Source organism: Macrobrachium nipponense, chromosome 10, assembly GCF_015104395.2.
Source record: "Macrobrachium nipponense isolate FS-2020 chromosome 10, ASM1510439v2, whole genome shotgun sequence".
NCBI classification, from domain to species: domain Eukaryota; kingdom Metazoa; phylum Arthropoda; class Malacostraca; order Decapoda; family Palaemonidae; genus Macrobrachium; species Macrobrachium nipponense.
Window position 1 is genome coordinate 28,277,729 of NC_087204.1, and position 65,000 is coordinate 28,342,728.

At 41.4% G+C, this 65,000-nt stretch overlaps 2 protein-coding genes across 6 annotated transcripts in view; both read left to right on the plus strand.

Moving 5' to 3' along the window:
• Nucleotides 1-21,102: 21,102 nt before the first annotated feature.
• Nucleotides 21,103-57,776, plus strand: LOC135223518 (renalase-like). 5 transcript variants are annotated; one of them, XM_064261970.1, is made up of 8 exons: nt 21,103-21,257; nt 24,265-24,385; nt 25,087-25,192; nt 44,776-44,934; nt 45,984-46,135; nt 46,386-46,565; nt 56,707-56,876; nt 57,446-57,776. In XM_064261970.1, exons 1-8 carry the CDS (start codon nt 21,240-21,242, stop codon nt 57,602-57,604), a joined length of 1,065 nt encoding a protein of 354 aa, XP_064118040.1. In that variant the 5' UTR covers nt 21,103-21,239; the 3' UTR covers nt 57,605-57,776. The 5 variants fall into 5 exon arrangements, with proteins under 5 accessions (XP_064118040.1, XP_064118041.1, XP_064118043.1 ...); XM_064261971.1 differs by lacking the exon at nt 21,103-21,257 and adding an exon at nt 21,529-21,631; XM_064261973.1 differs by lacking the exon at nt 21,103-21,257 and adding an exon at nt 21,554-21,626.
• Nucleotides 57,777-63,965: 6,189 nt separating this feature from the next.
• LOC135223521 (treacle protein-like) overlaps nt 63,966-65,000 on the plus strand; it is a 443,099-nt gene continuing 442,064 nt past the window's right edge. The window contains exon 1 of the mRNA XM_064261986.1: nt 63,966-64,325. The gene's annotated coding sequence lies outside the window, so the exon portion shown is untranslated. The remainder of the gene's footprint in view (nt 64,326-65,000) is intronic.

A 65,000-nucleotide genomic window follows, 5' to 3' on the forward strand; every position in this document is an offset into this window, starting at 1 on the left:
TTCCAGTAGGCGTAAACCTATGGGATGAGGTTGTCAGTCCCAGATCCACCTCAACCTTGGCTGCGACGCACCACACTCAACTAATAACCGCCTTTATACTACTGCTTCTCTGGGAAGAAAAAATCTTCACCTGTTTCAGAAGGGTTGAGACAGGAGAGTTCTATCTGAATCAGGTGTCCATCTTGGGTTTTCCGTGTAAAGGCCGATGGGATGGACAACCTAATGAACTTTGAATAAGAATACAATGAATTAGGTAGAAAATTTACTTGGCCTCAAAGTCTTGACGACAAATCAGCAATGGGAGTCTGTCTGCACGTGTGAAGGTTGATCCAAAATACCAGCAGCGATGGTTTGATCATTCCTTGAAATTCGCTTTTAAAATATATAAGTATATTTCGTCTTCTGGGTTACTTTGTAAAAATGCGGTTTTTTTTTCTTTTTTTTTGCATTCCTTAAAATTCGTTTTTAAAATATATAAGTATATTTCGACCTCTGTGTTCCTTTTTAAAAATTCCAGTTTTTTTTCCAATAAGATCAATTGTCATTGAACGTACGGTATGCTTGGTAAGGCAGAGCCTTAGTTAGTATCATTAAAACAAGAATAATTGGATTCCTGGGCCCTTGTCTAAGCCTTAGTTAGTATTATTATAAACAAATTAATTGGTTTATTGGGCCCTCGTCTGGTGACAAACCAGATTAATTGATTTGGCATTCTAAACAACTGGCGCCACAAAGATGACAACCCCCAGAATAATTTGATCCAGAAGCGACAAACGCCGATTGAACGCTCTAAATAATTTTTTTTACAAAAGAGTGAAGAAAAGAGAATAAAGAGTAGAAAAAGATAATGTACAAGGGAGTATTTAGCTATTTAAGTACTGATCCATTCTGTGGGTCTTGCGTGCATAAGCCTCCGCGGACCGTCCATTACAAAGAAATGGGAATATGTTACTCGCTGTCTTATTTCCCAAGGGTTATTCATTTCTCTTTCCTGTCATTTCCATATTTCAAAGTTGACGGCATGGTATGGCTGACTACCTCTCTCTCTCTCTCTCTCTCTCTCTCTCTCTCTCTCTCTCTCTCTCTCTCTCTCTCTCTCTCTCTCCTATAAATACGTTATTTTATTTACGGCGAGTATTAGTTTTATATTGCATAAATTTTCAAACCTTATGGTATGCTATGGATGATTAGTCAAATCTCTCTCTCTCTCTCTCATTAATACGTTATTTTGCGACGGTGTTTGTTCATTTTCGTCATTTTTTTTACGTTTCTTATAAATTTTCCCAGCTTATGGCATATTGTGGTTTATTAGCCAATTCTCTCTCTCTCTCACTAATCCGTTGGTTTTTATTATTTCTTATATATTATTGTTTGTCTGCTGTGATTCGATTTCCTCATCGCCACTTCCGATTCTCTCTCTCTCTCTCTCTCTCTCTCTCTCTCTCTCTCTCTCAATACATTATTATCGAAAGTATCTTCTGGTGAAACTACATTTGTTTGTATTTATTCGTTTATTTGTTACAATTTATCGATTTATGTTTCTTTATTGAACAGATAACTGATGTTTGTATAATTTTTTTCCGTTACCTAGTAAACAATAATGTGTTCAATAACTTTAGTGAATTTGGTTTTTCATTTCACGTTAAAGTAGTTTTTACAATACATTATATATATATATATATATATTATATATATATATATATATATATATATATATATATATATATATATATATATATATATATATATGTATGTATGTATATATATGTATATATATACATATATATATATATATATATATATACATATATATACATATATATATATATATATATATATATATATATATATATATATTCAATCATTTTGAGTCTGATAGTTAGATTATAGATTATATTGCCAAGAAAATGGATGGTTATATCGAGATGGACCGATAGATATTTCTTCACGCTGTTGCCATAAAGCAATCCGCTTTTTATGTATTATATATATATATATATATATATATATATATATATATATATGTGTGTGTGTGTGTGTGGTGTGTGTGTGTGTGTGTGTATGTATGTGTGTGTGCATTTGTGTATGTGTTTTAAATATACTGTAACGTTCGTTAATTTTGATAAACAAAAACGTAAGCGGAAGTGTAGCGCTGTCATTATTTTACTTTCTCTGAAACTGTGGCGAAAGGTTATAATTTAGCCACTGTATACCACTGTACATATCGCGTGCTCTACGAAGATAAGGGAAAAGGGAAATGGAAATGGTGTTATTCTCTTCGTCTTTTTTTCTTCTCCTTCTTCATACTGTTATTATAGCGATTTTCTTATCATCCTACCTGTTTTACTTTTTGATTATACCTCTTCACTGTTTTTTTTCTTGTGATCTTTCATATAATCCTTAGTTGCTGTTCCTTTCTGTGTTTTTCTCTCTTTTTTTCTTTGTTTTATTTTCTTCTTGGTACTGTGCTGTTCACTGGTGTGTACGCTTTCTGTATTGAGTGACATTTTGTTCTTTAGAAACTTCCTGAGATATCTGATTCCCTCGTTTGATAATTCTACATTGAATAATAATAATAATAATAATAATAATAATAATAATAATAATAATAATAATAATAATAATAATAATAGGAGAACTAGGCACGATCCCAAGATCCCTGAAAAGGAATCTAGAAAAACTAGACGCTGAAGTAGCTCCAGGACTCATGCAGAAGAGTGTGATCCTAGAAACGGCGCACATAGTAAGAAAAGTGATGGACTCCTAAGGAGGCAGGATGCAACCCGGAACCCCCACACTATAAATACCACCCAGTCGAATTAGAGGACTGTGATAGAGCAAAAAAAAAAAATAATAATAATAATAATAATATTTTTTCTTAAATTGCTTCCCTTCCTCATTAATATTCGTCAACAACTGGCCAATGTTCATATATCACCAAAGAGAAATATATAAAGAGCGTTTATGCAGCAGTTTTATTCTCTGTAGAAGTCATGAGAAAAATTGAGAAGGCTCAATGTAAGGTTGAATCGACCAATAGTATAATAATAATAATAATAATAATAATAATAATAATAATAATAATAATAATAATAATAATAATAATAATAAATAGCAAACTGTTCGGCCCTTCCAACAAACCGTTGAAATTACTTACTGAATAAGTGAGTACCCAGTCATTTCTAAGTTTAGGTATTGCCCTGTATAGGAGGGTAGTGTCGTCAGTGTACATCACGCGGTGCACTGTAGGCATTGCTTTAACGTTCTTTGCAGCGCTCCTTCGGCCCCTAGCTGCAACCCCTTTCATTGCTTTTACTGTGCCTCCGTTCATAATCTCTTTCTTTCATATTACTTTCCATTGCGAAATTTTTTCCTCCTACACCTTTCAAACCTTTTGACTGTCAATTTCCGTCAGGACTGAATGACATCATAGGTCTCAGCGCTTGGCCCTTGCCCTAAATTCTGTTTTGTTCTATTCAGTTGACGTGTTGCCAGAGAACCGATAAAATTACCACACCTTTTCTTGCTGGTTTAGTCCGACTTAATCCGGATTCCCGTGGATGTATCACTCCGTTGGCGTATGATTTGTGGTTTTGGTAATGCCTCTACATCTTCGAAAGCTCGGGAGTGTAAGGCTGTTCACTCATACGATGACAGATCGCGTGGAAATCTCACGTCTCTTTTAGTAAAAGTTCTGGTATGTGACAGTGTAACATTTTCTATAATGGACTGAGTTGATGAACGTTCTTCAGCCCACCCATTCATTTTCTGTCTCTCCAAGATCCAATGACTTCATCACTGTTTCATACACATTGCATTACTGTAGGCAAATATTTTTTGCAGATAAAAGGGAAATGAATAATAAATAGTGTAAAATCGATTGTTTGTAAGTCACACCGCAGTAGGAATAACCATAAGATAACACGAAGCGAACAAAGTAATAATATCCCGGGTATATACCACAGACTGAACGACCCTCTGATTGTCTCTCCATTTCGTTTGCCGCTTTTTATTTAGATTTTCAAGAGTTTCTCCTCTATCCTAACATTAATTCGAATGAGTTCGAGCCGGTTCTGTCCACGCAGATCAACACTGCACCGTTCTTATCGCCAAAACGGGCTGCGATATTTTGCGTGACACACGGATTGACCAGGCTCCCGCCAGCGACGCTTCCTGTCAAGGCCCTATCCTCGGCCTGGCGTGAAACGGCCGAGATAATTCCCATTTTCCAGTCGTCCCAAAATGCAAATAACAACCACTCTCGGCAATTCAGCTCTCCCTTTCACTGGTTGGCATTGAAAATCCTTCTCGGGGTCAGAGGCGCAGCGTTGGCGGTGGAAACTTGGATAATGCCAAGCCTCTTATGTAACGATGACGGTTTTCCTTAAGGCTTTTCCGCCGGAGTTGGCCGGAGGCGTTCGTTACGTAAAGCTCTCTTTTTACTGTCTGTTTATTTCCGAAAAAAAAAAGCTGGCAAACAGTGGTGTGGTAATGATTAATGGAATTAATATAGATTATTCTCTGTGGGTAATTTGCGACTTCCGACTTGACAATGTAATTATAATTATGATAGAAGCTTTCTACTGAAGCCTCGTGCTGATTTTTACAATTAAGACAATACAACCTGTTTGTTATTGTGCACAGTGTACATATATTTAATACCAACCTGCTTAATGCACGGGGCAATTTGCAAAGTTGTTCATTGAGATCTCATCAGTAATTTGATTTGAATATTTCAGATTCGAACGTCGTCAACATAACAAACATTTAGTTTTAGATTTCGTTCTTGATTGGAAAAAAATGCAGCTACGTTAGAGATTTCATAGCATGAAGGAACCACTAAAATGAGTTGACTTTGTTTTTCTTTTACATGACCTTCAAAACACTTTCAGTGGCGACCTTAATGGATTTAAAGGATAGTTTGAATGCCTCCAAAAATAATCACGGTACATGTAATAATAAAAGTAAATATTAGTAATAATAATAATAATATAATAATAATAATAATTAGGTCGTCAATGGACTTAAGTCAAGTTAAGCAACATTGGGGCTGGTCAGTCGTTGGATGGGTGACCGCTCTCCTCGGCGTTGATTCCTTGGGAAAGGATCTTTACCATAATTTCCTCAGTCTACTCAGCTGTAAATGAGTACCTATCCCTGATGGGGTAGGGTCCAGCTATGGGTTAAATAGCAAAACTCAGCAATGATGGAAAGAAATGAAGGAATAAACGACAACGACGTAAATGGAACCTCTGGCAACAGAGGAGCTTCGTCCGGCAACCAGGTATTCAACCCAATTGAAGGGGAAGACAGTCAGGTACTTGGAGGTCGTCATCCAGGAACTGACCACCAGAACGAGTAATCAACAGCCTGAGATTGGAGCTACAGAAGCAAAAAGGAAGAAATGGATAAGAGAAGGAAATATGGAGATGCTACATTAGAAGCAACCCGACGGAGAGAGGATATAGAAGAAGATTGGTCAACATCTGGAATGAGAGGAATAACACCCCCCAAACAGAGCAGAGGCTGGCAGACCAAGTAAGGAACATAAAGAAAAAGAACTGGCTCTCCCCAACAGAAAGAGAAGAACTGGAAAGGGAAATGTCACACGACAACGAGGTATCAAACAACGACACACGAGGAAACAGCGACGAAGTAACAGAGAGGACAGAATGGGTAGAAAAGATTAGACAATGGATGGAGTCAGATACAGAGAGAACAAAGATCCCCTCCATGAAAGCCTACAACACCAAGAAATAAGGGAGAAAACAAGTGAGGTCAATGAAATAATGGGCATAATACACACCACCAGTATCACAGAAACAAATAACTTGGCATATGCAGGAGCAAGATTAGTAGCAGAACTGATGGAGATTCGAACACCAACACCACCAGCACAACCAACCCAACAGAAACCAAAACAGCAACCTCCTTGGAAAAGGCGCCTGGAAAAGCAAATCATGGTGATGAGATCTGACTTGAGTAAACTGAAAGAGATGGCAGAAAAAAGGCTAAGAAGCAAGAAACAAGGGAGAAGAATCAACGAGAAATACAAAGTACAAGAGAGGGGACTAAACAACACAATAGAAGATGTAAAACAGAGGCTTAAGGCCAAAGCACATAAGATCCAACGGTACATGAACAGGAATAAGGGATACCAACAGAACAAACTATTCGGAACCAACCAGAAAAGACTATACAGCCAACTAAGAGGGGAAGACAACCACCCAGAAATTCCTGAAGCCGAACCAAGTAAGCGACTCTGGGAAAACATATGGAGCAATCCGGTATCACACAACAAACATACAACATGGCTCCAGGAAGTCAAGGAAGAAGAAACAGGGAAAATAAAACAAAGATTCACAGAGATCACGACAGACACAGTCAGACACCAACTAAAGAAAATGCCAAACTGGAAAGCCCCAGGTTCCGATGAAGTCCATGGATACTGGCTCAAAAACTTCAAGGCCCTACACCCACGAATAGCAGAACAACTCCAGCATTGTATCTCAAATCACCATGCACCCAAATGGATGACCACAGGAAGAACATCCTTGTGCAAAAAGACAAGAGTAAAGGAAATATAGCCAGTAACTACAGGCCTATCACCTGCCTACCAATAATGTGGAAGTTACTAACAGGTATCATCAGTGAAAGGCTATACAATTACCTAGAGGAGACAAACACCATCCCCCACCAACAGAAAGACTGCAGAAGGAAGTGTAGGGTCACAAAAGACCAGCTCCTGATAGACAAAATGGTAATGAAGAACAGTAGGAGAAGGAAAACCAACCTAAGCATGGCATGGATAGACTATAAGAAAGCCTTCGACATGATACCACACACATGGCTAATAGAATGCCTGAAAATATATGGGGCAGAGGAAAACACCATCAGCTTCCTCAAAAATACAATGCGCAACTGGAATACAATACTTACAAGCTCTGGAATAAGACTAGCAGAGGTTAATATCAGGAGAGGGATCTTCCAGGGGGACTCACTGTCCCCACTACTCTTCGTAGTAGCCATGATTCCCATGATAAAAGTACTACAGAAGATGGATGCCGGGTACCAACTCAAGAAAAGAGGCAACAGAATCAACCATCTGATGTTCATAGACGACATCAAGCTCTATGGTAAGAGCATCAAGGAAATAGATACCCTAATCTGGAGTTTGGAATAGAAAAATGCGCCTTAGTCAACATACAAAAAGGCAAAGTAACGAGAACTGAAGGGATAAAGCTACCAGATGGGAGCAACATCAAACACATAGATGAGACAGGATACAAATACCTGGGAATAATGGAAGGAGGGGATATAAAACACCAAGAGATGAAGGACACGATCAGGAAAGAATATATGCAGAGACTCAAGGCGATACTCAAGTCAAAACTCAACGCCGGAAATATGATAAAAGCCATAAACACATGGGCAGTGCCAGTAATCAGATACAGCGCAGGAATAGTGGAATGGACGAAGGCAGAACTCCGCAGCATAGATCAGAAAACCAGGAAACATATGACAATACACAAAGCACTACACCCAAGAGCAAATACGGACAGACTATACATAACATGAAAGGAAGGAGGGAGAGGACTACTAAGTATAGAGGACTGCGTCAACATCGAGAAAACAGAGCACTGGGGCAATATCTGAAAACCAGTGAAGACGAGTGGCTAAAGAGTGCATGGGAAGAAGGACTAATAAAAGTAGACGAAGACCCACAAATATACAGAGACAGGAGAATGACAGACAGAACAGAGGAATGGCACAACAAACCAATGCACGGACAATACATGAGACAGACTAAAGAACTAGCCAGCGATGACACATGGCAATGGCTACAGAGGGGAGAGCTAAAGAAGGAAACTGAAGGAATGATAACAGCGGCACAAGATCAGGCCCTAAGAACCAGATATGTTCAAAGAACGATAGACGGAAATAACATCTCTCCCATTAGAAGGAAGTGCCCAATAATACGAAAAATGAAACCATAAACCACATATGAAAGCCACAATCTCGTCAGCACTACGACTCTTGCAGCCCCTCCTGCTTGCAGAAGCCCTCACGGAACGCGGCACATACAATAGTGGATCCTCTCCCGTGAGATGAAAGAAGCAGCGAAGGCCCTACGTCAATGAGAAGACATAACTGTGCGCCGTGCAGACAAGACAGCAGCCTTCGTACTGATCAAGACGGCGGAGTACCACCAGAAGTTGGATGCCATCTTGTCTGACAGTACCAAGTTCGAGCACCTTACTAAAAACCCTACAGACGAAATAAAAAAAGAAGCCAATGACATCATTAGCAGTGTCAACGCAGCCACCAATGCCGTGCACCTCCCGCCAATCATCGGAGATTACACCTGTTATCTGTACGGCAACGTTAAAACACACAAAAATGGAAACCTCTCCGCCCCATCATCAGCCAGACACCCGCCCAACCGTATGGACTGGCCAAGCGCCTAATCAAATCTTGACGTACTCTCTACGGAATTCCTCGAAGAAATCCGAGACTCCCCAGGAACAGGAACTATGCCTCCTTGACGTAGAATCGCTTTCACAAACGTTCCTGTCGACGAGACCATCGATATCATTATGGACCGCATCTACAGGGACCCCTCTACACCCAGCTAAATATCCCAGAAGTATCCCTGCGGAACACTCCTCGAGATATGTACGAAGAAGGCCCCTTTCTCCACCACAAAGGCCAGATGTTCCGACAAAAAGACGGAGTCGCGATGGGTTCCCCTCTCGGTGTCCTATTCGCCAATTTTACATGGGTACTGTGGAAGAGAGAGTTTTCTCCAATATAAGAAAACCCCGTAAATACGCAAGATATATCGACGATATCTTTGTACATGCCGAGAATGCGGAAGAGGTTGAAGCTGTCCGGCGCATGTTCCAGCAGTGCAGTTCGCCTGAATTATACCGTCGAATTCAGCAACGAAGGCCGCTTCCCCTTTCTCGAGGCGTCATCGTCTCCAAGACCGACGATGGTCTAAAAACTTCGGTATATAAACAAAGAAAACAAACTTAGGACTTTGCCTGAATGGTGACAGCGAATGTCCTGCACGGTTTCAGAACACCACAGTCAGGGCATAACATTCGGAGGGCCCTCACGCACTGTTCTTCCTGGCGGGGACACACTCACAAAGAACTCGACCGAGTCACTCAGGTACTCGTTAATAACGGGTATCCGAATCGACTTATTAATAAAGAAGTCCGAACAGCGTGGATCGGTGGTATAGCGAGAGTGAGAGACCGCAGCCCCACCCCATGAGAAGATCAAGCTGTTTTTTTTTACAAAGCCAGAATGCACGCACGTCACCGTGAGGACGAAGATGCATTGAGGAAAATCATCAGAGAAAATGTGACCCCCACCGAAGTCGACAAAGAACTCGAACTCGTGATTTATTACCAAATCGACGTACCGCGACCTTATCATGAAGAACAACCCGACCCCCCCCCCCCCAGCAAGAGACTCTTGAAACAGTCGAATGTAGTCTACCAATTCTCATGCCCCGTCCGTGGATGTCCGGCTCTTACGTTGGTATGACTTCTATGAAACTGTCCAAGAGGATTTCTTGCCACGCACAAGAAGGGGCAATTAAAAAACCATACCATGACAGCACACCAGGAAGCCATCTCCCGCGACGGTATTATCAAGAATATTAAGATAATAGGGAGGGCTCCTGACCAACGACGTTTGCGACTGCTCGAGGCACTCCTCATACAACAAGAGAAGCCCTCATTGAATACGACGCAGGAAGTGCTCTTCCTCCCCACCAACCTAAGGAGACCTATGTGCATAAATAATAGCACAAATAATACCAGACCGAACGACACTCCCGATCAAAGAATACCAGATGAGACAAGCAGCCCATCAGCCAATGACAACGCGAGCCGTCGTGACACAGCGCCCAGGGAAGTCTTGCCCCAGCCTCGACAATCAGCTAGGCTGCAACAGCGCAACCTTCAACGACGAGAAGCGTCTTGAAGAAAACTTCTTTCAACCAATAGCTGGAGCGCATTGCGCCACCAGCCAATGAAAACGCAGCTCGCGGTTGACCCCCCTGCTGACCTGCCGCTATATATTGAGTAGATCTTGACAACACCTATCATTCCATTCTATCAGCAGACCTCGCAGAGAGCAGACGTACCGAGAGATCGCTCCCGCGTCCTTGCCGCCTATTGGTAGAGAGAAAGCCGCCCTCCCATTGGCCGACAACCGAAACCTTCAAGCTTGTTCTCAGCAACCAAGCTTGAAGAAAGTTGAACTTGCCTCCTATTGGCTGAGAGCACTTCTGTCAGAGCTGCCTTCTCATTGGCTGCTGATACAGAGCTCTAAGCCACTTTTACGACTGCTGCCAAATTGGCGCAAAACTATAAGTGAAATTCCACCCTCCCTTCCATCCCCATCCATCCTTCCCTACCCCCATTCCCCCCCCCAACTTCCATCACTATCACCACCATTCCTAGTCCCATTCCTACTACCTTCCCACCTTATATCCTCCCATCTTAACCATTAGTCAAGGCAATCCCAGCCTTGTCTACCCATTCTATTGATTCAGACCCCATTCTCAACTTCTTCCAACTAACACCATCAGTAGCCCTTTGCCCCTGGAGTAGCCGTTGTGGTCTTAAAACTTCTCTAGGGCACTGGGAGTTCTGCATCGTCCAGGCTCATACTTCTTCAGTAGTGCCTGCATAGGAGTTAGGTATTGGTCACTGCCTTCCATAAAGTGACTGCTAACTATGACTGTTACTCTAATTTCCTTTAAAAAAAAAAAAAAAAAAAAAAAAAAAAACGTTTTTTTGGTTCTACCGCCCTTAATAATTGAAATTCTTCACTTTTTTTTTGAAGTTTTGTTAAAAAGTTGATATTTCTGCACCTTCCCCCCTTTTCAAAAATCATCCCACATTGTTGTATTACAAATTTCTCAAAAATATCCTCAACATTTTGAAATTTACATATTTATCAAAAAGGTTGTGCAAATCCCCTAGATTAATTCAGTATTTTCTACAGAGGGAATTAATTATTTTTCTTTCAGAGGGTAAAATTATTGCTTAATCATGACATAATGGGTAAAGTAAAGATTAAGGACACTAGCCAGGGACTTGATGAAGAATCACGTCGCCTGGCAATATGGAATACTCTTCAGGATAAATTATGCTTTATCCACAAGCTCACTAAGGCTAATAATTACTACTTAGCTATAGCAGATGAAGCTACAATTGAAAAAATAATTCATCCTGACACCAAACTGGCTCTACATAATAATTTTGAAGTTCTGACCCCCTCATCTGAATGCTTCACGTACATTGGTCGTAACCCAGGCTGACAGTTTGGTATATAATCTATCCGAAGAGGAGCTCAAGTACGAAATTGAGCAACGTAACGGTGTAAAGGTTTCTGCAATCATTAAGCTTCCTAACACCAAAACCACATTCAAGGAGAAACTTGAGTCTACCCAGATGGTGAGAGACTGTCTCATCAAAGGACTTCTCATCTCTGGCCAATCCTTTCCACCTAGATTCCTAAGTCAGGAGATCTACTCTGTTCCACCCCAGTGTATGAGATGCTACAGCTATGAGCATACAAAAAAGAACTGCACCAAGCCAAGTACCTATAAAATCTGCTCTATATGTGCCTCTGAGGAACACTATTGGACCGATTGCACCAACCAAGAAAATCCAAAGTGCATCACTTGTAATGGGGATCACCCAACCATGGCTGCAAGATGCCCAACCAGGAAAGCTTTGACCAAGGACCAGGCTAAAACGATCAGGAACCAGCAATCCCAGATCACTCCAAACAAGACCTTCGCTCAAGCCACAGCCTCAACTGCGCCGAATAGTTCAATCACACCCAACAACAACATCTCACTTCATCAGCTCACTGTAATTAACACAGCTATAATCACTGCAAATTTGAGCGAAACAGTTGAACCAGGCACTTTCCAAACAATGATGGACGCTTTCTACAAGGCTAATGGACTACCGTTGATTAAAATTCCTACAGAGGCTATCAAGCTAGCCAAGAAAGTCTCATCATTGTTAAAGTCGGAAAATCAAAACAACACCAGCCCCAATCAGCCCCCGACAATTGATGACGACATGGAAACTGAAGAAGCCAAGAGGAAAAGAATACTAAGCGATTCAGACTCTGAAGTTGAAATGCCTTCACACCCTGCAAAAAAACAGCCACCTCAACTATCACAAGCAACAACCTCATCATACAATAATACAGACCCTGAAACACAAGGAGCTTTGGCTCTTCCAAGCCTCCCTTCCATCAATCAGACCAAGAACCCCAAAATTGGACTCAGACTTTACATTTCCATTAACACGGCAAACCCCAAAAACCCAACCCACAATACCCTCAAGAGGATGATTTTTGAATATAAAACGATGAAGTACATTTTCACAGAGGAATTAGATAATAATACAGTCAAACAATATTTTACTGATGGAACAATAGAACTTGACAAATATAGTAGCAGGATCACGAGGATAAACCACGATAAATTCCAAAAATTAAACTCAGGATTCTTTGACTTAACGAAAGGAAAAACACCATAATGGACACTCTCACAGTCATTCAACATAACGTACTGAAGTGGACCTTCCTTCGTAGTAAGGAACTAAGCAACATTTATTCTTCTTTCTCCCCACATCTTATTTTTCTCAATTCCACGGGGATACCCAACTCCACTCGCATCAAGATCTGGAACTACAACGTTTTTCAATGCAACACCACTAACGATCAAAATGCCGGGACAGCAATAGCAGTAAGACGGGATATCACAGTCAAATTAATAGACGGATTCAATCATGACCTAATTGCAGTAGAACTACAGACAGTTCGGGGACCAGTAATTATAGCAACTACTTATTTACCTCCCAGGAACCCAGTATTTCCTCAGCAGGATATCTTGTCCTTAATGAGACGCAATATCCCAGTCTATTTACTAGCAGACCTAAATGCAACTCACCCGGCCCTGGGCCACAATAGCACTAATCCCAGAGGCACCTTAATTCAAGGTCTTATGAACAGGAATCTAGTTTACTTTCTAGGACCAGATTTTCAAACATACTTCAGCAGAAGATCCAAGGGCAAACCTGACATCCTTCTGTCTAACAGATACCACATTTTCAATTATTCAATCACTCAGGGTCCTTTAACTTCCTCAGATCACATATGTAAGTGTTTACATAATAAAAATATGGAATGTTAGTCCATATATATAAAATACTAAAACTAAAGAGGTCAACCAGATTGCTTGCAGGAATGTGATTAGACTAGAGACGCTAAAGATGACGTATACAATAAAAAGTAGGCTGAGATAACATGCCGTCACCTGTAGTCATTCATTTGTTTATAAACCTTAGTCCAAGCTCCCTGCTTGAGACAACTACCACGACCTATAATTCAAACGGCCTACGTGATCTGTAGCGTGTCTCATTTTGATTGTATGTTCGTATGAAACTATGTCATCTGATTGTATGTTCATATGTTCGAACTACTGTCTGTTCCTTCATAACTTGTAACAGAGATGGTAGACAGGCAGATTAGAGTTAGCTATCGTCATTAGAAGACCTGTATCTCTTTACCTAAGCTTTATCATGTAGAGAGAGTAGAAGTAGCCATCATCATTGGCAGAAGCGATCAAGCTATCGTTATTAGAAGACTTGTACAATCATACCTGATCTTCACCATGTAAAACTTCAGAAGAATATATATATTTTTATACTTCGTGTTTTCTACAAGAACCTCCTCACCGAATCATCATGAGTTAACACCTCGTCGCCATAAACAAGAAGATAATCCCGACTTCGTAAGTGATCTACAAACCCCAAGTCACTCCCATGAATATGGAAGTGCAATACCAACCGACTTAGCGTAAGATTATCGCAAGTCTAACATTACCTCATAGGGCGCCTTATCTTACAAGGCAACAAGCCCTAAAACATACCTATATTATTAAAACTTACTGTGAGACCTATTATGGTAGCCATCAGCCCAACACTCGATTTGACCAATGCCAACTGGGACCGTTTCAAGGATATTCTCGATGACTCTCTCTCCAACTATGACGAACCTGATAACATCAGAAAGGATAAATCCTATATCGATGATAAAATAACTTTTTGGTACAGGATGATCAAAGAAGCCACAGAACTTTGTATACCCCTCAAAACTTTCAGGATCTTACCATATTCTAAAGAAACAGAGAATCTTAAGCAATTACAATATTGCTATAAACAAGCCCTAGTTTTAATTAATAATCATGCCCATCACAGCAGCTATTAGAATACTTACAAAATATTAAAGAAAGAATTAAAATAGAAGCTAAGGAACTCATAAATTCGACTTGGGAGACACTTCTAAATAAAATCGAAGGAATCTACATAGACCCAGGAAAGTTCTGGAAAATGATCAGGAGGCTTCTGGGTTCAGATACTGAACCTACAGCTTACATACTCCATAACAACTGGAAGATCTTTTCACCCCAGGATCAGGAACCAATTTTCAGAGAATACTGGTCTAATATCTTCAAAATAAACCCAGGGAGAATCTAAGGTTTTGACTTGCAACATGAACAACGAGTGATTGCAGCACTACATGAACATGATGACCAAATAATACCATACGACACGGTAGACCTCGATAGATTAGATGTTGAAGACCAGTTTATTAAACCAATTCAACTGCAAGATATCATCAAAATAATCAATAATTTTAAAAACAAAGCACCTGGCCATTCTAGAGTAAACAAAATTATTATTAAGCATCTTCCCAACTCCATGCTGGTCTTCCTAAGAGTCATTTTCAATGAAACCATAAGTATGGGCTACTGGCCAGACTTTTTCAAGAAAGCACTGCTTCCCTTTGTGGGGAAAAAGGGTAAAGATCTAACTACTGTTTCTAACTATAGACCAATTTCCCTTCTAGAAATACCTGGTAAGATCCTTGAAAAAATCATTCAGATAAGGTTTAATGAGTTCCTCGAAGATAATCTACAAACAATAATAATCAATATGGGTTTACTCAAGGCAAAGGAACTCAGCTTGCATTAACTAGACTATATGAGTTCATAGCAGTCAAGAAAAGCTTAGGACACGGCTGCAACCTTATCTCTAGGGATGTCAGTCGAGCCTTCGATAAAGTCTGGCATGACGGTCTAAAATACAAACTTTTGGAGGCGCAATTGCCAGATTTACCAACCAGACTGCTATGTAACTTTCTTGACAACCGTGTGGCAAGAATTAAAATTAAAGACTTCATAGGACCAGAGTTCCAGTTACAGTCAGGGGTCCCTCAAGGTAGCATTCTCTCCCCATCACTCTACAACTTTTACATTAAAGACACCACTCCTCCATCTCAAGGTTGCCTTCAAATTATGTTTGCAGATGATCACACCCAAGTAATAACATATCCTACCAAAGCCAAATGTATGCTGCAAAGAAAGACTATTAGAGAAATACAGAAAATCAATAACTACGAAAAGAAATGGAAAGTAACTACAAATATGAATAAATTCCAGCTCCTCTCAATTTCTTTCTGCCCGACGTCCCATGGATATCATAGTCAACAATAGGAGAATTCCATATAACCAACAAGTCACAATTCTTGGGTGCAAATTTCAAAAATCAGGCATTCTTCCCCATGTACAGGCGAGAATAGCTACCGCGAGGAAAACTGTCAGTAGATTAAAAAGATTCAGAGGACTTTCGGCAAAAACTCAACTCAAACTATACAAATCACTAGCCAGGCCACAGCTAGAATACCCAGCCATCATATTTGGAGCACTTAGCAAAACAGTACTTAGTAAAATGCAAGCAGTTCAGAATAAAGCTCTGAGGCAAGCATATAGGGAAAGTCCCCCCTACTTCAACACAATAAGGGAGTTGCATAATCACTCAAAATTGGAGCCTCTGAATGTCAGGTTCCATAGACTTGGGCAGAAAACTTGGGACAAATTAAGTTTAGAGGATGAAAACTTATTCACAACCACTAGAGATCTCACCATCAACCAAGTCAGAGATCACTACTGGTGGAGTAGACTTGAGCCAAAGGTCAATTGTGACCCCCCCAGACCAAGGTATATATACTGCTAATTAAAATATATATATATAGTATATATATATATATATATATATAAAAAAATAAAAAAAACTAATAATAATAATGATATAAATTATAATTAACAAATAACTAAATACATAAGGTGCTTGTACATCTTAATCCTACTAACATATAAAATCAATTCCAGTTATCAGGCGGTGAACCAAATTAACTGTTTTCCGAGCCTTTCTTCTCTGTCTTGTCCTTGCATGGTGGCTAAACCAGTAATCTAACTTCGCAAGAGGGTCTGCCCCTCACTATTTTCTCTTCTACTATACTTCACTTTCCATCCCTTTTTTCCTTCAACCTTTCCCATCCCGAGTATCCGCCGCTAGGCTTAAACTGGATTGTATCCAGAGGTACTCTTCCTTCTCCCCTATTCCCCACTTCCCTATCCTTATCCTAGTCCTAGTCGACACCTACAGTCTACTCCGATCCACTGCCGTGATCATGCTCGGATGATACCGAGAGAAACGTTGGCCACTAGATCGACTTATATTTTTTATTTGTTCATTTACTGTGACAAATAAATAAATTTTAAGCAATATCCCCGAAATTGACTCCTCCTGATGAGAAATATCGGCGCAATACTCGCCAGTTGTAGTAGCAGAGAGAAAGCTATTGTTAGAAAAATAGAGAAGACTATTTACAAGTTGAATGCAGCAATATCTTTCAATAAAAGTTGTTTGAAAGAGGGTCTCCTTCCAATAAATAATAATAATAATAATAATAATAATAATAATAATAATATTATTATTATTATTATTATTATTATTATTATTATTATTATTATTATTATTATTCAAAAGATGAACTCGTTTCATATGAAAGAAGCCAATATTGACTTGAAATTTGTTTCTAAGAATATGGCGTTCGTCCAAAACAGAACGTAATAAGAACCACAGATAGAGGATACGAGTTAATAGAAAAATAGATAAATTAACAAATTGATAAATAAAAACGTAAGTAAAATATTAACAGACCAGTTGAATTGTATTAGGGTAGTATTTTTTGTTTAGACTGAGTTGGTTGTATGCCAGCACGAACCGTTGCTCCTAGAGCTGTCCGTGTCATCAACGGTATAGCATAGATTTTGTCGTGGAACTATTGTGAAAAAAAAATATATATATATATATAACTCATTACGCTAAAGTAATGACTGACAAGCTTTTTGAGATGATGAAAATTTCAGGATAAGGAAAAAATAATGGAATACAGGTGTCCTAGTTCTCTCTCTATTTTCGGAAATGTGAAGCCTGTTACTTGCTAATGTAGGATCAATGAGGCACACTGAGAAAGCGTTTTCCACTAATAACGATCGTCCATGTTGGTGCCACTCCAGAGGTCCACATCAGGGCTCTTTTACCTTTCATACTTAAAGGCTACATAGGGTCCGTTATGGCACAAAGCTGGCTTAATTTACACCAGCCATCATTAAATAACTGGGGGAACTTTGATACTAAGGCCGTGAATTCAATTTCTCTGAGACCAACTTAGAGCGTGAACGAGATGTCTTCGTTCGAGAAGCATAGGCCGAGTGCGATGCCCCCAAATACTTAACATGTGTTGTATTTATATATATATATATATATATATATATATATATAATATTATAATATATATATATAATCTCTTATTTGGGAGAGATTTGAAGAAATTTAATTACAGGTTAGAGCACATAGCTATGTTTGACAAGAATTTTGTAATGTAACTTTATCTCATGATGATAAGCAATATGCGTAGAATTCATGGTTAGAATTAAATATATATATATATATATATATATATATATATATATATATATATATATATATATTTATTAGCACATTTATTGTAACAAAACTTACACTGCCAAGTTCGAATTAACGACAACCGACTTTTGTGACAGTCTTTATGTACTATATGGAGTACCAATATACTGTCCATCATTCATATATATATATATATATATATATCTATATATATATAGTTAGTAATTATAATTTAATTAATATTTATCTTATATATATATATATAGTATATATATATATATGAGACAGTATATTGGTACTCTATATAGTACATAAAAGACTTCCCACAAAAGTCGGTTGTCGTTAATTCGAAACTTGACACTAAGTTTAGTTACAGTGAATGCGTATTTAATTATTCATAAACTGCGTGACATCAGTGATAACGTCAACTTAGTAATGGCTACACTAGATAAGAATAGTACCTAGATGTTAGAGCACGATGTACATTAGATCATACTGATTAAACAGTTGCAGCAAGGTGCAAAACATAATTACGACCGAGGGATTAGGGGTCAGTGTTAACATTGCCTACAGCGTTCATGAATTTTAAAAGCACATATGTACAGACGGCCAACGAAGAATTGGCGTAGTTTCTTAATTCATTGTTCGTTATGGAAATATTGCCATATGCAGGTGCCAGATTATTTACTTAACAAAAATAACATTTCCTTTCAAAGGTGCTATACTTGAAATGAATTACATTAGAACTGAGTAGACTTATTCAATGTATTAAAAGATAATTATTTTGCAAAGTAAGGAAAAATATATACCGATGGGTCCACGATTTCTAATTTTATTCTCAACTCTAGCTTCGTGACAGCATACCGCAGATTTTGAAGTTGGCTTTGCTGCCGCTCTGAGTCCTTGACTCAACTTGATCGTACCTGTCGTTAGGGTGTTGTCCATTTCGTCCTCCTACAGCCGATAAATAATACATCAAGGCGTTAACATTCTTTGAAAACGATGTTTAGTTAACTAATTTTGTCCTTGATCAATAAAATAATTTGCATGACACATTTAGGCGGCCTAAACTGGACTTCTGATTTTCCCACATGATTTGCCTAGGTCTATTTTCAGCAGTATCTCTCTCGGATACGTAATATTAATAAATATTTAAATTGACAATATATATATATATATATATATATATATATATACATATATATTTCTGCTTTATTTGAATATTCCCGTTATTCTTGTTTTATTAGCTATGTTCGCCTTTAGTCTTATCCTTTTCATAATTGCTTAATATAATTAACTCAGACCTAGTAATTCAAAGTCAAAAAAGCAATCATAAAAAATCAAACGAATATAATCAGTCTTATTTTTTGATCGAATTCCTTGCATATCATCCCGTTTCATTTGGACACCTTGGAAAGCTGTGGGAGTCAAAACTGACGAATACATTAAGAAAGGCTTACTTTCCTTAAAGCTTTCTTAGGTTGATCTTTTTGTAGCTATTCATTTCTTCTAAATAGAAATAAATTCAAATTAGTTTCATATGTATACCTACCAGACCTACTACCATAAGCATATTATAAGTAGCTGAAAGGATAAGAAATATGAAAGGTGACGTTCTCGTTTAAGTCTATTTCATATGTTTTGTTTTGTTTTTTTAAAGAAAAACCTACTGCTTTAATCAAGAGTTGCTCTTTGAAGGCTACAGGATGTAACACGAGTGCATGCACATTTTTGTGGAAATGAAAGATAAAGTATCTTTGAATAGAAAATATTTGATAAACATGCATTTTAAGGCGTCCGTTGTCGGTGCGGGGAATTTTAAAATAGCCGTTATCATTAGTGATGCTTTCAAGAGATGGAGTTCTTAGTGAGAACTGAGAAGTCTGATCTAGTCGCCTGATGTAGAAGAGAGCGGAGGTGGCGTATAGGAGTGATGGAAGGATTAGGCCGATGTTAATAAAGTATCTCCCAATAAAATGTATTCTTTAGGTTTTGAAGAAAAAAAATGCATGCATCATTGAAACCGTTTCCCTCCCTATCCGTGGTATTCACTGGCCACCGATAAAAAACAAAACAAAAAGAGTAAGCCTAACTGAATCTCTCATCCATCAAAGATAAATTTGCTTATTTATTAGACTTATTAGACAACTATCAAAGACTTCAAATGTAGATTTAAAAATCTCTTCCTCTCCATCTAAACTATTCATCAGACACCAGTCATAAGCGTAGAGCTAGTTATGATTCCTGGTTCAGCAATGTCGTGACGAGGCACTAGAATTCAAAATTCACAAATGAATGTTGCTCAGCAACATTTACACTATTGTATTGTCTTGCTCTCATGTGGTGCTTCGAGGTGTTCCACCTCTAGGCCCATGTTTTAAATTTTGCCGTTCTTTAAACAATTTTATTCATCCTATGTATGATTCTCTCACCGGTTTATTAGGTTTCTTGATACCTCTCCAACAGGATCTTGCACCGAATGCAGTGTAATAATTCTCTCGCTCATCGAGGGATGTTTCTTAGACCGATAAATGACACATTGACATTAGATTCCCGTGCACATAACATCAAAAGCAATAGAGTGAGGTCGCCGGGTTCACACTGCAAAGATATAGTTTTTTTTTCTTTTTGTTTTTAAATATGATAGCATTTTGTGAGATTCCAATGTTTTCTGTAAAATTTAACAAATGGAATGGTTCAACTACCTTCAACTTAATATTGAAATGATAATTTAAGGACTATGTTTATGCGATACTACTAGTGATAGGTGTCTCCTATCTATTTGGTAATGTATATCTATGGTTGCAATATGACGTTTTTTATCACTTCGTTTCGTTCACGTCAATTTTGCTATATGGAAAATAGTTTTACACAATAACATAACATAATGTTCTAAAGATATCAGTGACTGTTTTTAACGTCATTACACATGATTTCTTCCATCTTTGAAAAGAATAATAGATAAATAAGGCATGAATCGTGCGTCAGGCAGGTGAACGAAAAATTATGAAACTCTGCCACGAGTTTTTTGGCCGACAGTACCTTCCACGTAGTTTCAATGGTTTACGACAAATTTTGATGAGTATATATTTGCTTACATAAAAAATAGTGTAAAAATAAAGACATAACTTAATCGTGGAGGACTCGTGAATTTTATCCCATAAATGATTCTCATAACTTTACGTAATCATTGTTATCTTTTGATAACACCTGGTATTTGTCAGTGCCCATCTGACTCGCCCACGAATTTGTCTTTACTATAAACTGACACGAATATTTTCCAGTCACTTGGTGTTTCCCTTCGCTATTTAACTGCAGCTGTGGTTTTATAAAAGTGCCCTGCCTGTCCTTTTAACCATGGGTTCGCAGGAGCCGGTGAGTGACGTGATTTGAGGCTTTGAGAAATTGAGCGAAATTTCTTATACAATGTAAACAATCCAGCGTTCAATTTATCTCGCGAGCGAGTTCTGTAGCCTTCCCCATGGCACCGTTTCGTTTACTTCATTTTTCCACAATGGAGTATTACTGTCGATTTTCAGGTTTTCATTAATAAATACGTATAAGGTATTTTTAAAAAATAACCAATTTGAAAATTCGAATATTTAAAAGCTTTATTCGTGATTTTATTAGGTATTACTATGCTAATAATCAAGTTTTGTCCCAGTGAATTTGACTAATACGTAATGAACAGTGTTATGAAATATCTCTCGGTACGGATTGTACGGATAACGAGTGATCGCGAAGGTTAAGTTAGTTTTTAAATCCATCTTTTCTTTTTTGGAATTGATGACATGATTAAGTTATGTTATTGACTGTTGGTTAAGCATGCGCGTAATATTTTGGAAGTGGATTGGCAATGGAACTTGATTCGAATGGAGTGATGTGAATGATAGTTTGTAGGTAGCCCTGAACACCCCAAGTTATGCAATTAGCCTAAGTAGGTACCTAGATATACAGATTAGTAGTTGCTCCCCATGTTTAGGCTAAGTAAATGGCAATTGTTTGAGGAAACAACATCATGTCAGACGTTTTGATCATACGATAAGCAATAGATTACGTTAGTCAATTTGTGTGACTTAGCCTAATGTCTGTGCAGACCACTTAGCCTATAGCTAGTACTCTATTTTTTTTCTTTTTTTCTTTTAGGGGATGCCATAGGCTTCACTTCGGCCCTACCTCTTTTGAAATGACAGCTAATAGGCAGCTCACTAATAAAAAAGTATTATATTTGGTGTCTGCAAAACATAAAATGAAGGAGTTAGGCTTACAACCTAGTAGATACCTAAAGCACATAGGCTGGCTAGCTTAGCCAAGTTCGAAAGCTAGACTGTTGGGAAAATAGCTAGATATTTCACGTGTGTAGTTATTGATGGTAATTCTACTCAATCGGTCTGCACGAACTGTTACCTTGGAATTGTTTTCCCTATACTTCAAGTGTTTCTGAAGAAGGAGGTAGCGTTGCTTAGTGTCAGTCAACTATCCAACATAGTTGGGGATCCTTTGGGAATGTGGGTTGGAGAAAACACTCGGAGAAAGACTGCATATGTTTTTGTTATGGAATGGTTCTGCACATGCGCAAGTCGTAAGGGAACCATTTATGTTCAAGAAGGGATTGGCTAAGGAAACCTAGGCTAGTAAAAAGAAAACCTTACTAACCTGACTTACTAGGCTGTGTTTCATAGCTGTGGGGCTTTGCACCCATCCCCCCCAGTGCAGGAAACTCCACTTTTTACCAAAAACTCCCCTGTAACACTGCACATGCATGATAACATTTCAGGATGGCCAGCATACAATAACACATTAGTTCTGAGATTAATTACTGTTGACCGACAAAAAATGATGGTAAATTCTTGTTAAGCAACCCAAATACTATTTGGAATTTGCAATGGTGAGCGAGGTACTAATGAAGTAGTACTAAATCTGGTTCTAACTGATTTATATACAAAACTTTCACACAGGTTAACCCCTAATATCTCATGCGAGCCACAAATTGGTCCTGACCTCTTGACAGATCGAGGAAAGGATTAAATGCAATCTTCTCTGTTTCTTCACAGACATAAATTTACTTATGAATGGATACAAAATATCCAATTTACAATTACAATAGATACATTACTGAAAAGCTGTCTTAACAATGTACTAAATGATGTTAATAGTACATGAAGAGTGACAATATTGGTGACTGAGATGTTTGCATAAAATATATGCGAGATAATTTGTATTTTCTCTTGACATTGTGGCTTTTCCTCCTGCGTTACTCATCACGGGAGTGTGCAGATTTTGATACCCATTCACTCTTATTGATCACTGTAGCTTGCTCATCTAAAGGTTCTCGTCTTCATTGTATTTGCAGAAAGTAACCTAAACCTGGAGTTGCCATAGCTAGCAATAGGAAAAGTTAAATAATCAACATTGACCTAGGCCCAGTTGTAAGAGAGCATTAACTCTTTTGGTCATTTATAAAGATTAGCAAAAACTGTTGGTTATCAGTTAAAGAAAACTACTGTATATTAGGCAGGTAGGCATATCCTGGAAGTGGCATGTATCATAACTTAGCACAACTTTGGAGAACCTAGATTAGGTTGTGCAATATGCTAAGGTCTTAAGTTAGTTTAATGGTAGTATGCAGGTAGAAGCACTTGTGTCTAGCAAATAGCCTAATGAAGCCAAATAGCTCTTAAGTCTTTGTCCAGCTGTCTTTAGGAATTGCTTGTTATTCAGCAAAATAATTTCAATCACAGCTAAAATCCTTAGCCAGGGTAAATTTTCATTTTATATTTTAATGTGGGTTTTATGTTCTCCCTTCAGAACTTGCTGTTATGAGCTTCTGACCTTATTGGCTGATAGGGAAAGCTCTGTTTTTTTTTCCATAATCTGCAGTTATGGGTGACCTTCATTGGTAATTAGGAGAGTTTAGGTGGAGGGAGTAAGAAGAGTCTGGTAGACAGTTGTTTTCATAAGGTAATTGCTTGTAGTGTACCCTCTCAGATCTGAAGTGTGTGGTTTCTTCATTACAATAAAATGATAGGTAGAGGACATGTTTTTTCATGGCATCAGGACATTTAATATTCTCTCATTTATATTTTATTTCTGTAACGGTATTTAAAATAAGTATATAAATTATGCATGTCTTAAAGGTTAACTGTATAGCTCCATTTATAGTCACCACCAGTTGTAACTTTTTATGGTATGTATTTTTATGTAAGTCCAAATTCATAAATTTGCTTTGTGTTTTACATTTTTTGCTATTTTATGGTATTATATAAAATATTTTTGTCATGTTAAAGCCATCATATCATAACTTTCTGTTATTAAAATCTTTTATCGGCAGTGCTATGTGTGCTGGCTGTATTTTGAATAAAGAAATTTCCATTTTGTTCAGATAATGATGACTCGTGTTCTCCTAGTTGGTGGTGGACTGACTAATGCAGTGACAGGGTCATTACTTCGCAGAGAATTACCACATGTCGAACTCATCTTGTGGGATAAAGCTCGAGGAGCAGGTAAAGTTTCAGCTTGATAAAGATAATTTTGGATAGATGCTACATATACTACTATGTATATATATTCTAGTTAGAAGCAGTTCTTCTCTTTTGAAATCTGATCAATGTGATTTGTAGTATTTTCATAAATAGAAGTGTTGATTTGTTTAGTATACTTGAACAAATGTATGTTTTTATTTCAGAGTACATTTTATTACTTAATCTTTTTTACTCCAAGTACAGTTAGTTTACAAGTACTATTGCAGTCTCATTATTTTGCATATTTATTATATTAGATTTAGAATTAAAGCTCATAAGTGCTTATTTACTTTTTTGCGTTAAACTAGTAAGTAGTATACTAATAGATTATTGTACAACAATTGTGCTTTTCATGCCAATGAGGATGAGCTATAACTATGTTAACAATCCTGTTTTGGAATACTGCATTAATACCTTACAGTGAAAAATTTCAAGTAACAGATACTCTGGGATGTAATGTTTAAAACAATCATGTTCAATGTGGGCAGAATGGCACATACTCTATAACATTTTTTTTTATTAGTGATGCATTTATAAATTGCACTAATTTCTTACTAAATTTTGGCAGATTTGATAGTTTGCATTTTCCATTACAATACTATATATTTTAGAGTTGTATTCATAAATAACCCAAAAGATTATTCAGTTCTTTACTCCATTTTATGGTACATTTCCTTACTTAGGAGGACGTATGGCAACTAGTCGCAATCCACAGGATGGTAAAACTTCTGTTGATTTAGGTGCCCAGTACATCTCGGCAACCCCAGAATACTCAAAGTTGCATAGCGCGTAAGTACTGCATCTCATTTCTTTTCTAGTGAGTAAAATTCTGTGAACACTTGTGCCCCATTTCAAATATAACTAATTTTACATAGACTTTACTGGCAAGCACTGTGTAGTGGAAGGAAATTGGAAGAGCTACATAGCTGAATGTAGACATCTGTTTGCTCACACTTCTACTGACAAAACTGATTCCAATGAGAATTGTAAATATTACTCCTGTCCTAGGAGGTAATTCTCTTGTTTTGGACATGCATAAGCTCACATATTTTGGTTTTAGGCATCTTATTTTTTCTACAAATCAGATGTGTAGCAATTATAATTGTTATTGTTTTTCATTTGTGGCATTTTATCGCCTGACCTTTTTCATATGAATCCCTCTCCCTAGTACAAATATGTATGGTTGCATTTGTGGTAAATACTTTCCAGGAAATGGAAATGGTGTGCAAAATGCTTTTTGGAACACTTTTGTTGTGGATGATTGCATAGTACCAGTCTATGAATAAGAGTCAGTATAGAAAATGTTAATAATAGTTAATGTAGAGGCAGATTTGGATAACAAAAACTGCCTCTTCTGCTGATACCTTGTGACATTTCATTTTCAGCAGACTCTGCTGCTGTTTCTAACTCTGGATATTGCAATACACCCCCTGAACACCTGAACAAGCCCTGGTCACTTACCAGCCCGAACCATCATTTATTAAAATTTTACCAAATCTTTGGTTAAAATAAACGATCAGTGTTGCCAATCTCCTGGCAAACACCCTCGTTACCTAGTTACCAGCCCACCGCTGATAGCCCTGCCTCACGGGCCGGTCACACCTGCCCTCTCACGTCAATCACTTATCGTTCGCGGTGGAGTACAGATGTATCCACAGCGAACTCCTTTTTGGTCTTGCCCGGCCTTCATTTGCACCTTTGATTTGATTGATTTTGGTGACGAATTACGCATCCCTTTGGATTACTGTTGGATTGCTCTTAATACCTTGTCATCAGACATTGATTCTGCAAAGGAAGAAACAACACAAGCTACGACAACGGCTACTGCATTCTCGGCCACGACATCACAGAAAACGACGAGCGGAAGTTCAATAACGTATCGTCTTTGCCAACAATGCAAGAAAAGGATGAGTACCCTATGACACGATAGTCATTCCTTATGCGTAAATTGTAGGCCTGTTCAATATGATGTAAAGACCAGATGTTTGGAATGTCAGGAGTGGTCTTTGGACCAGATGTTAGGGTATCTCAAACGTAGGAAAGGTCTTGTATTAAGAAGTAAGTGTAGGCAGGAAGAGACTAACGTAGATCAAGATAAAGACTTAGAGACAGTGCTCTTTAAGAGACTTGAGAGTAGGCTGACATCGAGTATGACATCTCTGTTACCGATTTTATGTCAAGATTAAGTGAGGATAGATCGAGCAATAGGGATACTGAAATTACTAATCGTTCTTTGTTCCGATACGTAATACAAACCCTCGGTCCTTTAACAATAGGAAGGTAACTAGCGGCAGCTGGGACGGTCGTAAGCTTCGAACAAGGGGAGAACGGTAGTTAACTGCTTGTCCGATCGTGCGCGCGCCCGAGAGGTGAAGAATCACTTTTGCTTTCGGCCGCGGGTGTGAAGGACGTGTTCGTCATCGCTCTCTGCCCGCTTCATCGTCGTATGCTTTGTTTATATTGTGTTTTTTACTAATGGTTTGGTTTGACTTGAAAATGAAACTGTAAGTACACTGTTTTCATTTTCATTACTTAATTATGAATCAACATGGAACTATCGCCGTAGAGACGGCGATTTCCGCTCTTTTCATGAATTGAACCCTTGAATTATGTCTCGGTGCCGAGGGCGGGCGCACTCGCGCCGAGTCATGTATTTTGGGCGAAAGTGTGTAATTGAAAGATGTAAGTACACTTTTTCATTATATTTTTGCCCTGTGCGTTCGTTGCCGAGAGCTTGATTGCGCTCGGCAAGAGCCTCTTATTTTGTATGAATAGAATGCAATGAAAGTGGATTCGCAATGCAGTTTTCTTTTCATTTTCATTTATTAATTGCATCAAATTTAATTTTGGATCAATTTCCGCTCTTACCCGGGAATTAATCCTTACGATTTATTGCTGTGAAAGTGAAAATAGCAAGTGCAGTATTGTTCATTTTCATATATATTTATGATAGCATCATATTATTATGGATCAAGTTTCCGCTCTTACCGGGAATTGATTTTTCCCTCTTAAGTTCTATGAAGTGAATCGCAAGTGCAGTATTCTGTTTCATTTTCATATTACTTTTCACTGCTGTGCGGGGTAGGGGAAGCGAAGGTCTGCCAGGAAGTCGTCGGAAAGCTCTCCCGCGACTCCCTTGGTATCCGATTCTTCGTCTTCTTTCCTGCCCCCCCGCTCAGCTTCCTCGTATTTTGTTTTTGGGGTCTTCCTTCCGTTCGGGGTGGGGCATGTCTCCCCCCCCGTGCGCGAGGGAACCCCTCTTACTAATCTGTCTGTGCTACCGCAGGTGCTACATCCGTGGGAGACGACCTTGGACAGGTATGGACCACTGCGACTGCAGGGCGTGCCTAGCATCCCCGATCTGCTGCAGAGTCTAGCGAGGTCTGGGGCGGTGACCTTGGAGTGGTCTCCACTACAACCTTCACGGCCGCTTATGCTGCTTCCCCCCGCTGGTCTACACTCCCCATGCTGTCGGTGACGCCGTCTGCCGCTTCTAGGGCCGGTCGCCGCCGTACCCAGGAGGGGTATGCCGCCGCCGCCTGTGTTTTCTTCGTGTTGCCTGCCCCAGACTTCCGCTGTTCCAGCAGCTCGCCCCTGGACCGACCGCCAGTACCACGCTGGCTGCCGATGATTCTACGAGGCGATGGCTGGGCCTGCCGTACCTGTCGCTGATGTGGTTCCCGCTACTGGCTTGGCTGTCCCTTCTGTGTTTACCGCTGCCGCTGTTCCTGCCGCTCCTGAGCTGGTTGCTGTTCCTGTCGCTCCTGGTTCCTGCGCCTGTCCATGCTGGTCCTGCCCATGGTGTGTCTTCCCCAGTCCCAGGTCCTTCCGGACAGGTGCAGTCGGGCCGTGTTGCTTCGGCAATAGGCCCGACTCTGGCCTGGATGGAGGACCTGACGACTGTCCTGCGTGAGCTGACGAAGAAGAGGAAGGTGTCATCTTCGTCTTCGTCTGTTGCTGCCTCTTCCCCTTCGACTTCTAAGGCCCATAAGCCGAAGAAGAAGAAGGCTGCCTCCCCCCCTAAGAAGTCTCCTTCGGGAACTTCTAAGGGCCCGTCCCACCGAGGTGGGACGGGGGGTCCTTCTGCTGGTCCTCCTGCTCCTTCGGGAGCGGGGCCCGTCTCCCCTTCCGTAAGGAAGAGATAGACGGGGACCAGAGGAGTATCGGTTAGCTCTGGTACTTCCTCGCCTGGTGCTAGCGGCGATGCCGCTACGACAGGTTTTCCGGCTCTGTCTCTCGTTCGCGGGAGATCCCGAGTGTACGCTCTCCCTCGGGAGACCGTGCAGCCAAAGTTTCGGCGCCAGAGTTCGCTCGGCGCCAAGACCACGGCACGGAGCAGAAGGCTGGCGAGAACCGCTCAGGTGACTCTCGCCAGGCCAGCGGCCGCTCTCGCAGCGACCAGCTGGTAACCGGGTTTTGTTATTCCCCCTAAGAAGACTCCTTCGGGAACTTCGAAGGGCTCGTCACATTCCGGTGTGACGGGGGGGTTCTTCTGCTGGTCCTCCTGTCCTTCGGGAACGGGGCCCGTCTCCCCTTCTGAGAAGAAGAAGAAGACGGGGACCAAGGGTGTGCTGGCTACCGCTGGTACACCCTCGCCTGGTCTTGGCAGCTCTGCTGCTAAGCCAGGTACCGGCTCGGTTTCTCGTCCGCGAGAAGTTCCGAGTGTACGATCTCCTTCGGGTGACCGTGCAGCCAAAGTTAAGACGCCTGAGTTCGCTCAGCGTCATGACCGAGGCACGGAGCAGAAGACTGTCGAGAGCCGCTCAGGTGACTCTCGCCAGGCCAGCGGCCGCTCTCGCAGCGACCAGCCGGTACCCCCGGTGGACGTGACGGTCTCTGACCGGCCACGGGTGGAGGCTGGGAAGAGGTCCCCCAGGTCCCCTCGACCGACGGTACCAGCCTCGGCTGGTACCAGCGGTTTGACGTGCCGCGAGGACGCTCACCGGTCTCACGGCGAAAGCGAGCTCTGCAGGTCACCTGACCGCCGCTCCCACAGGGACCGGGCGGATACGGTGACCAGCAGCAGCTCGTCTGACGCACGGGACCGGGGTCGACGTGCTCAGTCGAGCCGCTCGCCACAGGTGAGCGGCACGGCCAGGCCTGCAGATCGATCCCCACCGCGGGTTGGTGATCGGCTGCAGCCCCCCACGTACGCTGGTCCTGCCAGCGAGCGGGGGGGGGAGCGTCAGGTCTGTCTTCCCCTACCTTCAACTTCCTCGGGCTACACCGGGAAGAGCGAGGTAGCTAGGAGTGATCGTGAGAGGTGCGCCGCTCACGTCCCCGTCACGACGCCGCACGTGCCACGTATGGTCTTAGGACCAACCAGGACGTACGCGCAAGTGATTGGAGGCGACCGTCAGGGGGAGAGTGGGTAGCGTCAGTTCTGTCTCTCCGATACCTTCAACTTCCTCGGCATACGCCAGGAAGAGCGAGGTATATAGGAGTGATCGTGAGAGATGCGCCGCTCACGATACCGTCACGACGCCGCACGTGCCAGGTTGGTCTTAGGACCAACCAGGACGTACGCGCAAGTGATTGGAGGCAACCGTCAGGGATCTGTTGCTGGTCCTTCTTCTGAAGGAGGAGGGTCCTGGGAGCTGCTCTTGTTGGAGGGACTGGACGGTCCTACTCCTCAAGACGCTGTAACTTCCGAGATTCAGAGTAACTTTACCCAGGTTATTGCACTGATTCGTCAGCACAACGACCGGGGGGAAGGATCGCCGCTCCACCAGCAGAGCCCATGTCTCTGCTCGAGTCGTTTTGGGGCCCGAGAGGGAACCCAAACCGACGGTGGGTATGCCGCGATCGGAGCTTGCCGATTCTGTCTTGAACCAGAGTCTCTCGTCTCCGGACAAGAAGGCTCTCTCAAGTTCTGGGCCGGCCGGTCGATCAAGCTAATTCCACCTCCTCTACTGCGACAGCGGCGTTTCTACGTGTCTTCGGACACCGTATTTAAAATACTCCTTCGGTCCTCCTGAGAGGTTTCGACCTCGACGAGGACTGGAATGAGTCGGATGGACGGTAATCGGTGCTCTCTCCTGTCAGGTGTCGATCAGCCCCACCCAGACGACGTTCACAGTGGCGGCAGACCCTTACCTACAGTGAGAGTTCGTAACCCTCCTCGGGAAAACGTTTTCTCCTGACGATACGTTTTCCCCAGACTCTGAGAGGCCATCGCCGCAAGGCGATGGCTGCTCCTACTCTTCTCCAACTGCTAGTTCCACTGGGAAGGCGAGCGAGTATCCAATTCCTCCCCCATTCCTCTCTCCTTACGGCTACGAGGGAAAGGGGAAGGATCCTACAGAGATTTCTCTGTAGGATCCCACGTTGGGACTGCGCTACCAGGGGGGACCTTCTGGGTCCTACCTGACGTAAAGCCCCGGTCGTTGAGGAGGGATCCTGCCCCATTCTCGATTTCTACGGGAATCGAGAGGACCACCAGCCGATATCGTTTGACGAATTCGGTGGGGGTTCGCAGACTGCTTAGAATTCTACGGAATTTCTAGCGCATTCAGAGTGTTAGAGTTTCTTACGATCTCCAAACACTTAGGCAGAACCACGGTCCAAAGTGAGCGAGACGAGAATCCCCGATATGTTACACGATAATCGGGAACCTCGCCTATGCTCGAATTCCTGGAATTTCTAGCATTAGGAAGAAGACTGCTGCTGAAAGAAGACTATCTCACAGTAGGCGACCAACCTGGAATAGAGAAGAACGGACGTGAATATCCAGTTTGGCTTGAACTATCGTCTTAAGTATTCTGTTCACCATTGAAGCTTTTCCTTCGAGAAGACTTCTCCTTCACTCTCTTTAATAGAGAACGAAGGTGGTCGATCTCCAATCCTTATTTTGTTTTCTTGAAGAAAGAATTTAGGATGGAGATCGTTGTTCAGAATCCTACAAATATACTACGTATATTAACCTCGCGACATGATTCTGCTAAGCAGTTGAATGGTCCGAGGGGTAGGCGCATATCCTGGTTATTTTACGGATTGCGACTTAGACGAAAAGTATTCTAATTGAACTGCAACCCGGGGTGCCTGCAACCTCCCAGGAGTTTCCAGTTTCAATTTTATATACTTATGGTGTTGTCACAACAACACCATTTAAGCTTTTATATTTACCGAAATTCGTTTCGCTTAAATATAATTGCTCAAGCATATCTTTTTATGCTCGGTGGTTCTAGCCGAACGCATTCCTTCGTGGAAAGGATTACTTGGCAACTCAGGATGACGAGTCAGCGACAGCTACTGCGTATTGAATTGCCCGAGGCATTTCAGTATCAGCTGCCGCTTTGAGATAGACGGTTGTTTATGTCTTTCTCACGTGTTTTGATTGAATAACAACCGTATCTCGCCCAACAATCACGGACTTAAGTCTCTGATTAACGGGGATTCTCGCATACATGAATGACCATCTACTGCTGAGAAACGCTAGTATTCATCGTCTTCGGTATTGCGAGAATTTTAAACAGAGATATCTATTCGACTCTCATCTTTCTGTTTACCGCACGGTAACAGAATTCTGTAATAGTCTCTTGCTGCATCGTATCCCGATAATGCGAATGATTTTTGCGGAATCTGAGTTTGTCCTCAAAATATCTTGTATTCGGAGGTGTACATTGTTCATTGTTCACCCCGGATTAGCAGATGTATTGAAAGACATCGCCTACTCCCACACCTGCCAGCTCTACTTCCAAACGTTCAGCCCATGAGAAGCAGTTCTTCAAGCGGCTATCCCCTGTGTTTCATTACTGAATAACGCCCCCGCTTTCATTGCACAACGAACAGCAATGAAATGGCGGTTAGCGTTTTCAGTCATTTGTAAGCACAGGTTTTAGAATCTTGAGATTCCTTGTCTCTCGATTCAGCTGGAAGACGTAGGTTGCATTCATTGCCTACCTTCGTCTTTCAACGTCACATAGTGTTTGTTTCTGCCTTAAGCTGAGATTCAACGTCTATGAGATTTTCTTGCCATCAGGGACCTCGGTCCTTTTGAAGGCAATTGACTTTCGCCTTTTGAGCTTATGCATTAAGAGAATCATCGCCGCGCCGTCCGGCATCGGTGACTAACAAATATTTTATTTGTTTGGTGGTCTCTCAGCATAACTCTTTAAAGGGCGAAGGTCACGTGACTTACCCGGATGCTTGGACAACTTGCCTCTACTGATTCCGAACCAGTCAGTCGGCAGCTGTCAGAGCGCCCGAGTCAGTTACGAACTATGCTGTGGACTTAGTTCGGTTGTTCCAGAGCAATCATTACTTCGTCTTAATAGCTTGTCAGTATGAGTACTGTACATAACCAAAGTCGAGAAGAGGGATAGGTCATACGACTATTTCCCTTCTTTTCGTCTTAGGTAACTGCATGACTTCTCTTGAGAAGTCAAGCACAAAGGGATGGGATTTGTGACGCTCGATTTCGTACCGATCTTCGTAGCGAAGACTCAGAACCCTTCGGTAAACTAGACGATTGTTCGATCTTCTTCAAGTACCCTCCCTAATGGACTTCACCGCCTCCGATACGAAGGCTATGCTGCTTTGTCCTGTGAAGGTGCGACGGAGCTGTCTGAAGAAACTCGACACCCAGGATGAGTGTGGACGCCTCTTCATCATTCTCTCGCGTTCCGCAAGAACTTCTCCGTGGCGCAGGTATGAAGGCAGGCGCCTGGTCCACCGGACCGCAATGCACCCTCCTTCTACCTTCATTGGATATTGCCCACAGTTCCTTGGATCTTTTTCCTTAGGAACCGTGGGTGGTTGCTCAACACGTTGTGTAGTTAATCCCAGACCCTCGCAGGCTGAACAGCTAATCGAGTCCTGGTGTGACCGTAGAATGGATGAGGAATGAGAGTGTGACTGGCTCCTCTTCCCATCGTTTTTCTTCCCTCTACCTTTGGTAGAGGGACACGGTCGTCACCCTGCTGGGTAAGGACGAGATGCAGGTGAGCTACTCAATAGAGCACCATCCTATCCCTTTCAGTAGGGATAGGAGTAAATATCCACCACTTCCTCCAACAAGGGGGAGGAAGTGGATGCCAAATTGAGACAAACCCATCATTTTATGATTGTCTCTTGCAAACAGGAACAAGTTCTTGCTTGCTGGTACGAAGAGATACGCTTGCCTCTCTCTTAGTACTTGGCCCAGAGGTCTGACCATTGATCCTGCGGTGCACACCCCGATCAATCGGACAGAGGTTTGGATCCCTCCCTTGCTCTTACGACCAGGGAGGCACTCCAGGTTGGACGGAACACAGTCTGTTCACCAAAAAGACTCAGATTCCTCCCACCAAGAAGTGAGTCTTCCTATTGTTAAAGGAGTTACCGAGGGTTTGTATTATACGTATCGGAACAAATGACAATTTGTCGAAAATTGCATTTTTTTCCTAACTATACAAACCTGAGGTCCTTTACATATAGTCCCACCATCATGCCACCCCCTTCTCACTCTGCAACTTTTTGCATGGGCCTAAAGCAAAAGTGATTCTTCACCTCTCGGGCGCGCGGGCGCGCGCACGATCGGACAAGCAGTTAACTACCGTTCTCCCCCTTGTTCGAAGCTTACGACCGTCCCAGCTGCCGCTAGTTACCTTCCTATTGTTAAAGGACCTCAGGTTTGTATAGTTAGGAAAAATGCAATTTTCGACAAATTGTCATTTTCCAGCTCCCCTGCCTGTTCCAGAACCAGCCCTAATCTGCTTGTGCTGGGGGTTATGGGATCCGCAAGCCCACAGGGCAGGATCCGCCGTCCCCCCTGGCGCGGAGCAGGCAGTGTTGGCAGCAGATTCCCCTTCCCTCGATGTGTAATTCTCAGGATGATAAAAACTTAGGTCAGATATAGACGAGTAGGGATAATAGGCTACATAGTGTTTAGTTTAGAAAGAAAAGTGCAGGCTTCTTCGGGTCGGTTTTCTATTAAAAGTAGTAGTTTATAGAGGTACAGTGTCCTTAGAGCATCTTTAGGCTTTTTCCTGCTTCGAGTTCCTTGCATCAGAAGCTTTTAGGCCATGGTTGGTCTTTCAGATATGCTCCTTCGTCTTTAAGGTTACTTTCCTCTACTTATACGATACGATAATTGTTAATATCAACTAATTCTCCGTTCAATGCATATTGACTTACGATATTCAGTATGGAGAGAATCGAATAAAATTAACTACAGTTTAGCTATGGTTCACGATGATATATCGTATGCATATTCAGTAGCTTAGCCTAAAGTATTCGCAGTACAATATATCGATAGTTATTTTTATATTGGCTAACGCTGTAGGCTCAAGGCATTCTGACTTCTGATAATTGAGTACAGTGTAATTTAAATTTGAAAACGAACTAGAATCCGATCGAAGAATAATTAATATGAATGTAATCGAACAGAATGAAGATCGGATTTTGTCCGACTAAAGCATTATAATTGTATTATAGTATCATCATATTAGCGTAGTATAAACACTTAACTCGGCAGTCATTCACAGCTGGAATCAGCGGATGACGAATACGGGTTTGCGTCGCCGTATCCATCTCATTCTCTCCTGTTTGCCTAAAATGACTAACGTAACAACTCTCTCACTTTTGCCAAGTTTGTACAAACGTCTTGAAGGAGACGTGTGTTCAACTATGTTGACATTTAACATAGTCAATGAGGTATCTATCTTGGGGGCATATAATCAGAGGTGCAGATATAAGGAATTCGTATGTATGACGTCTTCATACGTTTAACCGACTATTGCCGTCAGTAATTACATTGCGCTTATGTCAATTTACAGTTACAAATTATTACCAGTCATATTATCAAATTACAATGACAACTGAATTAATATTAGGCCTAATAAAGTTAATTTAATTACCTTTAAATATTATTTTATTACTTTTCAATTAAATTACAATTACACTAGCTTGTCGTCAAACGTTACTATTGTAAGGAGGTGTGGCTTAGACAGACAAGGATGCCGGCTAGTCTGTTTTTGTTTTTGTTTTTTTCCTTGGCTCCAGATTCAACCATATCACTTGGTCTCGGCTAATGTTTTTGTCCCTAGTTAGCATATTAATGAATATCTGGATACTTAACTTATGGAACGAAGTCATACTGTTCGTCTTACAGTATTGTAATTTAAGTCCAAAATTTGACTGATACGTCTCATTGGAAGCTAGTTTTTTCCATCGGGTTAGATGGCGTTAAATTTAGGATTCCGTTCGTTTTTTCACTTGTTTTTCATAGGTATTACGAAACCTTACATCTTTATATACTTTATTAATCCTTTTGTCCTGAAAAAAAAAAAAAAAAAAAAACTGTAATGGAGCTCTTTCATGCTATTAGTTTTCTTTACCACGGCTGCGTTTGAATTCATACAAAAGCTCGGGACTTCTGTCCAGGTTGCTGATGCACGTAATTTTGCCTTATTAGCTTCAGCTGCATTTATAACATGAATACAGTAATTACCTGTCGCACGCGGATGAATACAATAACGGATGTTTGCTATCGGGATTCGATTACTGTCATACGCTGTTTGATACATAAAGTGTAAGAACCAGTCCCCCTTTCTTTCGTCAGATTATTTTCTGTCGCCGGCTGGACAACACCTGTTGTTCAGTCCTTACGATAGTTAAATTCGTTCTCGTTGCCGACGATTTGGATTTTGGTGAAGTACCCTTTGGTTGTTGGCTTGGCATACGCTTTTTGGACTGTTTTTGGATTTTTCTTTTGGATTTCTCTTACAATATCTTTAATCATGGATGATTCTGAAATTAAGAAACCTAGTTTATTTAGGGTTTGTTCAGTGAAGGAATGTAAAGTTAGGCTTCCTAAAGCTGCATTAGATCCTCACTCTGTATGTACGTCTTGTAGAGGGAATGAATGCTCTTTTATTAACCCTTGCAAAGAGTGTGAGAATTTGGATGAGGATGGTTGGAAGGCTCTTTCTTCTTATGTGAGAAAGTTAGAGAAGGATAGGGTGCGCAAGGCTTCTTCAAGGAGCTCTAGTAGATCGAGGGTGAGTGAAGTTGACGCTGAGCCTGTAGTAGAAGTAGTTCCTTCTCCGGTTTCAGCCCCTGCGCCCAGCTTTGAACCCGAAGATTCGTTTCGGAAGTTGCTTCTGGGAGAGCCTCGATCAGGAGTAAGGAAAGCCTCGCTCGCTCTCGACAAGGTAAGAGTGATGATAGTGCAAGTGATCAGTGCAGTGCCCCTAGTGCAGTGGAGGGTGCGTCTGACCGGCTCACTAACGCTTCCAGGCCTAGACCTCTTCCAGACTCCCAGACCCAGTGGAGGAGGAAAAGTCAAAAGCCGCAGGAAGGTTAGGGAGAACCCCCACCGGTCAGGCGTCCCCTCGGCAGTTCCTGTTGCTCGTTCCCAGGCTGCCTTGGATGGAACCAAGAAGGAGTTATTGCGCCAGTGCTTCTCTCATCTTCGTCGCCTTCTCCTCAGCGTAGATGGAGCGCCTCGGAGTCGTCTCGCCCTCTCAAGAGGCCCTGGAAGGATCCTTGCGCCCTTCCTTCCAGCCCCGAATCCTTCGCGGAAGAGCCAGAAGTGGAACGCAAGAGAACCAAGATTTCGTCCGGTTACGCTTCTCCTGTTCGCAATCGGACTTCGTCCCCTGTAGAGGAGTTTAAGAGATCTCCTGCGCGTATCCTGGCGGGTCTGCAGGCGCAGATTGCGGCTTTAGCGGAGTCTATTGCCGGGACTTCTCATCGTCGAAGGACGCCTCACTTCCGGTGAAGAAGTCTAAGAACGTTCCTTCGGCTAAATCTCCTCTGGCTAGAGAAGCTTTGAGCCTGTTAGTAGGAGGTCAGAAGTGCAGGCTGGAGCTCGGGATCTTTCTCCGAGTAGGCTCTCCTCTCTTCCCAGCAAGAGTTGTGAGCATGTAAGGCGTAAGGAGCCAGACAGGTCTCTCCTCAGGATTTCCGCTCCTCTTCAGTTAGGCGTCAAGAGCTTGACAGACGTCAAGAGCCTCGTTTTCGTCAGGAGCGAAGGAAGAGTTCTTCGCCTGGTGGCCACTCTCCTTTTGACGGACGCTCGGAGCCTAGTAGGCGTCAAGAGCCTAGTAGGCGCCAAGAGCCTAGTAGGGGCCAAGCCCAAGCCTGGTAGGCGGCAACGGAAGCTTTCTCCTCCGTTAGATCACTCCCGATTGGATAGGCGCTCGGAGCCTTGTAAGCGCCGCGCTTCTGACAGGGATTCATCTGTAGATGTTTTTCTCTCCCCGTGGCAGGCGTCAAAAGCCTGGCAGGGGTTTTGAGCTCAATAGGCATCAAGAGCCTGGCAGGCGTATTGAGGATGGCAGGCGCCAAGAGCCTAGCAGGCGCAGAGAGCCTGATAGGCGCTCTCCTTATCCAGACGCTCTTCTTTGGAGTTAGAATCTGTTTCCGACAGACGGGCCTCCACTTGTAGGCGCTCTCCTAGTAGGCGCTCCCCAAGTAGGCGCTCTCCTAGCAGGCGCTCCCTAGTAGGCTCTCTCCTGGGAGGCGCTCTCCTAGTAGAGCTCTCCAACTAGGCGCTCTCCTAGTAGGCTCTCTCCTGGAGGCGCTCTCAAAGTAGGCGCTCTCCTGGTAGGCGCTCTCCTGGTAGGCGCTCCCCGTGTAAGCGCTCTCCCCAGTGGTTTTTTTCTCCCAGTAGGGCGCTCTCCGAACAGGCGCTCTCCAAGGATTAGCTCTCCTCCGGGCAAGTAGAGCTTCAAGACGTCATTCTTCGGAAGAATTTGTTGGGGATTCGGAGGAAGATTTGCCCAAGGATGCTTCGGTTTCTTCGTATAAGAGATTGACAGACCTCCTCTTGCAAGATTTTGGGGAGTCTCTTTCGGCGTTGCTCCTCCGTCTCCTCCGTCCTTATTTTCAACGACCAATACGGCTAAGAAGTCTTCAGTCGTTAAGATGAAGCCTACAGTGTCTATGAAGAAGGCTCTGAAGAACTTTGACGATCTGGTTGGTTTCAAAAGAAGAGAAAGGCAAGACAGTTTTTTCTTTCCCCCGTCCAAGCTGACGGGTAAGATGGGGTTCTGGTACGAGTCAGGAGAGCCCTTGGGTCTGACTCTTCCCTCTTCTGCAGACTCGGACTTCTCTTCGTTGGTTGATTCCGCACGTCGCTCGGCGCTGAATTCTGCGAAGACGACGTGGGGTATGGAGCGAGTTGGATCACCTTCTGAAGGGAATGTTCCGAGTCTTAGAAGTTTTAACTTTCTTGACTGGACCCTTGGAGTGTTGGCTAAGAGGACTCAAGAGCAAGACACTCTTTCGCCTGAAGACCTCCACGCAGTTCTGTCTTCCATGACAAAGGCAGTGAGAGACGGTTCCGGGGAAATTGCTTCACTTTTTGGTGCAGGAGTAGTAAAGAAGAGGGCCGTTTTCTGCTCTTTTCTTACCAAGGCGGTTTCTCACGCACAGAGAGCTTCCTTGCTGTATTCACAACTTTCCCCGCAACTCTTCCCCAAGAAGACTATTAATGATATCTCCAGCTCGTTATCAGCAAAAGCGACGCAGGATATGCTAGCCCGCTCGGCTAGAATTCCGAAACCTTTGTTTCAACAGAAGATGAAGAAAGAGGCTCAAAGTAGGCAAGAACCCTTTCGAGGAGGACCTTCGCTCGCTCTTCTTCCTCCAGAGGTTCGAGACCACCTAGAAGAGGAAGGACCTTCTCTCGGTCTATTAGGGCCAAGAAGTAGTTCGTGTGTCCTCCAGACAACTGTGGGTGCCAGACTTCTGAACTTTGTTCAGATGTCTGGGCACGAAAGGGGGCGGACAACTGGTCCCTCGCGATCATCAAGAGGGGATACCTCATTCCCTTTATCTCGAGACCACCCTTGACCACCACTCCAAGGGCACTGCTGGCCAAATACAAAGACCCACTAATGAATCAAGCCCTCGCTCTAGCGGTAGAGCTGATGTTAGAGAAAGAGGCAATAGAGATGGTTCAAGGCGACCCTCTTTTCAGCGGGGTTCTACAACCGTCTGTTCCTAGTTCCCAAGAACTCAGGAGGATGGAGACCGGTTCTGGACGTGAGCGCCCTGAATGTCTTTGTGAAGAAGAGGAAGTTCGCTATGGAGACGACGTCATCAGTCTTAGCAGCTCTTCATCCCGGGGACTGGATGGTGTCGCTGGACATCAGGACGCTTACTTCCATGTGCCGATCCATCATTCTTCTCGCAAATTTCTCAGATTCATGTGGGGAGGGAACGTTTTTCAGTTCAGGGCCCTATGCTTCGGCCTTTCCACGGCCCCCCAAGTATTCACAGGACTGATGAAGAACGTTGCCCAGTGGCTTCATCTCGAGGGAGTGAGGATTTCCCTCTACTTGGACGATTGGCTTATCAGGGCCAAATCCAAGGAGAAATGTCTGGAGGACTTACGAGTGACGTTGGATTCTAGCAGCTTCTCTGGGTTTGCTAGTGAATTTCGAGAAGTCACAGCTAATCCCCAGTCAAAAGCGTATCTATCTGGGGATTCTGATGGCTTCTCAGGTTTTTCGGGCGTATCCGTCCCCAGAGAGGATAACCCGAGGTTTGGAGAAGGTAGCAATCTTTCTAGAGAAAGATGTATGCACAGCGAGGGAGTGGATGAGTCTGTTGGGGACACACTCCTCGCTGGAGCAATTCGTTTCTCTAGGAAGGTTGCACCTCAGACCCCTACAGTTCTTCCTGAAGAGGAACTGGGATCGAAAATCTCAAGGTCTGGACTTTGCGTTCAAGATTTCGCAAGAGATAAAGGAGGATCTACGTTGGTGGCTAGACCCTCTATTGTTCAAGGAAGGCCTTTCCTTGCAGGTTCGAACCCCAACCTAGTGTTGTATGCAGACGCTTCGGACATAGGTTGGGGAGCTACTCTCGGGTCGAGAGAAGTGATGGCACCTGGATGGGGGATCAGGTGTCCTGGCACATCAACAAGAAGGAGCTAACAGCGATTTGGTTAGCTCTCAAGACCTTTCGAACCCCTCGTAAAAGGGAAATATGTTCAGATCAACTCCGACAACACTACAGCCCTGGCTTACATTCGGAAACAGGGGGGGACTCACTCTTTCTCCCTGTACGAGACAGCGAGATCGCTCCTCCTGTGGTCAGAGGAAAGGAAGATAAGGCTTCTCACCAGGTTCGTACAGGGAGAAAGAAATGTCAGAGCGGATCTGCTAAGCAGAAGGAATCAAGTCCTTCCCTCAGAGTGGACTCTGCACGCGGACGTATGCCAGGAGCTGTGGAGGACGTGGGGCAGGCCCCATCTCGATCTATTTGCGACCTCCAGGAATGCGAGGATAGATCTATACTGCTCCCCTATTGCAGACCCAAGAGCAGTGGCAATAGATGCATTCCTGATGGATTGGAGGAATCTGGATCTTTACGCGTTCCCGCCTTTCAAGATTCTAGGGGAAACGTTAAGGAAGTTCGCAGCTTCAGAGGGAGCAAGGATGACGTTGATAGCTCCGTTCTGGCCCGCCCACGACTGGTTCACAGAGGTACTAGGAATGGCTGGTGGATGTCCCAAGATCCCTACCTCTAAGAGTCGATCTGCTCAAACAGCCCCACTTCGACAGGCTTCACAAAAACCTCCCCGCTCTCAGTCTGACTGGATTCAGACTATCAAGAGTCTCGTCAGAGCTAAGGGCTTTTCGGCAAAGTCTGCAAGGGCTATTGCCAATGCACGTAGACCTTCCACATCTAGAGTCTACCAGTCGAAGTGGGATGTTTTTCGACGCTGGTGCAGGACTCATAAAGTTTCCTCCTCCAGTACCTCTGTGACTCAGATAGCAGATTTCCTTATCTTCCTGAGGGAAAAATGCGGGTTGGTTGTCTCCACCATCAAGGGATACAGGAGCATGCTTTCCTCAGTTTTTCGTCATAGAGGATTAAACATATCTGAGGACAAGGACCTCCATGATTTAATCAGATCGTTTGAAACGGTTAAAAGAACCTCCTCCTTAGTTCCTAGCTGGAATCTAGATGTCGTGCTGCTCTTCCTGAGGTCCTCAAGGTTCGAACCTCCCCATACTGCTTCGTTCAGAGACCTTTCGATGAAGACTCTTTTTCTCTGTGCGTTAGCGTCAGCGAAGAGGGTCAGCGAGCTGCAGGCTCTAGAAGGTGAGGTAGGTTTCCAAGGAGGCTCCGCGGTTTGCTCTTTTCTTCCGGCTTTCCTAGCCAAGAATGAAAACCTTCTTCGCCGTGGCCCAGGAGCTTCGAATTAAAAGCTTATCCTCCTTAGTTGGGACAGAAGAGGAGAGATCTCTTTGCCCGGTGAGAAGCCTGAAATATTATCTTCAGAGGAAGAAAAGACTTGCTGCTAATGAGAGCAATATCTGGTGCTCTGTAAGGACCCCAGTAGGCCCTTATCTAAAAATGCACTCTCATTCTTTATCAGGAATGTTATTAGAGAAGCACACACTTCTTGCAATCAGCAACAGTTTAACCTTCTGAAAGTCAAGGCGCACGAAGTACGGGCCATCGCGACGTCTTTGGCGTTCAAGAAGAATTTGTCATTACAAAACCTTATGAAGGCCACTTTTTGGAGGTGTGAATCAGTCTTCTCTAATCACTACCTAAAGGACGTATCGATTACGTATGATAAGTGTTTTGGGCTAGGCCCTTACGTATCGGCGGATTCAGTGCTGGGGCAGGGAGCTGAAACACATCCTTTTTAATCCTTTTTCCCTGTTAGTTTTAAGTTTGAGTTTTTTGGTTGTACGAAGGAGGTTGCAGGAGGCAGCTCCTTCTTTCGTATACTAATGTTAGTATTTGGTTAGGTGATCGGTTGTGCTTGAGGCTCCTTGCAATTGGTAGTGATAGGCTCTGGCATGTAAGCGGGTTGATCCCCATTGACCAGATCCTGCTTGGATTCTGCCAAGTAAGTGGACTCAGTTCCCATTGGTAGACCCAAAGAGTTCTTCAGCCATAGGTCACGCCCTCGCTGAGACTCTTTAGGCAACGCAGACTAATAGACAGTAACTATCAAGTCTTCTGCCTAAATCAGGTAAGAACCAGAGGTTTATATTATTTATTCCTTTAACATGTGTTGTCCCCACTTTCTAAGTATAAGTATGTGTCTCTTTCCCTCCACCAAGGGTGTCAATCAGCTAAGTATATATCTGGCAGGGAAGTTCATGTACAAAAATGATATTGTTAGTATACAATAAAGTTTTGTACATACTTACCTGGCAGATATATACGATTGATGGCCCGCCCAGCCTCCCCTCAGGAGACAGGTGGAAGAAAATAACCTGACAAGAAAGGGGGACTGGTTCTTACACCCGCCTCCCAGCGGCGGGTAAGGTAGATCACCTGACCTACCTGTAGCGTGTGCCGCGAGTTTTGAATTTTCTGTCGTGACGTCAGAGACCTAAGCTAAGTATATATCTGCCAGGTAAGTATGTACAAAACTTTATTGTATACTAACAATATCATTTTAAGTATTAGGACAGATAGGAAAGAACATGCTGGGTCTATCTGAGGGTATTCTTCCAAGTGCCAACCAGGCAGAGTACAGACAGGCAGGTACAACACTACAAGAGAGGACATCACTACGATCGACGACACCGTCGCAGACGCACCGATGGACATGGTTGTCTCCTCCGTACATGAGAGGCCTAAGGCCACATGGGAAGTCTTCAGTTTCCCTCCATACATGAGAGGCCGAGAGCCACATGGGAGGTCTTCAGATTCCCTCCATACATGAGAGGCCGAGAGCCACATGGGAGGTCTTCAGATTCCCTCCATACATGAGAGGCCGAGAGCCACATGGGAGGTCTTCAGTTTTTCCTCTACTCAGGTGAGGCACATAGCCAGCTGAGAGGAAACAGGTTTGTATCCCTCCTGCACTCAATGAGTTTTGACCTTAGGGTAGAGGTGCAGGGAGTTTTTCCCTCCACATATGGGAGGCCTAGAAGGCCACACATGGGAGATTAGTTTGGACGAGTGACAAATGAACTTGAGACTGACCCGCGTACTCAATTATATTGACTGACAATGGTACAGTGGAGGGCCGAGTAGATTTGATTCCCCACCTCCAAATTAATGTTGTTAATCGGGCTTGTTCAGGTGTTCAGGGGGTGTATTGCAATATGAAGTTTTTATTGTAAAACTAATATTGTAATACCTACCTGAACACCTGAATGATTCCCACCCTCCTCCCCTCTCATACAGAGTTATTGAGTTATGATTGATGTGAGAGGGCAGGTGTGACCGGCCCGTGAGGCAGGGCTATCAGCGGTGGGCTGGTAACTAGGTAACGAGGGTGTTTGCCAGGAGATTGGCAACACTGATCGTTTATTTTAACCAAAGATTTGGTAAAATTTTAATAAATGATGGTTCGGGCTGGTAAGTGACCAGGGCTTGTTCAGGTGTTCAGGTAGGTATTACAATATTAGTTTTACAATAAAAACTTCATTTTTTTCTTTGTTATTAAACTTTGTAATAAAAAAGTCCTGAACATTTTCCTCCAACAGAAAAAAATTGTTTTTTGGCAATAGGTGTCAGATTTTCAAGTTGCTGTCATTTCCTCTGTCTTTGGCTCCTTTTCAGCTGATACCAACATCTGCTCTATTGTCATTTTTGGTGACAATACCAATACCAGCATTCTTGCTGTTACCATGTTGTGCCCTTGTCTGTTTGGTGATAGCCAGCCTGACCTTGCTTTTGCTCCTGGCGTTGAGAAAGCAGTATTGATAGCATGTCTTACTCCTGCTGATCGGCAGTCGTTTGTTAAATCTTGGTGACAGAATTCAGCACTACACAACTGAAGATACTTTCAGCAGGTTTTTGAACCACATTTTTTCAATTAAGTAGCATTTGAAAATCCCAGTGAAGGGTTGTCCCACTTTATTGAACTTACATTTCTTTGCTCCTATTGAATGATTTGGGGTTTGCAATTACTCATTAATTGGGATAAAGACATCTAAGGCAATATTATATTATTCACTCTAAAGTGGGCCTCACACTATCACTTTTTCTCAATAATGGCAGTGTCTGCAGTCTGTAAAGCAATACACTAACACGTATGACCCCAGGTACAGTACATGTAAAAGTAGAGTTTGTGTGCATTAATTTCCAAAATATTTAAAGGCTTTTTGAAATTCTTTTGGCAGGAAAATAACTTTAACCTAATTTTGAAACTTGGTCTCCCCACAGTGTTCTTAACTTTCACGTTCATGGTCCCTTTACTCCTGTTATATGATTTGGGCTCTCATTAACTCTTATTATAGTAGGTTGCACATGAGTATCTGAATTTTTGTTGACATTTTATTCTTTTTAAAAAGTTTGTAACATACCCACCAATACCAGGTATAGTTAAAATAATAGTAATGTAATTTAAAATTTTTATTTGTGGTGTTGTCAGTTGTTATTCAAGAATTGTTTAACTCAGTTGTCAGGCTCAACTATTCAGTGATAAGAATTTTCCTTTTCCTTGCTTTCCATAGGTATTATGAAGAACTCATAGGTGCTGGTATTTTGGCCCCTTTAACATCTCATATTGAAGGCATGAGAGAAACTGGAGAACACACAAATCATTATGTGACACCTCAGGGAGTCTCTTCTATTGTTAAACATTTTATGAAGTCTGCTAATATGGATGTCAGGTGAGTAGGTTTTGATTCTAGTGCAGTTTTTTATTTTTTTTATTTTTTTTATTTTTTTTTCCCCAACTGACAATTGTACTATTAACTTTTGTAGTAAGTAAAATTAGTTTAGCTTGGAGGAAAATATTACATCCAACGGTGTTGATGAACTGCAGAGATTAAAAGAGAATTCTTTTAAAATTTCAAGTTGTGTCGTCATTATCGAGCAGTTTAACATCATTTCTATGCATTGCCAGTTTAGAGAATATGAGTTTATATTTTTAAATATAGAATAATTTTTTTTTAGTTTATTTACTTGTGTTTTGAGATTGCTGTTTGCTGGAAGTTTGACAGATTCTTGAAGAAGGTACTACTTGATTACCATGCTGGTGTATATTGCAAGATAATTTTTATGAGATTACATTTCTTGCTTTGAGTGGATTATATATCTTTTATCTTTTTAGTTCTTTTCATATGATAGATCCCAACTAGTTCATGTTGTTGAAGTGGATCAGTTTTTAATTGCCATAATTTTTGCTTGAAAAGATAACTAATTTAATGACTTTTCAAATACTGTAGAGTATATTTAGTAAGAAGTCATTTCCTTGCATTCCATAGATCTGTAATAGAATTCCAAAAATTTTGATGGTAGTACAGGTGTCCCTGCTAGAAATCTAGTTGTATGTATTGTGTATCTTCTGATATCTATTTTATTATTCTTCAATTGTTGATCAGTTGTTTCATTATGATATAAACTAAACATTTTATCACTTAAAAAATTAATAACTACTTTTGACAAGTAGGAGATATGTATGGAGAGTTGCATGTTTTGTACCAAACTTACTTATCAGTTTTGAACACCAATGTGTGTTGGTGACATGATTGCTTTTTGTGTTGACTAAGCTATATCATCCTTTAATGCAAAGAGGTAGATAAGAAAGTCATCTATATGGTACACGGTTAGTTTGTATGTTGTTAGGGTGAATACTTTGTCCTTGCAGCAGAAGTTTTCTGCAGTGTTTTAGTGTTATTATAGGTAGTTCAAAAGATTTTGTTTTTATCATTGACAGATATGGTCACCATGTGAATCGTATAGACCTCAGTGGGAACAAATGGAATGTAGAGACAAAAGAAGGTGCAGCTGATACATTTGATGCAGTAGTTTTAACAATGCCAGTTCCTCAGTTATTTGGCCTGGCAGGAACAGTGAAGGATACATTAGGTAGCTAGTTCTGGTTTCCAGTATGTATAGATATGTGGGAGATTCTCATTGACATAAAGAGAGGACTGTGATTGTCATAACTTTCCCATTGTGAAACACCATTGTTGTACATTTAATTCTAAGTGGTTCATTCCGACATTAGAAAACAATTGTTTATATTGATTGAATCTTAGAATATGTACAGTGATTGGAAAATTTTAGCTTTTTGTTTTTTGTGACCTATTTTATGCTTAGTTAATTTTTGTTTCAGAAAATGATGAGAAGCTGAGATCATCCTTGTTGTCTGTAGACTACAGCTCTCGTTATGCATTGGGCTTATTTTATGACGAAGGTGCTGATATCAAACTGAAAAATGAAGTTTCAGCCGAGTACATCACTAACGATTCTGTCATTCGTTTTGTTGCCATTGATAACAAGAAGCGAGGACTTGGTAAGTGAATTTAAGTAAGTTTTATAATTTATGATTTATTTATTTATATGTATATTTAAGATTTATTGTTTACTGAAGTGTAAGGCATTGTTTTGTTTATTGTTGTCACAGGATTGTCATTTCCACATTCAACATTCATCAGTAAGAACACTGAACTTTTTTATTACTAAAGTTAATGTAGTTAATGAGGTATATTGTATATGTGGATTCAATGATTTATGAATATAATTGCAGAGAATCAATTTCATTCAAGGCATGTACATTTTAGGACCTCGTAAATCAGCTTGTTTTACTAACCAGTGAGTTTCATACATTTCACTTTAAATGCCTTGTAGAAATGTATTTCTGTCTTGTTTTGTGTTTTGAAAAGCAAAGTTCATTAATGTTTTGAAACCAGCAGGTATGGATATGAAAAAGGTTGTTGGAAGCATATGAGAACATTGTGCCATAAACTTACTTTCACTCATAAATAGTTATATGTCGCTTATTCCATTTTGTTCTTATAGATTTTGCATGATTAAGAAAAATACGTAGTAGTTCATTATTGGATATGAAAAATTATTGGAAAACTTCTTTTGAAAGGAGAGAAAGAAAAAATGGAAGGCAGTTATTATATCATATAATATTGTAAAAGAAGAAACTGCATCATTAGAAAGAACTTGCCTCTCTATCACAAATGCCTAAGCTTGGCTGATCAGTCATGTCTGTGTATCCACCTGTCCTCCACCAGGTGGCTCACGGTTGAAGTGTCCATTTAGCGCTCATTCAGTCCCTATCAATTATCCCGTGAAGATTGATTTCCTGTCTGAAGTTTGGCCTTATTTTTTCTAGTTTACAGTATTGTCCCTTGATTTTGATATCCTTTATGTAGTATGTCTTCTGTTACTCATATTAAGCTGGACTCTTCCTTTTTATCTTTTTACCTATATTAAAAGTAAAACTTCTTGATAACTATGGGAGATATCATGAGGTTAAACCTGATGATATCTTCACAGTTTATTTACAGTGCGTCAGAACAAGAGGAAAAGCTTTTAATGTGAGAACAGTAGGGTAATACTGCATAGCCTACATGCAACCATGTGTGAGTCACATCAATTGAAAATCCATTATGAACTAATATAGATCTCTGTGTTGAATAGATGTTAGGAAAGGAAGGGAGAACCAAGAAAATACCTCACTAGTAAAGAATGCTACATCTGGCAAGTATTATGTGTAGAATTATGATCAAAGCAGTCCAGGAAATCCTGAAAGTCTGTAAACTTGGTCTTGGGACCAGGTTGAGGGGAACTTTTCTGAGCGCTTAGCTTTTTCCACCATTTATGCGTATTATATCTTGTCAGCTTTTTATATATAGGTAAGAGGGGGAGTATAATAACGATGTGGACTACAGTCATTTAAGGACATTGCCAGATCTTGGTACCTGAAAGGGAGATATCAGGATACTGAATCAAAAGATGCTGTCTGTTCAAGTAACTTTAAAATATAATTAGTAATTAAAGTTAATAAATAGATGATTATTTGCTCAAATTAATATGGTATAGGTTAAATTGCATATGATTTAATGTTTGAATTGTGTCAAAATGAAACTTCAGTGTACCTAGTGTTCCTGTGAAACTGGGTGAATTAGTATTCATAGAGGCTAGTATCGAAATTCCATATGTCTGTACTGTATTTTCTTTAAAAACATAGCTAAAAAGAATCATGCACAAATACTTTAATAAAAATTCACAGTCTCATTACAGAGTAGAATGAATATTAGTTATGTTTATTCATACGCTCATTATATGTTAGCTGTGACCACAGACTATTAAAGTATATTTGGTTTCCCATTACAACCTGTTATCTAAATATACTATAGTCGATTCATTTAAGGTAGATTCTTGCGCTTACGAGTCGTTTGTTTGGCGGCCTCTGATTGGCCGGTACTGGGAGGTAGGCCGCTCGCTCAGTCTCATTATTTTCTACTGTGGCTTAGAAAACTAGCAATACTATTATGTTTATATTTCTTCAATCAACTCACACTTTGCTCAAGATAGGAAAATTTTGCTCATACCATAGGATTCGGTATTAATTGTACAACTAAGTCATCTTTTCCTGAAATCAATAAGATAAAACACAAAGGAATTACAATGAGTAAAAGTGAAAAGAGAAGCATTTAATTCTTTATACCTACTTTTATTTATCATCGGATTTTGCATCATTAACGCGATTAAGTTAAAATAAAACTTGTGTTTTCATACAACAAATTCACCCTGAATATGCTGGTGCTTTCAGATTTTGGATGTGTGTAAAATGTGAGGAGAAAATGAAGAATATGTCTTATTATGTTGCATCAGTAAATGATTCAAGTTTGACGGTATTGCTGAGAGAATGAGATCTGCAAGGCGTCGTCGTTGCGTTTGTCTCCTCAGCGAGAGATTTGAGTTGCCAATTAGCGATATAAAAGGTTGCAGTTTCGACAATATTTACCATGTTATATTATTACATTTTCTGAAAATAAATACACAGAATTTCCATTATAACTGTCAAACATTTTAAATCCAATATCATATAGTATGTCTGGGCATATCTGATAAGGAAAAAAATAATAATAATCAGATGCATGCATCTGGTATCGTTAACTCAGACCCATGCGGGCCGCGGGGAATTCAACCAGCAAAGAAGTTGAACTCTGTGGAAAGACGACTTCACACTATTCAACTCAGCCCAAACTTTAATCAGGTTGTTTCAAGATATTGTTTCTAATTTTATTTTATGAATATATTTTCAAATGAAAGAGACATCAGAGACTTATTTGAGTGATATGAAATAATAATCTCAGTGCCAAGTAATAAACATTCAAAATAAATTTAATAAAAGATTGACGTTCCTATCAGGCTGAGTCAAGTACTACAGCTGCAACATAATAAGACATATTCTTCATTTTCTCTTCACATATTAGACGCATCAAAAATCTGAAAGCACCAGTGTATTCAGGGTGATTTTATTGTATGAAAATGCAAGTTTTAATTCATCTTGATCGTATGACATATTAAAAATACGATGATAAATAAAAACAGGTGTAAAATTGAAATTTTTTCTCTTCACTTTTACTCGTAATTCCTTTGTGTTTTATCTAATTGGTTTCAGGAAAAGATTATTTAGTTGTACAATTAATACCGAATCCTTTGGGATGACCAAAACTTTATTATGTTTTGGAGAGGGTGAGATAAATGGAGAACTATAAACATACTGCATTTTGTTCATGAAACTTACCTGACAGATATATATATAGCTGTATTCTCCGAAGTCCGACAGAATTTCAAAACTCGCGGCACACGCAGTGGGCGGCCAGGTGGTAGTACCCATTCCCGCCGCTGGGAGGTGGATATCAGGAACCATTCCCATTTTCTATTCATATTTTTTTCTGTCGCCGGTCGTAAACACCTGTTTACAGACCTCCGCCCAGGATTTTTGGATTTGACTCGTTCTAAGTATCTGGATTGACTTTTGGTTTTGACTCTGGATTGTTGGATTGGCATACGCGATAGTGGACTGTTTTTTTATTTTGGATTGGCTTTTCTGTGAACGTGATGTCGGGATCAAGTTCAGTGAGCTTCAGAGTGTGTGTGAGGAGTGATTGCAAGGTGAGGCTACCGAAATCATCAGTAGACCCCCACACAGTATGTATGGGGTGTAGGGGGCATGTTTGTTTGTTGGATGATCGTTGCATTGAATGCAAAAGTTTGACTAATGATGAATGGAAGGTGTATGAATCCTATCGGCGTAAGTTGGAGCGCGATAGGATCAGGAGGTCTTCCTCCAAGAGCGGTTCTACGAAAGGTAAGGGAAGTAACATTTCTCCTATTTTAACACCAGTAGAATTTGCTTCACCTAATCCTGTGTTGTTGCCTGAGGGCCCTAGTTCTGTGTCTGGAGAAGGTAATGCCCTTTCTCTGATTCTAGAGTCGTTACGCACTCTAGAGTCCAAAGTGTTGGCCCTAGAAAACGGCTCAAGTAAAGTGTGTGATCGTGCCCCTAGTGTTGTGGAGGGGGCGTCAGATCGGCCCCATAATGCCTCTAGGTCTAGACCTCTGTCGGACTCCCAGGACTCAGGGAGTGGGCATGTCGAAAGCCGCAAGAGGGTTACGGGGGCTCCCCACCACCGATCTGGCGTCCCTCTTCGGCAGGACCTGTTGCTACTTCCCAGGCTGCCAAGGAGCGTGCTCAGGCTCGCATCCTTAAGGACTGTTTTTCGTCCTCCGAGGCGCCCTCCCCGCGCAAGGGGTGGAGCGCTCGGAGAGACTCGCGTCCGTTGAAAAGGACTTTTCCTAGGGAGGACGCTTTACGTCCCCTTCCCCCTCTCTCCGCTATCGTTGCGGTCTTCGCCTGCGTCGTATGACGCGTTTCCTCCACAGAAGAGAGGTAGGACGTCGTCCGAGGACGACGCTGAGAAGCGCTTCTCTCGCGCCTCGGAGAGGCAGGTTGCTGTACCTGTGAGAAGGAAGGAGGCGTCCCCTCGCCCCTCGTCTTCTCGCAGGCGCAGCCCTTCACCTCCTCTCGTTTCTTCGCCAACGAAGAGTATTCTTGTGTCTCTTCAAGACCAATTGTCGGCCTTAATGGCTCAGAAGACTCGCCCAGCAGCAGTTGAGCCTAAACGTAGGAAGGACGCTAGACTGCCTGTCAAGAGGACGAGGCAGTCCCCTTCTCCGTCTCCTCGTTCGTCTCTGTCTCCGCTTGCTTCTCCTTCGGAGCTTCCTTGTTCTCGTTATGCGGGTAGGAAGTCTCGTGGACAGGATGCTTTTCTTCCCTCTCGACGTCCTGATCAGCCCGCGCGTCAGGACGCCTTTGAGGACACTCGGCAGGACGCCTTGGAGGACGCTTTTGAAGACGCTCGGCAGGACGCTTTTGAAGACGCTCGTCGGGATGTTTTGCTTGACGCTTTGCCTGTTGAGAAGGCTTTCAAGAGCGCCCAGAAGGACGCTTTGAAAGCGAAAGCTGGATGCTTGAGCGGAAAGCGTAAGGACGCTCCTCGAGAGCGAATAAGAGTAGCCTCTCTTGACGCGCAGCGCGGTCAAGACGCTCTTCGTGGTTCGAGCTCTAAGGATCGACAGAAGGTCGGTCGCTTTGAAGAGGCTGATATTAGTCATCCTCGAAAGCCTTTGTTGAAGGCTAGACCCGTTGGGCGCACGCCCTCCTCAGAGGTTCAATCTCCTTTGCCTCTTCGGGAGGAAGGAGAGCTTAGTAGTCCGGCGGACTCAGTTGAGGAAGAACAGCCGTCAGTTTCGTCGGTATCCGACTACAAGGTGCTGGTTCGACTGTTACGCTCTTCTTTTGGTGAGAAGTTCCAGCCTGCAGCTCCCAAGTCTCCACCCTCTCAGTTTTCGTCATCGAAGTCGTGCAAGGTTCCGGAGTTTGTGGAGATGGAAACTTCCTTGTCCACTAAGAGAGCGTTCAAGAAGTTGCAGGATTGGATGGAACGTCGGAAGGATCAGGGCAAGTCGACTTTCGCCCTTCCGCCTTCAAGACTCAGTGGGAAAGGCGGCATTTGGTATGAGACCAAAGGTGAAGTAGGAGTTAAGATCCCGTCGTCTTCCCAAGGGGACTTTGCTAGTCTGGTCGATGCACAGAAGAGATCTCTTTTATCGACCGCTAAGATTTCATGGACACCAACAGAGATTGACCATCACATGAAAGGTCTGTTAAGGACTCTGGAAGTCTTTAACTTTCTAGACTGGTGCCTGGGAGTCCTGGATCTTCAATCTAGGAGTCCTGATTCTTTGAGTCTGGGGGAGCTGTCCAATGTGTTATCTTGCATGGACAAGGCCGTCAGGGATGGTTCGGAAGAGTTAGTGTCTCATTTCGGCACTGCTTTCCTCAAGAAGAGAGCGCTTTTCTGCAATTTTACAGCTAAGTCTGTTTCTGCATCGCAGAAAGCGGAGCTTCTCTTTGCACCTCTTTCGAGCCATCTCTTCCCCAGGCTATGGTAAAGGACCTGGCAGTGAGCCTACAAGAGAAGGCTACCCAGGACCTCTTGGCCCAGTCTTCAAGACGTCCCGCAGTCCCTACCACGTCGTCTTTTGGACGACCTCCTAGGAAGGTTAAACCCTTTCGTGGCGCTCCTCCCTCGAGAGCTGCTCCTCGAGGGAGAGGGCTTGCAAGAAGAAGAGGTTCCTTCAAACCTAAATCCTCTAAGTGAGAAGATAGTCCTTCAGATGCCGGTCGGAGCCAGGCTAAAGTTCTTTGTGGGGGCGTGGAGAGAGAGAGATACAGATGCGTGGTCCCTCAAGATAGTGGAACAGGGGTACAAGATCCCCTTTGTGGACCCTCCTCCTCTATCTACGACTCCCAGAGATCTTTCCCCTTTCCCGTCGTATCAAGGGGAGAAACATCAGGTTCTTTTAGATCTTTTAGATCAAATGATCAAGAAAAGAGCAGTGGAGCAGGTCTTAGACCTGGGGTCACCAGATATTACAACAGACTTTTCCTGGTACCAAAGCAGTCGTCGGTGGCGTCCAGTCTTGGACATAAGCAGCCTGAATCTTTTCATAGAAAAGAAAAAATTCAAGATGGAAACACCTCAGTCGGTTCTAGGAGCCTTAAGACCGGGCGACTGGATGGTGTCCTTGGACCTACAGGACGCATACTTTCACGTGCCTATCCACCCTCTTTCAAGAAAGTTTCTGAGGTTTATGCTAGAGGGGACAAAGTTATTTTGGCAATTCCGAGCCCTTTTGTTTCGGTTTAAGCAACTGGCTCCGATGGAAAAAATTTATTTCCATGCTCATGAAGAACGTAGCGAGATGGTTACATTCTGCAGGAATAAGAGTGTCCCTGTATCTCGACGATTGGCTTATCAGAGCATCGTCAGAAGAAAGGTGTCTGAAGGACCTTCACTTCACGTTGGCCTTGGCGAGGTCCCTGGGACTTCTGGTCAACCTCGAAAAGTCGCATCTGACCCCAACACAGTCCATCGTGTATCTGGGGATTCAGATGGATTCAGTGGCTTTTCGAGCGTTTCCGTCCAGGAACGACAGCTGCAAGGCTTAGAGAGAGTTTCGGCCTTCCTGGGGAAGGAAGCTTGCTCGGCGAGGGAGTGGATGAGTCTGCTGGGGACCATTTCCTCGCTGGAAAAGTTTGTTTCCCTGGGAAGACTACACCTCAGACCTCTCCAGTTTTTCTTAGCAGACGAATGGAGAGTCAGAGAGGATCTGGATGCGACCTTTTTGATCACCAAATCGGTGAAGAACCATCTAAGATGGTGGTTAGATCCTCGGAAGTTTCGAGAGGGGTTGTCCCTAAAGCTTCTGAGCCCAGACCTAGTGTTGTTTTCCGACGCCTCGGTGTCGGGATGGGGAGCAACACTAGGAGGGGAGGAAGTGTCAGGCACCTGGAGGGGGGAACAGGTGTCCTGGCACATCAATGTGAAGGAACTAGCGGCGGTTTTTCTGGCGCTACAGTTCTTCCAACAAAAGGTTGCAGAGAAAGTAGTCCAAGTCAACTCGGACAACACCACAGCCCTTGCGTACCTAAAGAATCAGGGAGGTACACACTCCCGTCCTCTATTTTATTTAGCGAGGGAGATTCTGCTGTGGGCAGATGCGAGACGGATAAGGATCCTGACGAGATTTATCGGCAGGAGTCCAGAACGTCAGAGCAGACCTTCTCAGCCGACAGGATCAGATCCTGCCGACGGAATGGACGTTGCACCAGGACGTCTGTCGAGAGCTCTGGAGACTGTGGGGGCGTCCGTTAGTCGACCTATTTGCGACGTCGAGAACGAAGAGGTTGCCTCTTTATTGCTCCCCTGTGCTGGATCCGGGAGCAGTCGCTATAGACGCTCTGCTCTGGGACTGGACGAACCTGGACTTGTATGCCTTCCCGCCATTCAAGATCATGGGGGAAGTAGTAAGGAAGTTCGCGGCATCGGAGGGGACGAGGTTGACCCTGATCGCCCCGATGTGGCCCGCGAAGGAATGGTTCACGGAGGTAATGTCCTTCATCATAGACTTTCCGAGGACGTTGCCCTGGAGGAAAGATCTACTCAGACAGCCCCACTTCGCAAGATATCACCGAAACCTCTCCGCTCTGGGTCTGACTGCGTTCAGACTATCGAAAAGTTGGCCAGAGCGAGAGGTTTTTCTAAAGCAGCTGCGAAGGCGATCGCCAACGCTAGGAGGACTTCCTCGAGAGCTGTTTACCAGTCGAAGTGGGCTGTCCCGACTATCAAGGGATATAAGAGTATGCTGTCAGCAGTCTTCCGACACAGAGGCCTAGACCTGTCTGACAACACCAATAGTGATCTTCACGATCTCCTGAGATCATTTGAGGACGTCCAAGATACCTCAGGCGAGGCCTCCTTCTTGAACTTAGATTTAGTCCTTAGACTGTTGATGTCGAGTCCTTTCGAACCTCTCCATGAAGCGTCTCTTAGGAACTTGACGAAGAAGGCTCTTTTCCTAACTGCTCTGGCGACGGCGAAGAGAGTTAGCGAAATTCAAGCCATTTGTAAGCGAGTGGGGTTCAAAGGGGACAATGTGGTCTGCTCTTTGAGTCCCACTTTCTTAGCAAAGAATGAAAACCCGTCTAACCCTTGGCCAAGGAGCTTTGAAATTAAGGGTATGACAAGCCTTGTGGGCCAAGAACCGGCTGAGAGAGCCCTGTGCCCTGTCAGGGCTCTAAGTTTTATGTCCACAAGACTAAGGAAGTACGAGGTCCCTCAGATAATCTGTGGTGTTCGGTTAAACGGCCCGATATACCATTATCCAAGAATGCTTTGGCGTTCTTTCTGAGGGACGTCATTAAAGAGGATCATTCGTCTTACCAGAAGACCGATTTGAGCCTCTTGCGAGTGAAAGCTCACGAGGTCAGAGCTGTCGCAACCTCGCTTGCCTTCCAAAGGAACATGTCGATCAAGGACATCCTTGACGCCACCTTTTGGAGGAGCAATTCAGTATTCGCCTCTCACTACTTGAGAGATGTGAGAACGATATACGAGGACTGTTGTTTCTCTTGGGCCATAACGTTTCTGCAGACACAGTCTTGGGGGCTGAAGGTAGCTCTCTCCCTATCCCTTAGTTAGGTTTAGGTTAGTTTTTAGTTGTTGTGTTTTTTGGTTGTGGTGAGTCTTTGGTGAAGACCTCCCATCTCTTAGCTTAGTGTTCAGGGGGTCTTGGATAGTTGGTCAGGTGGTGGTCAGTTGCTTCGTTGCCCTCATTTGTATGGCTCTATGCTCTTGTCACATTGAGGTCACGTCCCCGTTGACAGAGCATCCAGAGCGCACCAGCACTACAGGTCTCCACCTGGCTGGCAACTCTGATTAAGCACAAGCAGGCTTAAGTGACAGTAATCACAGAGTCTACTTTGCTAACAGGTGAGGAACCAAGGTGTACATCATCTACTTAATTTAAGTTTCCTACAAATCCTATTCTGTCTCTTCCCACCATCCGAAGGTGGGATTCAGCTATATATATATCTGTCAGGTAAGTTTCATGAACAAAATGTTATTGTTATAATACAATTAAGTTTGTTCATACTTACCTGGCAGATATATATAATTAAGTGCCCACCCACCTCCCCTCAGGAGACAGTGGCACTGATAAAAATATGAATAGAAAATGGGAATGGTTCCTGATATCCGCCTCCCAGCGGCGGGAATGGGTACTACCACCTGGCCCGCCACCACCTGCGTGTGCCGCGAGTTTTGAAATTCTGTCGGACTTCGGAGAATACAGCTATATATATATCTGCCAGGTAAGTATGAACAAACTTAATTGTATTATAACAATAACATGTTTTCTAAGTCACAGACGAAAATATGACACAATGAGCGAGCGGCCTACCTCCCGGTACCAGCCAATCAGAGGCCGCCAAACAAACGTCTCGTAGGCGCAAGAATCTACCTTAAATGAATCGACTATAGTGTTATTGCTAAGATTGGAGTAGGAGACCAAAAAGAGGTAGTCTTTGTAAGGCGATTGTACTGTTATATGACAGAATTCCTGTGGTACTCACTCAACTGATGTATAGGTTATTGGTAGATGTCTGTGGATTAGCATAACCTTTATGTTTTCTAATGTTGTAAGTTGATTTCTTCCAGTGTCTTACAACTTATATACTATACTGTATTGACAGTTTCATCAGTTTAATTTTCCTATTCCAGACAATGGCGCTCCATCAGTTGTAGTTCACACTTCAGTTCCATTTGGTAAGGCATATGTGGAGGAGACAACAGATGATGTAAAACCATTAATTATGAAGAAGGTTCAAGAGTTATTCCCTGAGTGGCCAGAACCGACTTATGTTAAGTGCCAAAAATGGAGATTCTCACAGGTATGTATGACTTAAATTTTTTTTTTTTTTTTTTTTTATACTTGTGATGTTGAGACCTTCAGAGATTTAAAGTTGTGAGTATTGGTTAGCTACCTGCTTGTTGGTATGTTGAACAATCTGCCTTTGCTTTGGGTATCTGCAGTAATGGACATGAGCTTTGGTGAGCAGGAGACCTTCTTATTACTGCTGGTTGTAGCAGTGTCAGTATTACTGTATTTGTCTTTTAGGTAATTTTACTGATTGTAGTTTTTACTACAGAAGATCTGATACTCATTGATAAAAACCTGCACCAGTTTAGATGTGATTCCAATATTAAATTTAAGGGACATGAGCTTTGGTGAGCAGGAGACCTTCTTATTACTGCTGGTTGTAGCAGTTTCAATATTACTGTATTTGTCTTTTAGGTCATTCTACTGATTGTAGTTTTTACTTCAGAAAATCTGATACTTATTGATAAAAACCTGCATCAGTTTAGATGTGATTCCAATATTAAATTAATTGTTAGAGAATGTTTAAGATAGTGGTAGTCCCTACACAGTAATTGTATGGCACTTTTGCATCTGTTTCAGGTAACATCTGCTTATCCTGGACTGCCTGGCTGTGTATCTTTAGCAGATGGTTTAGTTATTGGAGGTGATGGATTTACCCATTCAAACATGGATGGTTGTATAGAGTCAGCTAAATCTATAGTAGATGTTGTAGTTCAGTATCTGAAAAAGGGGTCTTAGTGTTTCTTAATATTTTATTAGTATATTCAAACACCCCAAAAAATTTAGTTATATAAGAAAGTATCAATTGTGAATGCCTTCTTACACAATATAATGTAGAGTATATACCTTTCTTAGATCTAGAATGTTCATAAGTTTTTGTTGCAAGGTTTATATTAAAATTCAAAGATTCTGTCTGTATTATTTGTCTGTACCTTTAAGGACAAAAACTGAGCCGGATTATAGTGTTATCTGTCCCTTTTGTAACTTAAGCTACCCAAGCTATCTCTTGTTATATTGTCTCACATAAGGATTCATTATAAGACCAATATTTTTAATTTGCGGACTACAGTTAAACAAGCTTTCGATCTGTACGGTAGTTTTCTTATTCAACAAGGGAAGGGTAAAGAAAATGGAAATGAGAAAAGATTTAGGGACAAGACCATATCTTTTAGATCTAGAAATGTAACCATATCCATAAGGCACTTGAGAGCATCAAATTATTTTGCCCTCAGATGAGATTTGCCAAGTGTTGCCCCATTTTAAAAGTCCACATAAATGTATAAACCCCCCCCCCCCCCAAAAAAAAAAAATGAAAAGGGCTTGATGTTAGTCTTGCGGTTTCAAAACTTCAGCTCATCCTGGGCCTACATGTAGCACGACCCTCCTGTATATTTCATGAAAATCCATCCATAACTCGTTCCCGTTGCTGAATAACCACTGGTTCCATGCAACATAAAAACACCATACAAAGAAGCAAACAAAACAAATAACTCTTGATACATTTTATGGCTAGATAGAAAGACATAAACAATTATTCATAGTCAATTACATAGCAACCTCCCTAAGTCATTAGCAGAATTAGTTATAGTGTGAATAGAAGGCTGCATGGGGAAGATTGCATTACAAATGAAAGAAGTTGTTGAGAGACACATGCAACACCTGGGAAGCAGATATCTCACTGACTAAGATATTTTGGATAAGTGATGAGAAGGGACAAAAAGAGGTAGACCTAAAAGCAGCAGATAAAGAAGACCCAAGAAATCTTGGAAAAATGGAAAAAGATGAAGACAGACACGATGGAAGCTCAGGAGAATAGCAAGAATTTATTTTCACACCAAATTCTGTAAATGGAATAGCTAACATAAATTCTTTTGTGGTGTCAGTGGCGATGTGGGAGGGATATAGTACATTTGATATAACCATGTCAGGTAACCTGATCAGTGAAATATGATGACAAATTATTCATTTTGAAGTTTACAGCCTTGTTCATCATTATTGTTTAGTTTAACCATACCTCTGAGGTAAAATTTTGAGCTCTAAGCAGAGCTAGTTGGTTCTTTACAAATGTGTAATAAGATTGAATCTTTCTGTGTACTTTTTGTGTTAACAAAGGGAAAATGTTTTTATAACAAAACTAGTTGCGCACATAACCTACCAATCATGCAAATGCCTGCATTGAGGAGCACAACATTTACATTTATATAATTATGGGTTATGAATGAGGAGCATGACATTTACATTTATATGATTTGGTGGTTTATGAATAAGGTGTATGTTTTATCTTAACGTTTTCATATTTACAAAAGAAGATGGTATTGTATTTACAAAAGAAGATGGTATTGTATCATGTGGTTTTTGTCAACAACACTTAAATATGCATGGTATGTACAGTATAGTACTGTATTTGTGTACATATACAGTACTGCCAGCTGCATTTGTTATATAATTATTTTTTTGAAAGCTAATGTATATATATACTGTAGCCAAATATTGTAGCATGCCAAAGTATCAGAAAGCTATGAATTCATGCAAGGGCTAGCTTAATATACATTCGATTTTTTCATTATATTGGCTTTGTTTCCTTCTTGAATAAGTAAGGATTTTATTCTATATTTTAGCTCTTTTGTTATAAGACAGTTATTGGCATGTATAGATGGAAGTATAGTTCTACAAGTCTTGTGTAACTTCCTCTTCTGTCTGTCCCAAATGTGTAATGCCAGCTTCATCCTTTATGCAGTGCTCTGTAGAAAGTATTGAATATTCTTCGCAGTGTCCCTTCATTGTAAAGTTTCTCCGTTTTCTACCTTAGACAAATTTTCATCCTCTCTGTTTGGTATTCTGCCCAGTGTTGTTCTCCGATATTCACTTCTTATTCAAGAATGAGTATTGCATGTTGATCATATGGAGTTCACAGACGACACAAATCTTGTTAAAGTTCTTTACAATAATAATGAAAGCAATTCCCCTTTTTAATGTACTTTACATCCCGTTAAAGTACTATGTTTAAGTTTTTCCGAAACCTTTTTTCTATGATTTTGTACTGAGTGAACAAAGGTAGGCAAAGTAGCATGAGTTGTCCATCTCCAAATGTACAGCAGGAAGCATAAAGATGAACCCTAGATAAATATCATTTACTTAGCAGTTGAACTAAATCATATCCTGTAATATAGATTTGCTCAAACCTTGATAAGATTTACTGATGCAGTTTTATCATTTGGAGTATAAAATTTGAGAGGGATTTTATAATTGACTAAGATACCGAGGTATGAGAGCCTAGAAGTGTGGCCAAATGAATTTACTTCTTTTCTCTAATAATGTTCGAAAATATAAGTTTAGGACTTTCATAAGTACTGCAGTACTACAAGTAAATTGTAATTGTGATTCAATAGTATCACTAGACTCTCCCTTGATTCACAAATTCTCATTTCCCTCATTCCCTAGATTATTTGGGGAGATGTAATATATTGAATAAGATCTATCAATTGTATTGAACAAACCCTTTGGGCTAGCCAATTGAGAGTTAGGAATGTTAAATTTGTAGTCTGGTTAATTTTTTTAATAATAATAGTAGCACATATGGTCTTTCCTATTTATGACATAGTTGAGTTGTGTAACATTACTGTAAAGTAGTTTTATAGCATTAAGTTTAATTTTTCCTAGCAGGAACATTTTCAAACTACCATAGACCCACATATCAGAAATGAACTGAGTTTATAAAGATACCTATTAATACAAATACATTACAGTATAAGTAGAGCACAAGTGTCAGCACGTCACACCATCATAACCACCTGCGTATTCACATTAAAGTAACATACAATTATTTCATCATTATCTTAATCATCATCATTTGTTCTTTGTTAAGTCTATGTTATTTTCAACATCCATATAAAGGGTTAGTACCAACATTACTGAAGTACCTAAATGTATTGCTCGTCAGGAGAGGTTATTTATATATATCCTGAATACTGGCTTAATGCTGTGTTTGCTAATTTCTTCTTCCCCCAGTGCTCCTCTCCTAAGTTACAAGCTAATGATTAGTGAATGAAATGATTCCTTTCATGACTTTAATCACAGACTTTAGCAGTAAGATATCATCACTATCCCTCTTGAGATATTTCCCACCAACATGCTGTAATTTATTGAAAGCATTACACTTCCTAACAGTTTATTTGTGTACTTGTACAAGTAAGTTACCAATATGTTTATAAAGGGTTGTAAAATAAACAAAAAGTATTTATTACCAACAGATTCATGTAAAATGGTTAAGAAAATATTGCCACTGTTGACAGAATGGAAGGGCTCATGGACTTCAAACCTGATGGAAACATAATTTTATTCTTTAGGTGCTTGTTAGAAAAAAGGGATTTTGACGTAGGAAAAATCTATTTCTGGGGAAGGAATTTCACGAAAATTAATCTTGTCTTAAAATGTGCTATTGAAAATGGCTCAAGATCAGTGTTTTCTTACTTTAATCTGTTTTAAGATATCTTCATGCTCAATTTTTTGCTACTGCTGTCTACACAAGATAAACAATGTATTTTCACCGAGGTCAAAATATTGTCAACCGTGGAAATCATAGATCCTTTTTGTTACTATTGGTCAGAACGTGTACACACAAATTATGAGAGCGCAGCCTACACGTTTCCCTAGATCTGACACTTGTAAGACCACCGTAATATTTAGTACATTATCGGATACACTAACATATGAAAAGAATAGACATCTCTCTGGCAGATTATGAGTTGAATGGAGTAGCAGGGAAAGGTAAAATTGTAAGAAATAATTACCGAATAGACTTAACACATTGTTCTGGAACAGGAAGTAATTACGACTGTCTTCATCACTCTCTTCTCTCTCTCTCTCTCTCTCTCTCTCTCTCTCTCCCTTATTACGCTTTCTGTGAAAGGCTGCTTTGCAAGTAAATGTGAGTGATTAAATGATAATTCCGACATAATCTGCAGTGAATGTTTTATATAAACATGATTTACACTGTAGCTATATATTATATATATGTATGTATGTATATATATTATATATATATATATATATATATATATATATCTTTCTTTCTTTCTGAATTGGTGATTACTGAGTGTCTATTTTATGCCGGCGACGTCGCCCTTCGTGCTATTACTGCTCTCCCAAAGGGTTTAAAAGAGCCTTACACCGAAAGAGCCGTTGTAGCAAGTGTGCGGTACAAGGTACCGTAAGTAGGCTAGGTAGCTGTAGTTAGGAACATTAATGATGCCGATAATTCATGTAATGTATAAAAACAACCAGTTTATAATCTCGTGTTTCACTCAATCCTTCGATTATTCAATGGAGACAGATTAGTTTTGTGGGTTGGTGGTAAGTGTTTCGTGCGTGTGCTAGTGTGTTTTTCGATTGCATTGGCGTTTCTTTGACGATTGTTACTCTCGTAGTGATATTGAAATGCGATTTCTTTTATCATTAGGTTGGTAAAATCTATATCTTTAATGCCTACAGGTTGTATAGGTGTAATGGGAAACATATTCATTTAATTATTAGTGATTTATTTAGGAACTGATTCATCATCCTCCTCTAATATCTTTACACTACTGTTGTAAGTGATTGGAAGTTTGGACCTGTGAAATGTTTTCGTTTTTGTTGTGGACACGAGTGCGTGGCAGTGTAGCCAGTCCCTTGTTTTGTTTTTCTTTCACTTTGAGTATGGTAGCGCTGCCCTGCTGAATCTTTCGTTTGCATTTTGGTAACACTAAAGAACAATGTAAGGTTCACGAATGCTCTCGTGAGAGGACGTCAGCTGGTCCACCCTTCATTTTTGGCTAGCTCACCATATTATTAATACAAATTATTATCTAGTCCAGGAGTTCTGAAGACTAGGTAAATTAACCTAGTCCAGGAGGCTAGGCCTGGGAGAAATTTGGCACGATGTAATGAGTAATACAGAAACAAGCTGAGTACCAGGAATTTTCTTCAATACCCCAACAATGGAAATCAGCACTTCAATTGCTCCCAGTGGGAGACATCACCTTGCCTCATCAGTAATAAGACTCATACACACAAGGCATATCATGCAATAGCAGGTAGGATAGGCCTACCCAAATTCCCAGGCAGCGTGTCAACTATGACATAGTACTACCATTCTCCGACCCCTGTCTTCAGGGAAGAAGACTGACAACAGTGCATATGTATACTAATATTATTATTATTCTCGTATCGTAATGTCATTGTAAGGGAAAAATCCTCCCGTGACATAGGCCTAATGATTGTGTCAAGTGCTCAGACGCAGCTAGGCCTAGTATATTTAAATAAACGTAGCTTTTTATCTCACATTTTAGTGATAAGGTAGTTTAAAGCAAGCTTTGTTTTTGTTAATTAAAGAAAATATATATGCAGAACTGCTTAGAGCAGTGGTTCCCACAAATCGGGGTGTAGCGCTGGGTAATTTAATTTTTAAGGAGGTATTTGAGATTGTTTAAACAAAGTTAATGGCCTTTTAGGCTTCCTCTACGTGGATATAATAATGCCACAGGGGTATCAGGATTTTAAAGGAGGGTAGGTGGGGCAGGGCAAAAAAAAAAAAAAATAGGTTGGGAACCACATAAGAAAAACCCCGTTATGTCGTGGTATTATTTATAATTTTGTTATAAAGATTTTTGTTTTGTGAAAATGGAAAGGTTCAGTTAAGAGGTATGGCTTAAGAAAAATACAGAAAAATGTCTTCCTTAGATTTATTTGTGAAAGAATTAAATTCACCATAGGTGGAAAACTTATTTGTAAAGTACATACATACTGGCAATCTGTATTCGGTAAGCAATTAAGCATTAATTTTATAAGTTACTGTTTGTCCATAGGTGAGATCAAAATCTATGGGCAAGATGCGTCGCTACCTCATTCCATTTTATTTCTATAACTCTTCATAACGTCAGTTTCAAGATTTTTCACACTTGAAAGTCATTATCAAGTTAGGTGGTTACGGAAAGAGATTATTTCGTTCATTATCACGTGAATGTATTCCTCAAGGATTCAAGTAGTTTTCGTGTGGTTTGTAGGTGTTGTTGAAGGCCATTTGTAAAGTCGACTTTGAGATGTAAACAAACTGTTTTAGTTTCGTTTCGTGTTTGCCAGTGGATTTTTGCGCGTTCACTTCCAGGGAAAAAAAATCGATGCTACGTTACCACAAAGTTTTTCTTGCAAGCAAAGTTTGAAAATCGTGGATCATTTGGGTAAAAGTGAATCGCGGGAGTTTTTTTTTCTACTGCTGGTGTGCTTGAACAAAATAGGCTAGGCCTAATGACGAAAGAAGTTTTTTGTGTTTTCAATGCAACAGAAGCCCAAATATTGTAGTTTGGGTAATTCAAAGCCAGTGTGTCGTGTATTTAAGTCGCTAAAAATGGCGGAAGAAGGTGTATCAAGGACCGCTTTCAAAACTTGCAAGTTTGCTGCCAAGTTACCCAAAACCGACCATAACGTATGTAGCTACTAGTAGATCATTTCAGTTAGTAGAAGTAGGCATACCTAGTTTATTATTTGTGGAAGTGATATGCTCACACCTAACGCAGTTTATATTTATGCTAATTTGTAGCCAAGTTATTAACTAACAGGTTCAAAATCTAGCTAAGTATTTGCTCTGCATCAGGTATTTCCTTGGAAATGTATTCTTTCTATTTATAGTATTTTTGTTACTTAGCCTATTAGGTAAGAAATTATACTTTTATTTTATGTCTGTCGACTGTAATGAACCCTCCAAGGGTCAGTACTAAATACGGTGAAATAAATTTGACGCCCAATCCGTAGCCTAGTGGCTTTCATATTCGCGAGTCTGTTCCTTGCAGTCCGTGCATAGGCTAGGTAACTGTTACTTAAAAATAGCTACTATCAACTTTCAATTATAGGTAGTACATAAAAGGGGATATTGGTAAATGTCTGGTACGAAAAATTTCTTTAGATGTCACATTTGCTGTCTTTGGTGGTGTTGATCGTAGTACTAAAGAGAATTATGGCTTCCTTTTGATATGATTTAGTAGATATGTATCTGGTTGGACACTTGTGACAGTACTACATAACATATATGGATAGGAGAATCTGAGTAGTTAATCTAAAATAGTCAGTGGTACATCTATGTATAATGTGCACAAATATGCAG

Bases quoted from the DNA above. Each gene is read 5' to 3' on its own strand.
- LOC135223518 (XM_064261970.1), top strand. The intron at 44,935-45,983 runs GTGAGTAGGTTT...TATCATTGACAG, and splicing joins TCTGCTAATATGGATGTCAG to ATATGGTCACCATGTGAATC. The intron at 56,877-57,445 runs GTATGTATGACT...CATCTGTTTCAG, and splicing joins AAAAATGGAGATTCTCACAG to GTAACATCTGCTTATCCTGG.